Genomic DNA, 72089 nt, shown 5'->3' on the forward strand with positions numbered 1-72089 from the left:
ATCCAATTTGAAAGAAACAAAGTTTGGACCCTGGTTGCCAGACCACAAGGCCATCCTATCATTGGCACAAAATGGGTTTTTAGAAATAAAATGAATGATAAAGGGGAGATTGTTAGAAATAAGGCTAGACTGGTGCCTAAGGGATACACTCAAAAAGAGAGAATAGACTTTGATGAGCCTTTTGCACCTGTGGCTAGGTTGGAATCCATAAGAATGTTTTTAGCATTTGCATGTTTCAAGAATTTTAAATTATTTCAAATGGATGTTAAGAGTGCTTTCTTAAATGGATTCATAGATCAAGAAGTCTATGTTGACCAACCTCCTGGTTTTAAAAATGAATCTTATCCAGATCACGTATTTAAACTCTCAAAAGCTTTATATGGATTAAAGCAAACTCCTAGAGCATGGTATGAACGTCTGAGTGGATTTTTGATTGAAAATGGTTTTAAAAGAGGTATTGTAGACACTACACTTTTTACAAAACAAAACTCACGAGATCTTTTGATTGTGCAAATATATGTGGATGATATCATATTTGGTGCTACTAATGAAAAATTGTGCAAGGACTTTTCCATCATCATGCAAAAAGAATTTGAAATGAGCATGATGGGAGAACTGAACTTCTTCCTTGGACTCCAAGTGATTCAAACCCAAGATGGAACATTTATAAATCAAACAAAATACACCAAGGAGTTGCTGAAAAGATTCAGAATGGAGGATTCAATGCCTGTTGGAACACCTATGTGCACATCTACCAAACTTGACAAAGATGAAGAAGGTACAAAAGTTGAGGAAAAGAAGTACAGAGGTATGATTGGGAGTTTACTTTATTTAACTGCTAGTAGGCCTGACATCATATTTGCTGTGTGCTTATGTGCTCGATTTCAATCCTGTCCAAAGGAATCACACTTGAATGCGGTAAAAAGAATCTTAAGATATCTTAAAGGAACCTTAAATTTTGGTTTGTGATATCCAAAATGTCATGAACTTCCTTTGTGTGGATTCTCTGATGCTGACTTTGGTGGTTGTAAAATAGATAGAAAAAGTACTACTGGCATATGCAACTTTCTTGGAAATTGCTTGGTCTCTTGGTTTAGTAAAAAACAAAATGCTATCTCATTGTCCACTACTGAAGCTGAATATGTTGCTGCTGGTGCTTGCTGTGCTCAATTGTTATGGATGAAAAACACATTGAATGATTTTGGTTTAATATATGAATGTGTACCCATGTACTGTGACAACACTAGTGCAATCAATCTAACAAAAAATCCCATTCAACACTCTAGGACTAAGCACATTGATATAAAGCATCATTTCATTCGTGATCTTGTCTCCAAGGGGGTAATCCGTGTTGAGTTTGTTTGTTCTAAAGAACAGATAACTGATATCCTCATAAAAGCTCTTCCACTAGATCAATTTGTGTCCTTGAGAACAAAATTGGGCGTGTCAGAAAAGATATTCTAAGTCTTATTTCTAGTCAATCTTTATCGGACGTCCGATAAATTGGAACGGACGTCCGACAGTGTTCTTCGTCCAAATTCAGAAAAAACCCTGGTTCGGACGGTTGTGTCGGACGCTTCACTTCGTTCGGACGTCCGACACTCAAAAAATTGAGTCTTATAAGGCAGTTACCCATTCTTCTCAGCTCATTTTTTTTAAAGTCTCGGACGCAACCTTTCAGTTTCCTCTAATATTTGAAATTCAAATTCCTCTCTCCTTAAACCAGGTTCCGAGAAATTGAACCAACCAACTCAATTACACTTTTATTGTGCATTAACCACTCATAAAAATCACTCCCAACCAACTACCACAGAAATCCCAATTTACATACGAAACCCTAACTTCCCATAACTCCCTCCTTACGGCTTCTCAGTGCACATTAGTTGGCTCTTACTGCACTTTTTCTTTGTACACCACATTCCTTATCCAAAATCATATCCACATTGCATCGTGGTTAGAATCAGAGGAGGATCTACTAGTGCCGGACGATCCTTTAGACTTAGGGATGAAGACATTGAAATTTTGGAACCACCTCCTGTGGCACCCAAAAAGAAGATTGTAACTCGTGGTGGTAAGGTAAAGCAAACTGCCCAAAGAAAACTGGATATTCCAACTGCTGAATCATCTGATGAGCAGTTGGAAGGACAGAGCTCTGAAGAAAACATTGCTGGTGGAAATGAGGAACCAGAACAGGTTGTCCAAGGTGATAAAGCTGTCACAAGGTCCTCTGCTAAAAGAAAGAGGTCTGCAAAGAGGAAGAGCACTCCTCAATCCAAGAAAAACCAGTTTTCTGATCCCTCTGATGATCAGCAGAATGAAGGAAACACCACTGGGAGTCAGAAAACTCCTGAACCCTCTACCAGGAAGTCTCCAACGACAAGAACTGAGGCTCAAAATGTAGAGGCATCTGCCACACAAACCTCAAACAGGAAACGTTCTGGAAAGGATCCTGTGTCTCAGCCAGTAGAAGAACCCACTCCTCTTCCAAAAGTCATTGATGATGAAGCTAGAGACAGATTTGAGTTAGTCTCTCAAAAAGGGTTCATCACCCAAAGACTCATTCTTCCCTATGAATTTCGTAAGCTTGATCTTGAACCTGTTATCAAATTATTTGAATTCCAGAAATGGACTCATATTCTGACCATTCCTAATGTCTTTGACCCTGACATGCTGTACCAATTCTTTGCTAATCTTTGAAAGGGTAAATCACACACTGAACTCATCTCTAGGGTCAATTCTGTAGACATCATGTTAACTCTTGACATTGTGAATTCCATTCTGAAAACCAGTATTGAACCTAGTTTCAAAGGAAAAATTGCAAATTTCTTCTCATATGAGGAATTTCCTTCTACCTACCATCATTTTTACAATGCTAAACTCATGACCTACTTTCAAACCACTTTTAATACTCCTGCTGAGGCAAGACTGGATGATCTTAGTCCTCAGAACCTGATCATCTTCACCATCATTTCAAATCTGTTGGTGCCAACTGATGGCCACAGAACAGATGCAAACAAAATGGAACTCTATCTGTTCTACTGCTTTGTTGAAAAAATTCGCATTGACTTTGGATTTGTAATGTGCAAGTTTTTGCTCAAAATTAGCACTGACAGCAGTAGGAAGCTCTCTTATGGCAGATTTTTGACCCCTATCTTTGCCCATTTTGAAATTCCTTTTTCTGAAAAATCTCCCAAAGACAGTGCTTCATCAGTCTTCTCAAAAGCTTACTTTGAACGAAAGAATTTAAAATTTTTTGAAGGCCATTGGTGCTATAAGGAGACTGTTGCTGAGTCTAGAAGGAAAAATTTTCATGAAACCCCTGTCATTCCTAGGACTCCTTGTCGCGCCCCATTTTTTGATAAATAAATAAATAAGTTTAAAAATGTTTTTTTTGATTCAATTTGTGATTGGAAAATGAATTGTGATTTAAAAGAAAAATGGGTTTAAATGGGGGTTTGAGAATGCGACGATTTGACCCAAAATTATAGTTTAAAAAGGGTTTTTGAAATAAAAATTGGAGTCGCCACTTGGTAATGAGTTAAGGTGTACCAAGTCACCAAAAAATGAATTTTTAAAGAAAAAATAAGAAAAAGTAGTTAGAAACCCCTTTTAAACGACTCCTAGTCCACGTAAACCAAAGAAAAAAGGTTCGGGAGTCACATTTGACAAAGGGGAAGGCAAGGATAAAATCCAAGGCACCCCTTTGACCTAGCCGAGGCTAGTTGCATGATTTAATCAAAGATTTTCTTGTTTTAACCAAAGGATTTATTACATTTGGATGCACTACATGAATGCAAACCCTAGACCTAGGGGTATTGGGGAAATTTCCCTTCAAAGGTTGAGTGGCGCCAATCACATTAATTGTGAAGCCCAATAACGATCCTTTGAAGAAGTCACGAATAATGCGAGTGGGATGCAAATGAATGGAATGCATGTATGCAATGTGAGGACATGAGTTTGAAAAGTAATAAAAAACAATAAATATGTAAATGAAAGTGTGCACGTGAGTGGACAAGATACGGTATATGAAATGATAATATGAAGTGCATGTGTGCAAGTGATGATAAAAGTGTTCGTGTGCAGGTGAAGAAACATAAAGGTGCACGTGTGCAAAATGGGAGGAAAAATGAAAGTGTGATGAGGGTATAAAATGGTAGAGTGGATTTAAAAATGCATGAGCCTAGGGAATTCATGCATATTGGGTACGGGGAGACCTAAATCGTGACTCAATTTGCCCTTTTATAGAGGGAATACAAGCGTGCTAAGGCTTAGAAAAAGCCACACTCGTCTATATCCCATATTTAAGGGGACTCTCAAGCAAATGAACCCTATAACTAGCATGAAATGCAAAAAATCCTAAAATGGAGGGAAAAGGGGTTCGAGGGGCATGCAAAATGATAAAACTAAAAAGAATGCATGACATGTAATGAACATGCAAACATGTACTAACGAGGGGAAATCCCTAAGGGTCTAGCGTTGGACTAACCCATTCTATGAATTCCGACTAGCGTTGGACTAGCGGAAACGTACATTCATCCATCACATTCATTCATGGCTATGGAAAGCGAGTAGACATGCCAAACACTCATAAACGCATAGCACATAACACTTAGCATGCTCGAGTAGATGCAAGAGCCTAATAAAGCAATAAACACATAGGCATGCAAAAACACACAAGGCAAATAAAGCAAAGAAACCCCTAGCTATTACACTTGGGGAGGCCCTACTACAATCTAAAAGGGGAAATAAATAGATAATTAAAATAAATACTTAACTATTACAAATTTGGCATTCAAGTGCCTTTCAAATGACTTGCCAATTAAAAGGCGAAATAAAAGAAAGCAAAATAAGCAATTAAACCAAAATGAAAAGCAAATTAAAGCATGCATATTCACACATAACACGTAGGAGCACGTAGGAGAAATAAACTCAAAGAAATAGAGGTTACCTCCCTTGCAACGGTGCCCTAGTGGAGTGAAATCACTTATTTTACCCTCCAAAATAATAAAAGAGTCAAGGCAACACTTTAGTCAAGAAATAATCACATGAAATGGGGATGAGCATGAAATTGAATCAATCCAAGGCATTTAAAGGAAGGTGAACAGCCCATGTAAAATTTAAAACAAGTAATGACTTGATTGCAAAAACTAAAGAAATTTGAGGGGTCAATTTGATTGGTTTCTTCAATTGTTTGGGCCATAGTGAAACAAAAGGGGACTTGGGAGGTTAAAGTGCAATTTTTCTTGGAAATTTTTCATGCAAGAGCATGCAATCCACGTAGGAAGACAATTTCTGCAGTTGAAACCTTCTACAAACAACATGAATGTGCGCTGCATTTTACTTCCAAACTTGGATTTCATATTCCAAAAGCACCAAATTTGATCAAGACCTTTCAACCAAACATCCAAAACTAATCTAAGCCTCATGACATACAATTTCAAGATTCAAACAACCCAAAATATAGCAGGAAACTGATGCAAAATTCTGAAAAAAAACATTCATGCAAAGACAGTTTAGCAACCTAGAATTCATTTTCAGCAAGCATTTAATCCTAATCCAAATATTTCAGCCCCCCAAACATGCAACTGAACTCTACTTCAAAACATGACTCTACCTCATGGCATACATGCACACGGTATTCCAATCACATGGCAAACAAATCACACATTTCAACAATGCAAAAACTTCAGCCAACCGAAAGTGCAAGCCTGCTGCATTTTCATTTCATTTCACTTGCGGATTTCAGCTCCAAAAGACCATTTTGAGCGGAAAACAAGAAAAAACCTTTTCAATCACAGCTTTACTCTAAACAACACATACATACTTATCACAAGCCAAACATGCCAAAAAAACAGACTTGGAAGAAAGATATCATGCCAATCTGGAACAACATGCAAACATTTAAAAAACAAAGGCTGCTGCAACTTTCTCCTATTCGCGGCTTGTGATTTCAACAAGAAATACCATCCCAACCTTCTAATATAATTGCCAAGAACATCAACTAAATCACCTAGCTTTGTAAACAGAAATTTTAGGACAAAGATATGCAAGTAACCAATGCAGAAATGGAGACGCAGATCATCAACTGTGAACCAGCAAAACAGAAATGGAACCGCACATCAGAACAAAGGGAAGGGGTGAAACCGTAACATGCTATTTTAACAGGAAAATCAACCCAATCCTCTACCATACATTGAACTCAGCGTAAAAGAAAAGAAACAGGTTATACACGTACAGAACTCGAACCAAGTAGACATAATCGCAAGCTCCAGTTGGAGCAACTGAACCAGACATCTTTATCGACTTATCATGGCCTCTAACAAGCTTAGCATCGCCATAAAAAGTGAACAGAGACTCAAAGTTTAGACATTTATCACCATTTTTGGAAGCAAAGGAGACGTTGAAGTCAGCATAAACAATTTTAAAGTGCAGGAGGAGGAAAGCGATGGTTTTTCAAAAGAAAAATCATGCAACTGGGCTATTATTCAGGAATTTGCTGCACTCTCATTGGGCTTTCTCTAGATAATAATGAAAAAATCATGCCGATGCCAACGAAACATGATTCAAGAAAGCAATAGCTACCTTCACTCTGAGTCTGATGAACCGTGAAGATGCTCGCTGAAGTTTGCTCCTTTCCTGCTTTTTGGTTTGACCAGAAAGCTCCAAGCTTTTGCCCAGCCGTGACTCTTCCTTCTGATTTCTGTCCAGCCCTCACTAGCCTAGCTCCTTCGTCTCTCCCAGATTCTCCTCTGCCGTCGTTCTCCCTTCTCTGGTCTCTCTCTTTTTCACTCCTTTCTGATGTAGCCGCCCATCCCTTCTCGGATTTTTTCTTTCTTTAGCCGCTCCCCCGTAACCTCTCTCTCTAGTTCTAGCCGTCAATCCAAAAACTTCCCTCCACTCTTTCTGGTTTTCTTTTTCTGATTTTTTCCCTTTGTTGCCGTCTATCCCTTTTTGTTTTCCTCCAAACTCTCCAGCCGTCGTCTACTTTTTTTTTTGTGTCTTTCTTTTGCTGTTCTCTCCCCCAAAACTCTCCCCTGCGGCTGATGCCTTCTCTTTCCTTTTATATGGGAACCTCCAACCCTAAAACTCCAGTACTTTCTTCCATATTTGCAGCCAAAGGATCTGCCCGAAGCCCTTCTTTTGCAAGCTGCGACAAAACGCAGCTTGCATGCCGCGTTTTTTTTTTTTAAACAACTTAATAAAATAAGATGACTAATTAATAATAAAGAACTAATGAAGAAAAAATTAAATACAATGAGCGGAAATAAGCATAAAAGGATAAAAATGAAATGCTAATTTTCTTTTCTTTTTCTTTTCTCTTTTTTCCCTTTTTTCCTTTTTTTAAGTAATTTAGCAAAAATGATAACAAAATTAAGTAAAAACCAATAATTTAATTAACATCAGATAAAAATAAATAAACTAGAAATAATAAACAGCAAAGTTGCAATTTTTCATTTTTTTTCATTTTTCTTTTATTTTCATTTTTAAATAGTGAAACTAAAATCTAAAACAACTAAAACATATTTTTTGAACGGCTTTTCTTTTTCCTTTGAGAAATTCTATGCTAAAACTTAAAAAATAACAACAATAAACTAAAAACTAAAAAGAAATGAATAAAACTCACACGACCAATAAAACTAAAAAAACAAAAGGTAAATGTAATAGACCACTAAAAGAGCAAAAACGAATAAAACTAACAATAATGGTCTAAAATGCTATACAAATGCAAACAGTCTAAAACGAAAATCATGAAATTAACAAAAATAAATGGATAAGAATTATCACTAAAAACGGAGAATACAAATTATTAAAAATTTGGTGTCTACACTCCTCGTGATCAGTCAGACTTGGTCTCTCCTTTCACCATTCATCCTAGGAAGTCTGCTAGCAGGTCCTTTGTATCCAATTCTGAAGTCATTTCCTTGCTTGAAGACCTTAAACAGCATGTCTTGCTTATTGAAGAAGGTCTCATGATGACCATGACCTCTGACCAAAAATCCTCCTTCATTGAAAAAAGAAACCTTCTTTTCCCTCCAATACCTGAGAGCAATGTAAATAAGCCAAGAACTGAGCCCACAGGACCAACTACTGGTACTGAGACTACACCAGCTTCCAGTTCTCAGCCCAAGGATAAAGGCAAGGCTCCAGCAATTGAGGAATCAGATGAAGATAGTGATGAAGAAACTGAGGAAGAAGAGGATCCTGCACAGTATCGTCTGGCCAGGAGAAGGCCTGGATCATCTAAAATCACCATCTAGGCACCACTAGGTCACTGCACCTTTATCTAGGACTATAGTTCATCTTTTGCATTGCACTTTTGTATTAAGTGCTGAACACCTGGTCTGTACAACTGGATATTTCTTTTTACTGTTTATGAATGTTATAACTAAGTGTTTTGTTATGAATGTTTTGAATGGGTGTTATGATTGGTTATGTGTTTGTGCAATCTGTTGATTGAATGAATGTTTCTGACTGATATCTGCTAAATGAATGATTCCAAACTGTACTATACATTGTAAATGTGTATACTGATATTGTTTCTGATGAGATGCATTGCTGGTACCAAAACTAATACTAAATCTTGTGATGACAAAAAGGGGGAGAATTGGAATTGGATTTGGTTTAACACTGATAGTGTAGAGTAACTAGTTAGGGGAAGTCAGTCTCAGGGGGAGTTGAGTTGGATCAGCACTGATGATGTGGATTGCGTTTCTTCCTGTAGACTACTCATGCACTTCGTTAGGTGGAGATGTTACACTTTTTTGCTCTATCCAATTGTTTTGTCATCATCAAAAAGGGGGAGATTGTTTATCTCAACTCATATCTTTTGATGATTACAAAACAAATGGATGTTTCTAATACCTTTTGTAGAGATCCCTTTCAGAAATGAACCAAACAGGTCTGTGGATTTAAAGCAGTAAAAGAAGATAAAAAAGAATGAAGATTGCTGAGGATGATGTCGGACGCACAAAAGGAGAGTATCGGACGTCCGACATTCTTTGAGTATCTTCGGACGAGTGAAGAACTCAGACTCGGACGTCCGAAGAAGACAAGCCAGGGGTTCTATGATTACTGATCATGATCGAACGCTCAACACCAGTGTATCGGACGTCCGGCAAGTGTTGCTGCTCTTCGGACGCAACACTCTGGACGCATCGGCCGTCCGACGGGATTCAAGAAAACTTCCAGAACTTATTGATCTCGTTCGGACGCATAAAAACTAAACATCGGACGTCCGACAGCACCAACGGCTAGTTGACTCTTCAGTTGCCTTCTACCCATTGACAGCATTAATTGAAGAACTTTCTGGTCACCTATAAAAAGAACAAAGTCAACCACCTCAGAGCAACTTTGCACATCAAGCCTACATCAGATCGTGAGTGTTTCAAGTGTTAGAATACTCAAAAAGGAACATTTGTACTCTTTGCTTGTGCAATCTTTGTGTAGGTTCTCAAGTGTGACACAGCTTCTTCAATAGTGTAGATCAGTGAGGGTTATTCGAGTGTTTGTAAAACTTCCTTGCTTGACCAAGTGTGGTTTGGGGCAAGAAAGAAGTGATCCTTCCCTTATACACAAGATATTGGTTGCAAGTTTGTTCAGTTTGAAGTAACTTGATATATAAGAGTTTTGTTCAAACCTCAGTTGTGTTTGAACCCTGGTTTGGCTCTTTACTTTCATTTACTGCTTTTATACATAAACTGTTCTTCTCTTCATCTTACGAATATCTGTGATCTCTTGTTACCTGGTCCATTGGGTGGTCCTTAAGAAAAGAAAGGTAGATTGTGAAAAAATGTGGCTTATATCTTAGCTGATTTTTGAAAACCTAATTCACCCCCCCTCTTAGGTTGTATTCGATCCTTACAAGTTTACCCTCAAACCTTTAAATACTAAATATAACACCATAAAAGCAAGAATTAAAGATCACATACCTCTTTTACAAGTTGATTAAGTCACCCAAAACAACCACCAACCAAAAGCTTCAAGGCTTGAAGATCACACACTAGAGTTGGATGGATTCCACTCACTAACTCACTCCTTCACTTTTGGTTTTTTTTTCCTAAGATTAAACTAAGAGTAAAAAGCAAGAAAATGGAGTTTCTTCTTCTTCTTTGCTGCTCCAAGATGGCCGGCCAACTTATGAAGGAAATGGAGGAAAAAAAAAGGTTTTAATTCATCAAATTTTTTGGTCAAATAAGTTACATGGTTGGTGTCTTGCCACTTGGCACCATCTTGGCCATTCTCTCACTAATCTTTGCCAAATCATGTTCCTATCCTCCAATTCTTTTTCTTATCTTACTAACACATAGTAAATTAATTCCTGTATACAAAACTTAACCTAATTGGTCGAATTTTATCGAACTTACCGCACTAGTGGGTCCCACATCCGATATACACTCTTAAAATCTTAAAAACTAACTTATACTCGAAAAAAATGATTTCAAAATCATATTTACTCATAAAAATTATTTTCACAATTTTTTGAATAAATAAAATGTGAAAAAGCGTGCAATTAAAAGAAAATAAAACCTAGCAATTAAGAAAATTACGGGTTCTCATACCCTTCGTTGCTGGTCGACTCGACCCAGAAATGGACTCGATCGGGCGATTTGGTGACCCTGGGTGAATATTTGGTATACTCGAGTATTACCACGTTGTCGAGTGGAGTCTGGCCAATGTCCAGAAGGGGGAAGAATGAAATGAATGAACGAGTGACAATGTCAATGGTGGGGTTTTCACTTACAAAATGCATTTTAAAATGATTGGAGAAATAAGGAAATGAAAGGTAAATGAAAGAACGAAAGGCTCCATGTGAGCATTTATCATTTTAATGAATGTGTTATCATTGCTTTATATTGTAAATGTTTCCTGAATTACTTGTTATTACATGATTAATGTCCTTGTTTAAGTTGATTATGTGTCTGGAACTGTTATTCTTGATTTTGATGATCACAAAGCACTTTGAAATGTTTATCTAATTCTCTTCAAATACAAGTGTTTTGCTTTTAAGAGAATCAGGTACAAAGGTGTCAAGAAAAGAAAATCAACCAAAAGAAGAAGTAAAAATAGGGCATTCATGTCGGACGTCCGAAAGAATGAAGAACATCAAGAAGGAAACTCTGTCGGACGCTCGTAAGGAAGCATCGTGCGTCCGGGAGGATCGGACGCACGCTTCGGAAGCACATCGATCGCATCGGACGTCTGAGAAATTCTGCAAAATTTTGATGACTCTCTGACGACGTTCGGACGCAGATGCTGTCGGACGATAATATCCCATCGAACGTCCGAATGACAACTTGGCTGATTTTCGGACGATGGGATCAGACGGTGATTCATCTGTCGGACGTCCGACGGCCCCAACGGCTAGCTGACTCTTCATCTGCCTACTGTCCGTTGGAAGCATTATTGAACCCCATTTTTGGTCTCCTTTAAATACAAACGATTCTGAACCAGTGAGAGACTTTTGCACACTTTGTTTATAAGATCTCAAGAGATATTTTAGTTAGGAAATAGTCTCCCAAGCAAGATTTGTTCTCCAAGTGGTGTGAATTTCTTGTAATCACTTCTCTTGTGTTTGAAATTTTCAATAGTGTAGCTTTGTTAAGGGTTATCTGAGTGATAGTAAAACTTCCTAGTTTGACTAAGTGAGGCTTGGGGCAAGGAGGAAGTGATCCCTCCATTGTACATTGAGTTGATTTTGTTCTTCAAAGAGAAGGTGTTCATTTTTGTGATTGGTCTTCAAGTTTGAGGAAAACTTGATAGACAATCGGTTTGATACTCTATCTTATTCTTTTTGTTTAATAAAATTCTCATTACTTATATACTCTCTTATTTCTGATCAACATTGTTCTTTTCTTTAAATTTACTTGGTTGATCACTACTAGAAAAGAAGGTAAATTTTTATTAAAGAAAAAGTGCATAAATTCAATTAAGATTTTTTAATCAACCTAATTCACCCCCCCTCTTAGGTTGTTTTTGGGCCTTACAATTGGTATCAGAGCTTGGTCTCATAGAGATTAAGCTCAAGCGACTTGAAGTAAAGATGACAACCAATCATGCCATGTTTGTTGAGGGGCAATCTGTCACTAGGCCTCCCATGTTTACTGGTTCCAATTATATTAGTTGGAAAGAAAGAATGATTATCTTTTTGCAATCCATTGATATTGAGCTATGGTTTATTGTGAATGAAGGACCGTATGATGCTAACATTCTTGATGCAGATACAGGTTTGTTTCGGCCAAAAACAAGAGTTGAGTTGAATGCTCAAAATAAAACCAATCTCACATTGAATGCCAAAGCCATGATTATTTTTTATAGTGCCTTAGACTCAAATGAATCCATTAGAGTAAAAGGATGTAAATCTGTCAAAGAAATGTGGGATAAGTTAAGAGAAATTCATGAGGGTAGTGACAACGTGAGAGAACAGAAAAAGTCTATCTTGGTCATAAAGTATGAATCATTTAAAATAGAACCCCTTGAGGATATTGACAAAATGTATTGCAGGTTCAATGACTTGATCAAAGATCTCGAGGTGTTGGGCAAAGAATACACCTTGGGAGAGAAAAACAGGAAAATTCTCAATGCATTGGGCAAAGAATGGGAAAGTAAAGTGACTACAATATAGGAGGCTAAGGATTTGAATTTTGTGCCTATTGAATCTCTCATTAACTCACTAACCTCCTATGAGTTGAAGTTGAAAACTAAAGTGCAGGAGGAAGAGGACGCGAGAGCAAAAAGAAACATAGCTCTAAAGACAGCTCAAGGTGATGATGATCCAGCTCTGTTGGATGATGAAGACTCGGATGGTGATGACAACGATCTTGCTCTCATCACAAAAAGCTTCAAAAAAATCTTGAATAAAAGGAAGTTTAGAAGGGGAGGACCTAGCAATCAATTCCAGAATCAGTCTTCAAACGCAAGGAACAAGGGAAAACAAGAATTCAACAAGAAACAATTGGACAAATGCTACGAGTGTGGACAGCCTGGACACTACGCAAATGAATGCTCTCTGAAGAAAAAGAAAGATGGAAAAGTTGATCGAAATTCAAGGTTCAACAACTTCCAGATTACATGGAATGAATGCAACTCCGAAGGCGAAGTTGAAGAAGAAGAAAAATCAGCTCAAATGGCTTTCATGGCTATTGGAGATAATTAGGTAACTTCCATACACTCTCAATCTGATAGTGATGATGAAGATGATAATGATCTTGAATCCTTTGTTGAAAAATTGCATAATGCCTTGAAGGAATCTTATGATAAAAACAAGCAGTTAAAACAGAAAATTGTTTTTCTCATTCAAGAAAATGCAAGACTTTTTCACCAAAATAAACAACTAAAGATTGAATATGAGTGTCTTGTAAGAGTCGGATGTGATGTTCAAAATGAACTTGATAGAAAGACAAGTGTTTGTGAAAAGTTAAAGGAAAGACATGGTGATTTGAAGAAAAGGATGGACTATTTGGATGAAACCTTAAAAGCTAAAAAACAAGATTATCTCAAAAAGAACATGTCAACCACCTCTCTTATTGCTCATAAAAGAACATTAGCACTCAACAAAAATGCACATAGTTTCACAACATATAAAAGGAGTGGATTGAGATTTATCAAACCATTACATACTAAAGACTCTTCCATTGTGTGTAGTTTTTGTTGTCAAAGAGGGCATTTGAAAGGAGATTGTTATGTGAAAAGAAATTTGAACAAAGGAGGGAAATGCATGTGGGTAGTTAGACACAATGCTAACTATTGAGGACCCAAAAGTTAAAGGGTACCAAACACTCTCTTTTTTCAGGGAAAAGGCTCAAACAAGTCAAAATGGTTCATTGACAGTGGCTGTTCAAGGCATATGACCGGTGAACCTTCGTTGTTCATAAAGCTAAAATCAAAATCAAGTGGAAAGGTAATATTTGGTGATGACGTGAAAGCTAAGACAATTGGAATAGGTGATGTTGGTAAGGATGGTGAAACTTTTGTTCATAATGTGCTCTTAGTTGATAACTTAGGTTATAACTTGTTTAGTGTTAGTCGATTATGTGATAAAGACTTGTATGTGTTGTTCAAAAAATATGAATGCATTGTACTTGACTCTAAATATAATGTTGTGTTCAAAAGTAAGAGGTTTAACGATATTTATATTGTTGTTCTTGATAAACTTGATTCATCTAATTTCAAATGAAGATCTTTGGTTGTGGCATAGGAGATTTTGTCATTTTAACATGGATTTACTAAAGAAAATTTCGAAAAAGGAGTTGGTTAGAGGCTTGCCAAAAATCAGTTTTAAAAAGAACAAAATTTGTGATGCATGTCAATTTGGGAAGCAAACAAAAATTTCTTTTAAACCAAAGAAGTGTGTATCAACTTCTAAACCTTTGGAACTCCTGCATCTTGATTTATTTGGTCCTACTCAAATTACTAGCTTGGGAGGTAAGAGATATTATTTTGTAATTGTTAATGATTATTCTAGATATACTTTGGTGATATTTCTTGCTCATAAAGATGATGCCTTCAAGAATTTTACTTCACTGTTTGCTAAAGTGCAAAATCTACTTGGTTTAAAAATTGTTAAGATTAGAAGTGATAATGGGACGGAATTCAAGTTTTGTGGTTTTCTAGAATTTTGTGATCATAATGGCATAACTCATGAGTTTTCTATTGCAATGACTCCACAGCAAAACGGTGTTATAGAAAGGAAAAATAGGACACTCCAAGAGGCTGCTAGAACTATGTTGAATGAATGTAGTTTGTCAAAATATCTTTGGGCTGAAGCGGTAAACACCGCATGTTATGTGATGAATAGAATCCTCTTGAGACCTATTTTGAATAAAACATCTTATGAACTGATTTTTGATAAGAAACCTACGGTTGGATATTTCAAAATTTTTGGTTGTAAATATTTTATTTTGAATTTAAAGGAACATCTTGATAAGTTTGATAAAAAAATCTGATGAAAGAATATTTTTGGGGTATTGTGAGAACAAAACAGGATATAGAGTCTTTAATTGAAGAACTCTTGTGATAGAAGAAGCTATACACATAACATTTGATAAAACTAATGATGATAATTCCAAAAGTTCGTGTGAGGATGATGATGTAGGTGTTCGTGAAGGAATGGAAAAGCTAACAATTGGAGATGAAAGAAACTCTAAATCAGCAGCAAAGGAAATGGAGGATGAAGCTCATGATGATCAAGAAAAAGAAAATGAAGACAAGAATGATGATTCATTCAAAGACCTTCCCAATGCTTGGAAATTTAGCCAAAATCATCCAAGAGAGCTTATAATTGGTTATCCATCCGAGAAGGTAAAGACTCGTTCCTCATCTAAGAAATTGATAGACAATTTTGCTTTAGTCTCTCTTTTTGAACCCAAAAATATCAATGATGCTTTAAAGGATGAAAACTGGATTTTGGCAATGCAAGAGGAACTTAATCAATTTGAGAGAAATAAGGTTTGGACACTTGTTGATAGACCTCAAAATCAACCTATCATTGGAACGAAGTGGATATTTAGAAATAAATTGGATGATAAAGGTGTAGTTGTAAGAAATAAAGCCAAATTAGTTGCTAAAGGATATGCACAAGAAGAAAGAATTGATTTTGATGAAACATTTGCTCCCGTAGCTAGATTAGAATCGATTAGAATGCTTCTTGCTTTTGCTTGCTTCAAAGGTTTCAAATTGTTTCAAATGGATGTTAAAAGTGTTTTTTTAAATGGTTTTATTGATCAAGAAGTATATGTGGATCAACCCCCCGGTTTTGAAAATACAAAATTTTCAAGTCATGTGTTTAAACTATCAAAAGCATTATATGGTTTAATACAGGCTCCAAGAGCTTGGTATGAAAGATTGAGTGGTTTCTTGATTGAAAATGGTTTCAAAAGAGGTATTGTGGACACCACACTTTTTATTAAGCAAGTGTTGAATGATCTTCTTATTGTGCAAATATATGTAGATGATATTATTTTTTGTGCTACTAATGAATTTCTATGCAAGGATTTTTCCACCATTATGCAAAGTGAATTTGAAATGAGTATGATGGGAGAGTTAAAATTCTTCCTTGGACTTCAAATACATCAAACCCTAGAGGAAATTTTTATAAATCAAGCAAAATACACCATGGAATTGCTGAAAAGGTTTGGCATGGAGGACTCAAAGCAAGTTGGAACTCCAATGTGCACTTCTACAAAACTTGATAAAGATGAAGAATGTAATCATGTGGATGAAAAGCACTATAGAGGTATGATTGGAAGCCTACTCTATTTAATCGCAAGTAGACCCGATATTATGTTTGCTGTTTGCTTGTGTGCTAGATTTCAATCTTGTCCAAAAGAATCACATTTGAACGCAATTAAAAGGATTTTTAGGTATTTGAAAGGTACATTAAACTATGGTCTTTGGTATGCTAGATCTTGTGAATTTGCTTTATTTGGATATTCGGATGCGGATTTTGGTGGTTGTTGTGTGGATAGAAAAAGTACTAGTGGAACTTGTCACTTTCTTGGTAATTGCTTAGTTTCTTGGTTTAGCAAAAAACAAAATGCAATCTCTTTGTCCACAACCGAAGCGGAATTTATTGCCGCTAGTGCATGTTGTGCTCAACTTTTATGGATGAAGTATACCTTGAATGATTTTGGATTGTTATATGATTGCATGCCTATATTCTGTGATAATACCAGTGCTATAAATTTGACCAAAAATCCAATTCAACATTCTAGGACAAAACATATAGACATAAAGCACCACTTTATTCGCGATCTTGTTCAAAAAGGTGAAGTTTGTGTGAATTATGTTTGCTCTAAAGATCAAATTGCTGATATTTTTACAAAAGCTTTGCCATTGGATCAATTCATTCATCTAAGATCAAAATTAGGGATAATCGAAAAATCATCTTAAAAATTTTTTCTGTTCAAAACTTTCGGACGTCCTAAAGCAGATGAACGGACGTCCGATGATGTTCTTCAGCTATTTTTCCAGAAAACATCTGTTCGGACTAAACCGTCGGACGTACGACTACGTTCGGCCGTCCAACAGTGCAACGGTACCCTTTTTAAAGTGACTTCCCTCCTCATTTGCTTCAGAACTCTCCTCTTCTCTTCTTACTTGGACGGAAACCTCTATCCTTCTCACACTCAATTCGTGCTTTTCTGAAGCACTCATTCCAAAATTGACTCAACCAAAAACTTCTCCTGATCATTGCGAGTTCAATTTTCGGATCTTTTCACCAAATCTCATCACATTCCGAAAGATCCCAAATTTCCCAAAACCCTACTTTCTCATAACCGCTTTGCTCAATCATCTTCAAAGCTTCTTTAACCCAAAATTCTTGTGTGAGTCACTCCCATACCACTGTGTGCATCATTCGCATCATACTTCTCACACATTTCACACAATGGTGAATCTAAGAGGAGGAAAAGTCCCTGCTGGACGCAAGCACACACTCAGGGATGAAGATGTGGATTCTCCTAGGGTCATAAGATCATCCAAACGCTTCAAAAGGGGAGCAGCAAAGACTCAAACTTCCCGACCTTCCGCTCAGCCTGAATCAGGACAAGGAACTCCATCTCAACAGCCTTCCCAATCAACCACCGTCTCCCCATTCTTTGATGTTGCTACCAAAGAAAAACATTCCTTGATAACCCAGAAAGGTTTCATTCCTCAACGAACCATAAATCTTTCTGAATTCCGCAAGATTGGTTTAGAGTCAATTCTTAATCTCTTTGAATTCCAGAAATGGTTACATATCATTTCCATGCCTAACGTTTATTACCCTGAAATACTGTATCAATTCTTTGCCAATCTTAGGAAAGACACTAATCACACTGAAATTATGTCTGGGGTAAATGGGGTTGACTTAGTATTTGATCCTGAAACTGTGAATGTCATTTTAAATACTGTTATTGAATCAGGATGCAAAAGTAAAATTGCCAATTTCTTTTCTTATGAAGAGCATCCTACTGCTGATAATCACTTTGATAATGCTAAAATGCTAACCTATTTTCGAAAGAAATTTTCTGCCCTTGCTGATGCAAAACTAAATGACCTTGCCCCTGTGAATTTTATTACTTTCTCAATCATTTCAAATCTGCTCGTGCCTACTGACGGTCATAGAACAGATGCAAATAAAATGGAGATGTATCTATTTTATTGTTTTCGAGAAAAAATTCGCATTGACTTTGGTTTTATCATGTGCAAGTTTTTACTTCGCTATACCACTGATTTTCGTAGAAAACTGTCCTATGGAAAATTCCTTCAAAAGGTTTTTGAATTTTACAAAGTACCTATCCTTGGTGTTTGTCCCAAAGAAACATTTTCCTCTGCCTTCACTAAGGCTTATTTTGAGCCAAAAATCTTGTCTTTAGGGATAATTTGTGGGCGTATAAGGGGGACACTTCTAATGAACCTAGATCTAAGGTTGCACATGATCCACTTCACACTCCATCCTCTGTTGCACTGACCTCTATTCATCCTAGGAAGACTGCCATTAAGGCATCTTCTTCTTCAAATTATGAGGTGGTTGAGCTCCTTCGAGACCTTAAGCAACATGTTCTGCTTCTTGAACATGGTCTCATGCTCACCATGTCATCCCAGCAACAAGCTGACTTCCTAGATAAAAAGATTTTTTCCCTCACCTGTGGTTAAGGAAGTCCCTCCTGGCAAGGAGCCACGCTCCAATGATCCAAGTTCATCAGCCCCTGTTCGCTCTATGAGTCCTGCTCCTATCGACCTCACCTCTACTCCCGTGGCACCACATGATCCTTCAATATCTGATAAAGACAAGAAACCAGTTGGTGAAGTTGCTGAAGATGATGAAGACACTGAGGAGGAGAATCTCTCTGAGTATCAGCTTACTCGAAGGACGCCTGGATCCTCTTAGCTTATCATTTAGGATCACTAGTCCTATTAGGATCATTTGCATTCTGTTTGACTGTTTTTATTTGCTAAATGTTAGATAGTTGCCTTGAACTCTTTTTATCTATTGAATTCTGGTGCTTGGTGTCATTTGGTGTTTTGTAATGTCCAAAACTGGACATATGTTTGTAATGTTTGTGAATGGTTGAATCTTTACATTTTGCTTGGTTGAATGGTTGGATATATGGATGTAATGCTCGTAAGATCATTTTGCTCTGAATGGTTGGATATATGGTCGAATTTTTTTTACTAGTTCTCCAAATGTATATTTATATTTTGAATTTTATGATGACAAAAAGGGGGAGAGATGGTGTAGATATGAATACAGATAATATGGATAATAAGTAGCCAAGTGAGGGGGAGTTTTTAAGTTTTTGTTCTACGATTGACTAAGAAAGGGAGAGCCTATTTGTAATCATCAAAATTTCATTTCAAACCATTGTTTTGTCATCATCAAAAAAGGGGAGAATGTTATTCTTGATTTTGATGATCACAAAGCACTTTGAAATGTTTATCTAATTCTCTTCAAATATAAATGTTTTGCTTTTAAGAGAATCAGGTACAAAGGTGTCAAGGAAAGAAAATCAACCAAAAGAACAAGCAAAAACAGGGCACTCATGTCGGACGTCCTAAAGGAAGCTGTCGGACGTCCGAAAGAATGAAGAACATCAAGAAGGAAACTCTGTCGGACGCTCTTAAGGAAGCATCGGACGTCCGGGAGGATCGGACGCACGCTTTGAACGCACATCGATCACATCGGACGTCCGAGAAATTCTGCAAAGTTTTGATGACTCTCTGACGACGTTCGGACGCAGATGCTGTCGGACGATAATATCCTATCGGACGTTCGAACGACAACTTGGCTGATTTTCGGAAGATGGGATCGGACGGTGATTCATCTGTCGGACGTCCGACGGCCCCAACAGCTAGCTGACTCTTCATCTGCCTACTATCCGTTGGAAGCATTATTGAACCCCATTTTTTGTCCCCTTTAAATACAAACGATTCTGAACCAGTGAGAGACTTTTGCACACTTTGTTTACAAGATCTCAAGAGATATTTTAGTTAGGAAATAGTCTCCCAAACAAGATTTGTTCTCCAAGTGGTGTGAATTTCTTGTAAGCACTTCTCTTGTGTTTGAAATTTTCAATAGTGTAGCTTTGTTGAGGATTATTTGAGTGATAGTAAAACTTCCTAGCTTGACTAAGTGAGGCTTGGGGCAAGGAGGAAGTGACCCCTCCATTGTACATTGAGTTGATTTTGTTCTTCAAAGAGAAGGTGCTCATCTTTGTGATTGGTCTTCAAGTTTGAGGAAAGTTTGGTAGACAATCGGTTTGATACTCTATCTTATTCTTTTTGTTTAATAAAATTCTCATTACTTATATACTCTCTTATTTCTGATCAACATTGTTCTTTTCTTTAAATTTACTTGGTTGATCACTACTAGAAAAGAAGGTAAATTTTTATTAAAGAAAAAGTGCATAAATTCAATTAAGATTTTTTAATCAACCTAATTCACCCCCCCTCTTAGGTTGTTTTTGGGCCTTACAATTGGTATCAGAGCTTGGTCTCATAGAGATTAAGCTCAAGCGACTTGAAGTAAAGATGACAACCAATCATGCCATGTTTGTTGAGGGGCAATCTGTCACTAGGCCTCCCATGTTTACTGGTTCCAATTATATTAGTTGGAAAGAAAGAATGATTATCTTTTTGCAATCCATTGATATTGAGCTATGGTTTATTGTGAATGAAGGACCGTATGATGCTAACATTCTTGATGCAGATACAGGTTTGTTTCGGCCAAAAACAAGAGTTGAGTTGAATGCTCAAAATAAAACCAATCTCACATTGAATGCCAAAGCCATGATTATTTTTTATAGTGCCTTAGACTCAAATGAATCCATTAGAGTAAAAGGATGTAAATCTGTCAAAGAAATGTGGGATAAGTTAAGAGAAATTCATGAGGGTAGTGACAACGTGAGAGAACAGAAAAAGTCTATCTTGGTCATAAAGTATGAATCATTTAAAATAGAACCCCTTGAGGATATTGACAAAATGTATTGCAGGTTCAATGACTTGATCAAAGATCTCGAGGTGTTGGGCAAAGAATACACCTTGGGAGAGAAAAACAGGAAAATTCTCAATGCATTGGGCAAAGAATGGGAAAGTAAAGTGACTACAATATAGGAGGCTAAGGATTTGAATTTTGTGCCTATTGAATCTCTCATTAACTCACTAACCTCCTATGAGTTGAAGTTGAAAACTAAAGTGCAGGAGGAAGAGGACGCGAGAGCAAAAAGAAACATAGCTCTAAAGACAGCTCAAGGTGATGATGATCCAGCTCTGTTGGATGATGAAGACTCGGATGGTGATGACAACGATCTTGCTCTCATCACAAAAAGCTTCAAAAAAATCTTGAATAAAAGGAAGTTTAGAAGGGGAGGACCTAGCAATCAATTCCAGAATCAGTCTTCAAACGCAAGGAACAAGGGAAAACAAGAATTCAACAAGAAACAATTGGACAAATGCTACGAGTGTGGACAGCCTGGACACTACGCAAATGAATGCTCTCTGAAGAAAAAGAAAGATGGAAAAGCTGATCGAAATTCAAGGTTCAACAACTTCCAGATTACATGGAATGAATGCAACTCCGAAGGCGAAGTTGAAGAAGAAGAAAAATCAGCTCAAATGGCTTTCATGGCTATTGGAGATAATTAGGTAACTTCCATACACTCTCAATCTGATAGTGATGATGAAGATGATAATGATCTTGAATCCTTTGTTGAAAAATTGCATAATGCCTTGAAGGAATCTTATGATAAAAACAAGCAGTTAAAACAGAAAATTGTTTTTCTCATTCAAGAAAATGCAAGACTTTTTCACCAAAATAAACAACTAAAGATTGAATATGAGTGTCTTGTAAGAGTCGGATGTGATGTTCAAAATGAACTTGATAGAAAGACAAGTGTTTGTGAAAAGTTAAAGGAAAGACATGGTGATTTGAAGAAAAGGATGGACTATTTGGATGAAACCTTAAAAGCTAAAAAACAAGATTATCTCAAAAAGAACATGTCAACCACCTCTCTTATTGCTCATAAAAGAACATTAGCACTCAACAAAAATGCACATAGTTTCACAACATATAAAAGGAGTGGATTGAGATTTATCAAACCATTACATACTAAAGACTCTTCCATTGTGTGTAGTTTTTGTTGTCAAAGAGGGCATTTGAAAGGAGATTGTTATGTGAAAAGAAATTTGAACAAAGGAGGGAAATGCATGTGGGTAGTTAGACACAATGCTAACTATTGAGGACCCAAAAGTTAAAGGGTACCAAACACTCTCTTTTTTCAGGGAAAAGGCTCAAACAAGTCAAAATGGTTCATTGACAGTGGCTGTTCAAGGCATATGACCGGTGAACCTTCGTTGTTCATAAAGCTAAAATCAAAATCAAGTGGAAAGGTAATATTTGGTGATGACGTGAAAGCTAAGACAATTGGAATAGGTGATGTTGGTAAGGATGGTGAAACTTTTGTTCATAATGTGCTCTTAGTTGATAACTTAGGTTATAACTTGTTTAGTGTTAGTCGATTATGTGATAAAGACTTGTATGTGTTGTTCAAAAAATATGAATGCATTGTACTTGACTCTAAATATAATGTTGTGTTCAAAAGTAAGAGGTTTAACGATATTTATATTGTTGTTCTTGATAAACTTGATTCATCTAATTTCAAATGAAGATCTTTGGTTGTGGCATAGGAGATTTTGTCATTTTAACATGGATTTACTAAAGAAAATTTCGAAAAAGGAGTTGGTTAGAGGCTTGCCAAAAATCAGTTTTAAAAAGAACAAAATTTGTGATGCATGTCAATTTGGGAAGCAAACAAAAATTTCTTTTAAACCAAAGAAGTGTGTATCAACTTCTAAACCTTTGGAACTCCTGCATCTTGATTTATTTGGTCCTACTCAAATTACTAGCTTGGGAGGTAAGAGATATTATTTTGTAATTGTTAATGATTATTCTAGATATACTTTGGTGATATTTCTTGCTCATAAAGATGATGCCTTCAAGAATTTTACTTCACTGTTTGCTAAAGTGCAAAATCTACTTGGTTTAAAAATTGTTAAGATTAGAAGTGATAATGGGACGGAATTCAAGTTTTGTGGTTTTCTAGAATTTTGTGATCATAATGGCATAACTCATGAGTTTTCTATTGCAATGACTCCACAGCAAAACGGTGTTATAGAAAGGAAAAATAGGACACTCCAAGAGGCTGCTAGAACTATGTTGAATGAATGTAGTTTGTCAAAATATCTTTGGGCTGAAGCGGTAAACACCGCATGTTATGTGATGAATAGAATCCTCTTGAGACCTATTTTGAATAAAACATCTTATGAACTGATTTTTGATAAGAAACCTACGGTTGGATATTTCAAAATTTTTGGTTGTAAATATTTTATTTTGAATTTAAAGGAACATCTTGATAAGTTTGATAAAAAAATCTGATGAAAGAATATTTTTGGGGTATTGTGAGAACAAAACAGGATATAGAGTCTTTAATTGAAGAACTCTTGTGATAGAAGAAGCTATACACATAACATTTGATAAAACTAATGATGATAATTCCAAAAGTTCGTGTGAGGATGATGATGTAGGTGTTCGTGAAGGAATGGAAAAGCTAACAATTGGAGATGAAAGAAACTCTAAATCAGCAGCAAAGGAAATGGAGGATGAAGCTCATGATGATCAAGAAAAAGAAAATGAAGACAAGAATGATGATTCATTCAAAGACCTTCCCAATGCTTGGAAATTTAGCCAAAATCATCCAAGAGAGCTTATAATTGGTTATCCATCCGAGAAGGTAAAGACTCGTTCCTCATCTAAGAAATTGATAGACAATTTTGCTTTAGTCTCTCTTTTTGAACCCAAAAATATCAATGATGCTTTAAAGGATGAAAACTGGATTTTGGCAATGCAAGAGGAACTTAATCAATTTGAGAGAAATAAGGTTTGGACACTTGTTGATAGACCTCAAAATCAACCTATCATTGGAACGAAGTGGATATTTAGAAATAAATTGGATGATAAAGGTGTAGTTGTAAGAAATAAAGCCAAATTAGTTGCTAAAGGATATGCACAAGAAGAAAGAATTGATTTTGATGAAACATTTGCTCCCGTAGCTAGATTAGAATCGATTAGAATGCTTCTTGCTTTTGCTTGCTTCAAAGGTTTCAAATTGTTTCAAATGGATGTTAAAAGTGTTTTTTTAAATGGTTTTATTGATCAAGAAGTATATGTGGATCAACCCCCCGGTTTTGAAAATACAAAATTTTCAAGTCATGTGTTTAAACTATCAAAAGCATTATATGGTTTAATACAGGCTCCAAGAGCTTGGTATGAAAGATTGAGTGGTTTCTTGATTGAAAATGGTTTCAAAAGAGGTATTGTGGACACCACACTTTTTATTAAGCAAGTGTTGAATGATCTTCTTATTGTGCAAATATATGTAGATGATATTATTTTTTGTGCTACTAATGAATTTCTATGCAAGGATTTTTCCACCATTATGCAAAGTGAATTTGAAATGAGTATGATGGGAGAGTTAAAATTCTTCCTTGGACTTCAAATACATCAAACCCTAGAGGAAATTTTTATAAATCAAGCAAAATACACCATGGAATTGCTGAAAAGGTTTGGCATGGAGGACTCAAAGCAAGTTGGAACTCCAATGTGCACTTCTACAAAACTTGATAAAGATGAAGAATGTAATCATGTGGATGAAAAGCACTATAGAGGTATGATTGGAAGCCTACTCTATTTAATCGCAAGTAGACCCGATATTATGTTTGCTGTTTGCTTGTGTGCTAGATTTCAATCTTGTCCAAAAGAATCACATTTGAACGCAATTAAAAGGATTTTTAGGTATTTGAAAGGTACATTAAACTATGGTCTTTGGTATGCTAGATCTTGTGAATTTGCTTTATTTGGATATTCGGATGCGGATTTTGGTGGTTGTTGTGTGGATAGAAAAAGTACTAGTGGAACTTGTCACTTTCTTGGTAATTGCTTAGTTTCTTGGTTTAGCAAAAAACAAAATGCAATCTCTTTGTCCACAACCGAAGCGGAATTTATTGCCGCTAGTGCATGTTGTGCTCAACTTTTATGGATGAAGTATACCTTGAATGATTTTGGATTGTTATATGATTGCATGCCTATATTCTGTGATAATACCAGTGCTATAAATTTGACCAAAAATCCAATTCAACATTCTAGGACAAAACATATAGACATAAAGCACCACTTTATTCGCGATCTTGTTCAAAAAGGTGAAGTTTGTGTGAATTATGTTTGCTCTAAAGATCAAATTGCTGATATTTTTACAAAAGCTTTGCCATTGGATCAATTCATTCATCTAAGATCAAAATTAGGGATAATCGAAAAATCATCTTAAAAATTTTTTCTGTTCAAAACTTTCGGACGTCCTAAAGCAGATGAACGGACGTCCGATGATGTTCTTCAGCTATTTTTCCAGAAAACATCTGTTCGGACTAAACCGTCGGACGTACGACTACGTTCGGCCGTCCAACAGTGCAACGGTACCCTTTTTAAAGTGACTTCCCTCCTCATTTGCTTCAGAACTCTCCTCTTCTCTTCTTACTTGGACGGAAACCTCTATCCTTCTCACACTCAATTCGTGCTTTTCTGAAGCACTCATTCCAAAATTGACTCAACCAAAAACTTCTCCTGATCATTGCGAGTTCAATTTTCGGATCTTTTCACCAAATCTCATCACATTCCGAAAGATCCCAAATTTCCCAAAACCCTACTTTCTCATAACCGCTTTGCTCAATCATCTTCAAAGCTTCTTTAACCCAAAATTCTTGTGTGAGTCACTCCCATACCACTGTGTGCATCATTCGCATCATACTTCTCACACATTTCACACAATGGTGAATCTAAGAGGAGGAAAAGTCCCTGCTGGACGCAAGCACACACTCAGGGATGAAGATGTGGATTCTCCTAGGGTCATAAGATCATCCAAACGCTTCAAAAGGGGAGCAGCAAAGACTCAAACTTCCCGACCTTCCGCTCAGCCTGAATCAGGACAAGGAACTCCATCTCAACAGCCTTCCCAATCAACCACCGTCTCCCCATTCTTTGATGTTGCTACCAAAGAAAAACATTCCTTGATAACCCAGAAAGGTTTCATTCCTCAACGAACCATAAATCTTTCTGAATTCCGCAAGATTGGTTTAGAGTCAATTCTTAATCTCTTTGAATTCCAGAAATGGTTACATATCATTTCCATGCCTAACGTTTATTACCCTGAAATACTGTATCAATTCTTTGCCAATCTTAGGAAAGACACTAATCACACTGAAATTATGTCTGGGGTAAATGGGGTTGACTTAGTATTTGATCCTGAAACTGTGAATGTCATTTTAAATACTGTTATTGAATCAGGATGCAAAAGTAAAATTGCCAATTTCTTTTCTTATGAAGAGCATCCTACTGCTGATAATCACTTTGATAATGCTAAAATGCTAACCTATTTTCGAAAGAAATTTTCTGCCCTTGCTGATGCAAAACTAAATGACCTTGCCCCTGTGAATTTTATTACTTTCTCAATCATTTCAAATCTGCTCGTGCCTACTGACGGTCATAGAACAGATGCAAATAAAATGGAGATGTATCTATTTTATTGTTTTCGAGAAAAAATTCGCATTGACTTTGGTTTTATCATGTGCAAGTTTTTACTTCGCTATACCACTGATTTTCGTAGAAAACTGTCCTATGGAAAATTCCTTCAAAAGGTTTTTGAATTTTACAAAGTACCTATCCTTGGTGTTTGTCCCAAAGAAACATTTTCCTCTGCCTTCACTAAGGCTTATTTTGAGCCAAAAATCTTGTCTTTAGGGATAATTTGTGGGCGTATAAGGGGGACACTTCTAATGAACCTAGATCTAAGGTTGCACATGATCCACTTCACACTCCATCCTCTGTTGCACTGACCTCTATTCATCCTAGGAAGACTGCCATTAAGGCATCTTCTTCTTCAAATTATGAGGTGGTTGAGCTCCTTCGAGACCTTAAGCAACATGTTCTGCTTCTTGAACATGGTCTCATGCTCACCATGTCATCCCAGCAACAAGCTGACTTCCTAGATAAAAAGATTTTTTCCCTCACCTGTGGTTAAGGAAGTCCCTCCTGGCAAGGAGCCACGCTCCAATGATCCAAGTTCATCAGCCCCTGTTCGCTCTATGAGTCCTGCTCCTATCGACCTCACCTCTACTCCCGTGGCACCACATGATCCTTCAATATCTGATAAAGACAAGAAACCAGTTGGTGAAGTTGCTGAAGATGATGAAGACACTGAGGAGGAGAATCTCTCTGAGTATCAGCTTACTCGAAGGACGCCTGGATCCTCTTAGCTTATCATTTAGGATCACTAGTCCTATTAGGATCATTTGCATTCTGTTTGACTGTTTTTATTTGCTAAATGTTAGATAGTTGCCTTGAACTCTTTTTATCTATTGAATTCTGGTGCTTGGTGTCATTTGGTGTTTTGTAATGTCCAAAACTGGACATATGTTTGTAATGTTTGTGAATGGTTGAATCTTTACATTTTGCTTGGTTGAATGGTTGGATATATGGATGTAATGCTCGTAAGATCATTTTGCTCTGAATGGTTGGATATATGGTCGAATTTTTTTTACTAGTTCTCCAAATGTATATTTATATTTTGAATTTTATGATGACAAAAAGGGGGAGAGATGGTGTAGATATGAATACAGATAATATGGATAATAAGTAGCCAAGTGAGGGGGAGTTTTTAAGTTTTTGTTCTACGATTGACTAAGAAAGGGAGAGCCTATTTGTAATCATCAAAATTTCATTTCAAACCATTGTTTTGTCATCATCAAAAAAGGGGAGAATGTTATTCTTGATTTTGATGATCACAAAGCACTTTGAAATGTTTATCTAATTCTCTTCAAATATAAATGTTTTGCTTTTAAGAGAATCAGGTACAAAGGTGTCAAGGAAAGAAAATCAACCAAAAGAACAAGCAAAAACAGGGCACTCATGTCGGACGTCCTAAAGGAAGCTGTCGGACGTCCGAAAGAATGAAGAACATCAAGAAGGAAACTCTGTCGGACGCTCTTAAGGAAGCATCGGACGTCCGGGAGGATCGGACGCACGCTTTGAACGCACATCGATCACATCGGACGTCCGAGAAATTCTGCAAAGTTTTGATGACTCTCTGACGACGTTCGGACGCAGATGCTGTCGGACGATAATATCCTATCGGACGTTCGAACGACAACTTGGCTGATTTTCGGAAGATGGGATCGGACGGTGATTCATCTGTCGGACGTCCGACGGCCCCAACAGCTAGCTGACTCTTCATCTGCCTACTATCCGTTGGAAGCATTATTGAACCCCATTTTTTGTCCCCTTTAAATACAAACGATTCTGAACCAGTGAGAGACTTTTGCACACTTTGTTTACAAGATCTCAAGAGATATTTTAGTTAGGAAATAGTCTCCCAAACAAGATTTGTTCTCCAAGTGGTGTGAATTTCTTGTAAGCACTTCTCTTGTGTTTGAAATTTTCAATAGTGTAGCTTTGTTGAGGATTATTTGAGTGATAGTAAAACTTCCTAGCTTGACTAAGTGAGGCTTGGGGCAAGGAGGAAGTGACCCCTCCATTGTACATTGAGTTGATTTTGTTCTTCAAAGAGAAGGTGCTCATCTTTGTGATTGGTCTTCAAGTTTGAGGAAAGTTTGGTAGACAATCGGTTTGATACTCTATCTTATTCTTTTTGTTTAATAAAATTCTCATTACTTATATACTCTCTTATTTCTGATCAACATTGTTCTTTTCTTTAAATTTACTTGGTTGATCACTACTAGAAAAGAAGGTAAATTTTTATTAAAGAAAAAGTGCATAAATTCAATTAAGATTTTTTAATCAACCTAATTCACCCCCCCTCTTAGGTTGTTTTTGGGCCTTACAATTGGTATCAGAGCTTGGTCTCATAGAGATTAAGCTCAAGCGACTTGAAGTAAAGATGACAACCAATCATGCCATGTTTGTTGAGGGGCAATCTGTCACTAGGCCTCCCATGTTTACTGGTTCCAATTATATTAGTTGGAAAGAAAGAATGATTATCTTTTTGCAATCCATTGATATTGAGCTATGGTTTATTGTGAATGAAGGACCGTATGATGCTAACATTCTTGATGCAGATACAGGTTTGTTTCGGCCAAAAACAAGAGTTGAGTTGAATGCTCAAAATAAAACCAATCTCACATTGAATGCCAAAGCCATGATTATTTTTTATAGTGCCTTAGACTCAAATGAATCCATTAGAGTAAAAGGATGTAAATCTGTCAAAGAAATGTGGGATAAGTTAAGAGAAATTCATGAGGGTAGTGACAACGTGAGAGAACAGAAAAAGTCTATCTTGGTCATAAAGTATGAATCATTTAAAATAGAACCCCTTGAGGATATTGACAAAATGTATTGCAGGTTCAATGACTTGATCAAAGATCTCGAGGTGTTGGGCAAAGAATACACCTTGGGAGAGAAAAACAGGAAAATTCTCAATGCATTGGGCAAAGAATGGGAAAGTAAAGTGACTACAATATAGGAGGCTAAGGATTTGAATTTTGTGCCTATTGAATCTCTCATTAACTCACTAACCTCCTATGAGTTGAAGTTGAAAACTAAAGTGCAGGAGGAAGAGGACGCGAGAGCAAAAAGAAACATAGCTCTAAAGACAGCTCAAGGTGATGATGATCCAGCTCTGTTGGATGATGAAGACTCGGATGGTGATGACAACGATCTTGCTCTCATCACAAAAAGCTTCAAAAAAATCTTGAATAAAAGGAAGTTTAGAAGGGGAGGACCTAGCAATCAATTCCAGAATCAGTCTTCAAACGCAAGGAACAAGGGAAAACAAGAATTCAACAAGAAACAATTGGACAAATGCTACGAGTGTGGACAGCCTGGACACTACGCAAATGAATGCTCTCTGAAGAAAAAGAAAGATGGAAAAGCTGATCGAAATTCAAGGTTCAACAACTTCCAGATTACATGGAATGAATGCAACTCCGAAGGCGAAGTTGAAGAAGAAGAAAAATCAGCTCAAATGGCTTTCATGGCTATTGGAGATAATTAGGTAACTTCCATACACTCTCAATCTGATAGTGATGATGAAGATGATAATGATCTTGAATCCTTTGTTGAAAAATTGCATAATGCCTTGAAGGAATCTTATGATAAAAACAAGCAGTTAAAACAGAAAATTGTTTTTCTCATTCAAGAAAATGCAAGACTTTTTCACCAAAATAAACAACTAAAGATTGAATATGAGTGTCTTGTAAGAGTCGGATGTGATGTTCAAAATGAACTTGATAGAAAGACAAGTGTTTGTGAAAAGTTAAAGGAAAGACATGGTGATTTGAAGAAAAGGATGGACTATTTGGATGAAACCTTAAAAGCTAAAAAACAAGATTATCTCAAAAAGAACATGTCAACCACCTCTCTTATTGCTCATAAAAGAACATTAGCACTCAACAAAAATGCACATAGTTTCACAACATATAAAAGGAGTGGATTGAGATTTATCAAACCATTACATACTAAAGACTCTTCCATTGTGTGTAGTTTTTGTTGTCAAAGAGGGCATTTGAAAGGAGATTGTTATGTGAAAAGAAATTTGAACAAAGGAGGGAAATGCATGTGGGTAGTTAGACACAATGCTAACTATTGAGGACCCAAAAGTTAAAGGGTACCAAACACTCTCTTTTTTCAGGGAAAAGGCTCAAACAAGTCAAAATGGTTCATTGACAGTGGCTGTTCAAGGCATATGACCGGTGAACCTTCGTTGTTCATAAAGCTAAAATCAAAATCAAGTGGAAAGGTAATATTTGGTGATGACGTGAAAGCTAAGACAATTGGAATAGGTGATGTTGGTAAGGATGGTGAAACTTTTGTTCATAATGTGCTCTTAGTTGATAACTTAGGTTATAACTTGTTTAGTGTTAGTCGATTATGTGATAAAGACTTGTATGTGTTGTTCAAAAAATATGAATGCATTGTACTTGACTCTAAATATAATGTTGTGTTCAAAAGTAAGAGGTTTAACGATATTTATATTGTTGTTCTTGATAAACTTGATTCATCTAATTTCAAATGAAGATCTTTGGTTGTGGCATAGGAGATTTTGTCATTTTAACATGGATTTACTAAAGAAAATTTCGAAAAAGGAGTTGGTTAGAGGCTTGCCAAAAATCAGTTTTAAAAAGAACAAAATTTGTGATGCATGTCAATTTGGGAAGCAAACAAAAATTTCTTTTAAACCAAAGAAGTGTGTATCAACTTCTAAACCTTTGGAACTCCTGCATCTTGATTTATTTGGTCCTACTCAAATTACTAGCTTGGGAGGTAAGAGATATTATTTTGTAATTGTTAATGATTATTCTAGATATACTTTGGTGATATTTCTTGCTCATAAAGATGATGCCTTCAAGAATTTTACTTCACTGTTTGCTAAAGTGCAAAATCTACTTGGTTTAAAAATTGTTAAGATTAGAAGTGATAATGGGACGGAATTCAAGTTTTGTGGTTTTCTAGAATTTTGTGATCATAATGGCATAACTCATGAGTTTTCTATTGCAATGACTCCACAGCAAAACGGTGTTATAGAAAGGAAAAATAGGACACTCCAAGAGGCTGCTAGAACTATGTTGAATGAATGTAGTTTGTCAAAATATCTTTGGGCTGAAGCGGTAAACACCGCATGTTATGTGATGAATAGAATCCTCTTGAGACCTATTTTGAATAAAACATCTTATGAACTGATTTTTGATAAGAAACCTACGGTTGGATATTTCAAAATTTTTGGTTGTAAATATTTTATTTTGAATTTAAAGGAACATCTTGATAAGTTTGATAAAAAAATCTGATGAAAGAATATTTTTGGGGTATTGTGAGAACAAAACAGGATATAGAGTCTTTAATTGAAGAACTCTTGTGATAGAAGAAGCTATACACATAACATTTGATAAAACTAATGATGATAATTCCAAAAGTTCGTGTGAGGATGATGATGTAGGTGTTCGTGAAGGAATGGAAAAGCTAACAATTGGAGATGAAAGAAACTCTAAATCAGCAGCAAAGGAAATGGAGGATGAAGCTCATGATGATCAAGAAAAAGAAAATGAAGACAAGAATGATGATTCATTCAAAGACCTTCCCAATGCTTGGAAATTTAGCCAAAATCATCCAAGAGAGCTTATAATTGGTTATCCATCCGAGAAGGTAAAGACTCGTTCCTCATCTAAGAAATTGATAGACAATTTTGCTTTAGTCTCTCTTTTTGAACCCAAAAATATCAATGATGCTTTAAAGGATGAAAACTGGATTTTGGCAATGCAAGAGGAACTTAATCAATTTGAGAGAAATAAGGTTTGGACACTTGTTGATAGACCTCAAAATCAACCTATCATTGGAACGAAGTGGATATTTAGAAATAAATTGGATGATAAAGGTGTAGTTGTAAGAAATAAAGCCAAATTAGTTGCTAAAGGATATGCACAAGAAGAAAGAATTGATTTTGATGAAACATTTGCTCCCGTAGCTAGATTAGAATCGATTAGAATGCTTCTTGCTTTTGCTTGCTTCAAAGGTTTCAAATTGTTTCAAATGGATGTTAAAAGTGTTTTTTTAAATGGTTTTATTGATCAAGAAGTATATGTGGATCAACCCCCCGGTTTTGAAAATACAAAATTTTCAAGTCATGTGTTTAAACTATCAAAAGCATTATATGGTTTAATACAGGCTCCAAGAGCTTGGTATGAAAGATTGAGTGGTTTCTTGATTGAAAATGGTTTCAAAAGAGGTATTGTGGACACCACACTTTTTATTAAGCAAGTGTTGAATGATCTTCTTATTGTGCAAATATATGTAGATGATATTATTTTTTGTGCTACTAATGAATTTCTATGCAAGGATTTTTCCACCATTATGCAAAGTGAATTTGAAATGAGTATGATGGGAGAGTTAAAATTCTTCCTTGGACTTCAAATACATCAAACCCTAGAGGAAATTTTTATAAATCAAGCAAAATACACCATGGAATTGCTGAAAAGGTTTGGCATGGAGGACTCAAAGCAAGTTGGAACTCCAATGTGCACTTCTACAAAACTTGATAAAGATGAAGAATGTAATCATGTGGATGAAAAGCACTATAGAGGTATGATTGGAAGCCTACTCTATTTAATCGCAAGTAGACCCGATATTATGTTTGCTGTTTGCTTGTGTGCTAGATTTCAATCTTGTCCAAAAGAATCACATTTGAACGCAATTAAAAGGATTTTTAGGTATTTGAAAGGTACATTAAACTATGGTCTTTGGTATGCTAGATCTTGTGAATTTGCTTTATTTGGATATTCGGATGCGGATTTTGGTGGTTGTTGTGTGGATAGAAAAAGTACTAGTGGAACTTGTCACTTTCTTGGTAATTGCTTAGTTTCTTGGTTTAGCAAAAAACAAAATGCAATCTCTTTGTCCACAACCGAAGCGGAATTTATTGCCGCTAGTGCATGTTGTGCTCAACTTTTATGGATGAAGTATACCTTGAATGATTTTGGATTGTTATATGATTGCATGCCTATATTCTGTGATAATACCAGTGCTATAAATTTGACCAAAAATCCAATTCAACATTCTAGGACAAAACATATAGACATAAAGCACCACTTTATTCGCGATCTTGTTCAAAAAGGTGAAGTTTGTGTGAATTATGTTTGCTCTAAAGATCAAATTGCTGATATTTTTACAAAAGCTTTGCCATTGGATCAATTCATTCATCTAAGATCAAAATTAGGGATAATCGAAAAATCATCTTAAAAATTTTTTCTGTTCAAAACTTTCGGACGTCCTAAAGCAGATGAACGGACGTCCGATGATGTTCTTCAGCTATTTTTCCAGAAAACATCTGTTCGGACTAAACCGTCGGACGTACGACTACGTTCGGCCGTCCAACAGTGCAACGGTACCCTTTTTAAAGTGACTTCCCTCCTCATTTGCTTCAGAACTCTCCTCTTCTCTTCTTACTTGGACGGAAACCTCTATCCTTCTCACACTCAATTCGTGCTTTTCTGAAGCACTCATTCCAAAATTGACTCAACCAAAAACTTCTCCTGATCATTGCGAGTTCAATTTTCGGATCTTTTCACCAAATCTCATCACATTCCGAAAGATCCCAAATTTCCCAAAACCCTACTTTCTCATAACCGCTTTGCTCAATCATCTTCAAAGCTTCTTTAACCCAAAATTCTTGTGTGAGTCACTCCCATACCACTGTGTGCATCATTCGCATCATACTTCTCACACATTTCACACAATGGTGAATCTAAGAGGAGGAAAAGTCCCTGCTGGACGCAAGCACACACTCAGGGATGAAGATGTGGATTCTCCTAGGGTCATAAGATCATCCAAACGCTTCAAAAGGGGAGCAGCAAAGACTCAAACTTCCCGACCTTCCGCTCAGCCTGAATCAGGACAAGGAACTCCATCTCAACAGCCTTCCCAATCAACCACCGTCTCCCCATTCTTTGATGTTGCTACCAAAGAAAAACATTCCTTGATAACCCAGAAAGGTTTCATTCCTCAACGAACCATAAATCTTTCTGAATTCCGCAAGATTGGTTTAGAGTCAATTCTTAATCTCTTTGAATTCCAGAAATGGTTACATATCATTTCCATGCCTAACGTTTATTACCCTGAAATACTGTATCAATTCTTTGCCAATCTTAGGAAAGACACTAATCACACTGAAATTATGTCTGGGGTAAATGGGGTTGACTTAGTATTTGATCCTGAAACTGTGAATGTCATTTTAAATACTGTTATTGAATCAGGATGCAAAAGTAAAATTGCCAATTTCTTTTCTTATGAAGAGCATCCTACTGCTGATAATCACTTTGATAATGCTAAAATGCTAACCTATTTTCGAAAGAAATTTTCTGCCCTTGCTGATGCAAAACTAAATGACCTTGCCCCTGTGAATTTTATTACTTTCTCAATCATTTCAAATCTGCTCGTGCCTACTGACGGTCATAGAACAGATGCAAATAAAATGGAGATGTATCTATTTTATTGTTTTCGAGAAAAAATTCGCATTGACTTTGGTTTTATCATGTGCAAGTTTTTACTTCGCTATACCACTGATTTTCGTAGAAAACTGTCCTATGGAAAATTCCTTCAAAAGGTTTTTGAATTTTACAAAGTACCTATCCTTGGTGTTTGTCCCAAAGAAACATTTTCCTCTGCCTTCACTAAGGCTTATTTTGAGCCAAAAATCTTGTCTTTAGGGATAATTTGTGGGCGTATAAGGGGGACACTTCTAATGAACCTAGATCTAAGGTTGCACATGATCCACTTCACACTCCATCCTCTGTTGCACTGACCTCTATTCATCCTAGGAAGACTGCCATTAAGGCATCTTCTTCTTCAAATTATGAGGTGGTTGAGCTCCTTCGAGACCTTAAGCAACATGTTCTGCTTCTTGAACATGGTCTCATGCTCACCATGTCATCCCAGCAACAAGCTGACTTCCTAGATAAAAAGATTTTTTCCCTCACCTGTGGTTAAGGAAGTCCCTCCTGGCAAGGAGCCACGCTCCAATGATCCAAGTTCATCAGCCCCTGTTCGCTCTATGAGTCCTGCTCCTATCGACCTCACCTCTACTCCCGTGGCACCACATGATCCTTCAATATCTGATAAAGACAAGAAACCAGTTGGTGAAGTTGCTGAAGATGATGAAGACACTGAGGAGGAGAATCTCTCTGAGTATCAGCTTACTCGAAGGACGCCTGGATCCTCTTAGCTTATCATTTAGGATCACTAGTCCTATTAGGATCATTTGCATTCTGTTTGACTGTTTTTATTTGCTAAATGTTAGATAGTTGCCTTGAACTCTTTTTATCTATTGAATTCTGGTGCTTGGTGTCATTTGGTGTTTTGTAATGTCCAAAACTGGACATATGTTTGTAATGTTTGTGAATGGTTGAATCTTTACATTTTGCTTGGTTGAATGGTTGGATATATGGATGTAATGCTCGTAAGATCATTTTGCTCTGAATGGTTGGATATATGGTCGAATTTTTTTTACTAGTTCTCCAAATGTATATTTATATTTTGAATTTTATGATGACAAAAAGGGGGAGAGATGGTGTAGATATGAATACAGATAATATGGATAATAAGTAGCCAAGTGAGGGGGAGTTTTTAAGTTTTTGTTCTACGATTGACTAAGAAAGGGAGAGCCTATTTGTAATCATCAAAATTTCATTTCAAACCATTGTTTTGTCATCATCAAAAAAGGGGAGAATGTTATTCTTGATTTTGATGATCACAAAGCACTTTGAAATGTTTATCTAATTCTCTTCAAATATAAATGTTTTGCTTTTAAGAGAATCAGGTACAAAGGTGTCAAGGAAAGAAAATCAACCAAAAGAACAAGCAAAAACAGGGCACTCATGTCGGACGTCCTAAAGGAAGCTGTCGGACGTCCGAAAGAATGAAGAACATCAAGAAGGAAACTCTGTCGGACGCTCTTAAGGAAGCATCGGACGTCCGGGAGGATCGGACGCACGCTTTGAACGCACATCGATCACATCGGACGTCCGAGAAATTCTGCAAAGTTTTGATGACTCTCTGACGACGTTCGGACGCAGATGCTGTCGGACGATAATATCCTATCGGACGTTCGAACGACAACTTGGCTGATTTTCGGAAGATGGGATCGGACGGTGATTCATCTGTCGGACGTCCGACGGCCCCAACAGCTAGCTGACTCTTCATCTGCCTACTATCCGTTGGAAGCATTATTGAACCCCATTTTTTGTCCCCTTTAAATACAAACGATTCTGAACCAGTGAGAGACTTTTGCACACTTTGTTTACAAGATCTCAAGAGATATTTTAGTTAGGAAATAGTCTCCCAAACAAGATTTGTTCTCCAAGTGGTGTGAATTTCTTGTAAGCACTTCTCTTGTGTTTGAAATTTTCAATAGTGTAGCTTTGTTGAGGATTATTTGAGTGATAGTAAAACTTCCTAGCTTGACTAAGTGAGGCTTGGGGCAAGGAGGAAGTGACCCCTCCATTGTACATTGAGTTGATTTTGTTCTTCAAAGAGAAGGTGCTCATCTTTGTGATTGGTCTTCAAGTTTGAGGAAAGTTTGGTAGACAATCGGTTTGATACTCTATCTTATTCTTTTTGTTTAATAAAATTCTCATTACTTATATACTCTCTTATTTCTGATCAACATTGTTCTTTTCTTTAAATTTACTTGGTTGATCACTACTAGAAAAGAAGGTAAATTTTTATTAAAGAAAAAGTGCATAAATTCAATTAAGATTTTTTAATCAACCTAATTCACCCCCCCTCTTAGGTTGTTTTTGGGCCTTACAATTGGTATCAGAGCTTGGTCTCATAGAGATTAAGCTCAAGCGACTTGAAGTAAAGATGACAACCAATCATGCCATGTTTGTTGAGGGGCAATCTGTCACTAGGCCTCCCATGTTTACTGGTTCCAATTATATTAGTTGGAAAGAAAGAATGATTATCTTTTTGCAATCCATTGATATTGAGCTATGGTTTATTGTGAATGAAGGACCGTATGATGCTAACATTCTTGATGCAGATACAGGTTTGTTTCGGCCAAAAACAAGAGTTGAGTTGAATGCTCAAAATAAAACCAATCTCACATTGAATGCCAAAGCCATGATTATTTTTTATAGTGCCTTAGACTCAAATGAATCCATTAGAGTAAAAGGATGTAAATCTGTCAAAGAAATGTGGGATAAGTTAAGAGAAATTCATGAGGGTAGTGACAACGTGAGAGAACAGAAAAAGTCTATCTTGGTCATAAAGTATGAATCATTTAAAATAGAACCCCTTGAGGATATTGACAAAATGTATTGCAGGTTCAATGACTTGATCAAAGATCTCGAGGTGTTGGGCAAAGAATACACCTTGGGAGAGAAAAACAGGAAAATTCTCAATGCATTGGGCAAAGAATGGGAAAGTAAAGTGACTACAATATAGGAGGCTAAGGATTTGAATTTTGTGCCTATTGAATCTCTCATTAACTCACTAACCTCCTATGAGTTGAAGTTGAAAACTAAAGTGCAGGAGGAAGAGGACGCGAGAGCAAAAAGAAACATAGCTCTAAAGACAGCTCAAGGTGATGATGATCCAGCTCTGTTGGATGATGAAGACTCGGATGGTGATGACAACGATCTTGCTCTCATCACAAAAAGCTTCAAAAAAATCTTGAATAAAAGGAAGTTTAGAAGGGGAGGACCTAGCAATCAATTCCAGAATCAGTCTTCAAACGCAAGGAACAAGGGAAAACAAGAATTCAACAAGAAACAATTGGACAAATGCTACGAGTGTGGACAGCCTGGACACTACGCAAATGAATGCTCTCTGAAGAAAAAGAAAGATGGAAAAGCTGATCGAAATTCAAGGTTCAACAACTTCCAGATTACATGGAATGAATGCAACTCCGAAGGCGAAGTTGAAGAAGAAGAAAAATCAGCTCAAATGGCTTTCATGGCTATTGGAGATAATTAGGTAACTTCCATACACTCTCAATCTGATAGTGATGATGAAGATGATAATGATCTTGAATCCTTTGTTGAAAAATTGCATAATGCCTTGAAGGAATCTTATGATAAAAACAAGCAGTTAAAACAGAAAATTGTTTTTCTCATTCAAGAAAATGCAAGACTTTTTCACCAAAATAAACAACTAAAGATTGAATATGAGTGTCTTGTAAGAGTCGGATGTGATGTTCAAAATGAACTTGATAGAAAGACAAGTGTTTGTGAAAAGTTAAAGGAAAGACATGGTGATTTGAAGAAAAGGATGGACTATTTGGATGAAACCTTAAAAGCTAAAAAACAAGATTATCTCAAAAAGAACATGTCAACCACCTCTCTTATTGCTCATAAAAGAACATTAGCACTCAACAAAAATGCACATAGTTTCACAACATATAAAAGGAGTGGATTGAGATTTATCAAACCATTACATACTAAAGACTCTTCCATTGTGTGTAGTTTTTGTTGTCAAAGAGGGCATTTGAAAGGAGATTGTTATGTGAAAAGAAATTTGAACAAAGGAGGGAAATGCATGTGGGTAGTTAGACACAATGCTAACTATTGAGGACCCAAAAGTTAAAGGGTACCAAACACTCTCTTTTTTCAGGGAAAAGGCTCAAACAAGTCAAAATGGTTCATTGACAGTGGCTGTTCAAGGCATATGACCGGTGAACCTTCGTTGTTCATAAAGCTAAAATCAAAATCAAGTGGAAAGGTAATATTTGGTGATGACGTGAAAGCTAAGACAATTGGAATAGGTGATGTTGGTAAGGATGGTGAAACTTTTGTTCATAATGTGCTCTTAGTTGATAACTTAGGTTATAACTTGTTTAGTGTTAGTCGATTATGTGATAAAGACTTGTATGTGTTGTTCAAAAAATATGAATGCATTGTACTTGACTCTAAATATAATGTTGTGTTCAAAAGTAAGAGGTTTAACGATATTTATATTGTTGTTCTTGATAAACTTGATTCATCTAATTTCAAATGAAGATCTTTGGTTGTGGCATAGGAGATTTTGTCATTTTAACATGGATTTACTAAAGAAAATTTCGAAAAAGGAGTTGGTTAGAGGCTTGCCAAAAATCAGTTTTAAAAAGAACAAAATTTGTGATGCATGTCAATTTGGGAAGCAAACAAAAATTTCTTTTAAACCAAAGAAGTGTGTATCAACTTCTAAACCTTTGGAACTCCTGCATCTTGATTTATTTGGTCCTACTCAAATTACTAGCTTGGGAGGTAAGAGATATTATTTTGTAATTGTTAATGATTATTCTAGATATACTTTGGTGATATTTCTTGCTCATAAAGATGATGCCTTCAAGAATTTTACTTCACTGTTTGCTAAAGTGCAAAATCTACTTGGTTTAAAAATTGTTAAGATTAGAAGTGATAATGGGACGGAATTCAAGTTTTGTGGTTTTCTAGAATTTTGTGATCATAATGGCATAACTCATGAGTTTTCTATTGCAATGACTCCACAGCAAAACGGTGTTATAGAAAGGAAAAATAGGACACTCCAAGAGGCTGCTAGAACTATGTTGAATGAATGTAGTTTGTCAAAATATCTTTGGGCTGAAGCGGTAAACACCGCATGTTATGTGATGAATAGAATCCTCTTGAGACCTATTTTGAATAAAACATCTTATGAACTGATTTTTGATAAGAAACCTACGGTTGGATATTTCAAAATTTTTGGTTGTAAATATTTTATTTTGAATTTAAAGGAACATCTTGATAAGTTTGATAAAAAAATCTGATGAAAGAATATTTTTGGGGTATTGTGAGAACAAAACAGGATATAGAGTCTTTAATTGAAGAACTCTTGTGATAGAAGAAGCTATACACATAACATTTGATAAAACTAATGATGATAATTCCAAAAGTTCGTGTGAGGATGATGATGTAGGTGTTCGTGAAGGAATGGAAAAGCTAACAATTGGAGATGAAAGAAACTCTAAATCAGCAGCAAAGGAAATGGAGGATGAAGCTCATGATGATCAAGAAAAAGAAAATGAAGACAAGAATGATGATTCATTCAAAGACCTTCCCAATGCTTGGAAATTTAGCCAAAATCATCCAAGAGAGCTTATAATTGGTTATCCATCCGAGAAGGTAAAGACTCGTTCCTCATCTAAGAAATTGATAGACAATTTTGCTTTAGTCTCTCTTTTTGAACCCAAAAATATCAATGATGCTTTAAAGGATGAAAACTGGATTTTGGCAATGCAAGAGGAACTTAATCAATTTGAGAGAAATAAGGTTTGGACACTTGTTGATAGACCTCAAAATCAACCTATCATTGGAACGAAGTGGATATTTAGAAATAAATTGGATGATAAAGGTGTAGTTGTAAGAAATAAAGCCAAATTAGTTGCTAAAGGATATGCACAAGAAGAAAGAATTGATTTTGATGAAACATTTGCTCCCGTAGCTAGATTAGAATCGATTAGAATGCTTCTTGCTTTTGCTTGCTTCAAAGGTTTCAAATTGTTTCAAATGGATGTTAAAAGTGTTTTTTTAAATGGTTTTATTGATCAAGAAGTATATGTGGATCAACCCCCCGGTTTTGAAAATACAAAATTTTCAAGTCATGTGTTTAAACTATCAAAAGCATTATATGGTTTAATACAGGCTCCAAGAGCTTGGTATGAAAGATTGAGTGGTTTCTTGATTGAAAATGGTTTCAAAAGAGGTATTGTGGACACCACACTTTTTATTAAGCAAGTGTTGAATGATCTTCTTATTGTGCAAATATATGTAGATGATATTATTTTTTGTGCTACTAATGAATTTCTATGCAAGGATTTTTCCACCATTATGCAAAGTGAATTTGAAATGAGTATGATGGGAGAGTTAAAATTCTTCCTTGGACTTCAAATACATCAAACCCTAGAGGAAATTTTTATAAATCAAGCAAAATACACCATGGAATTGCTGAAAAGGTTTGGCATGGAGGACTCAAAGCAAGTTGGAACTCCAATGTGCACTTCTACAAAACTTGATAAAGATGAAGAATGTAATCATGTGGATGAAAAGCACTATAGAGGTATGATTGGAAGCCTACTCTATTTAATCGCAAGTAGACCCGATATTATGTTTGCTGTTTGCTTGTGTGCTAGATTTCAATCTTGTCCAAAAGAATCACATTTGAACGCAATTAAAAGGATTTTTAGGTATTTGAAAGGTACATTAAACTATGGTCTTTGGTATGCTAGATCTTGTGAATTTGCTTTATTTGGATATTCGGATGCGGATTTTGGTGGTTGTTGTGTGGATAGAAAAAGTACTAGTGGAACTTGTCACTTTCTTGGTAATTGCTTAGTTTCTTGGTTTAGCAAAAAACAAAATGCAATCTCTTTGTCCACAACCGAAGCGGAATTTATTGCCGCTAGTGCATGTTGTGCTCAACTTTTATGGATGAAGTATACCTTGAATGATTTTGGATTGTTATATGATTGCATGCCTATATTCTGTGATAATACCAGTGCTATAAATTTGACCAAAAATCCAATTCAACATTCTAGGACAAAACATATAGACATAAAGCACCACTTTATTCGCGATCTTGTTCAAAAAGGTGAAGTTTGTGTGAATTATGTTTGCTCTAAAGATCAAATTGCTGATATTTTTACAAAAGCTTTGCCATTGGATCAATTCATTCATCTAAGATCAAAATTAGGGATAATCGAAAAATCATCTTAAAAATTTTTTCTGTTCAAAACTTTCGGACGTCCTAAAGCAGATGAACGGACGTCCGATGATGTTCTTCAGCTATTTTTCCAGAAAACATCTGTTCGGACTAAACCGTCGGACGTACGACTACGTTCGGCCGTCCAACAGTGCAACGGTACCCTTTTTAAAGTGACTTCCCTCCTCATTTGCTTCAGAACTCTCCTCTTCTCTTCTTACTTGGACGGAAACCTCTATCCTTCTCACACTCAATTCGTGCTTTTCTGAAGCACTCATTCCAAAATTGACTCAACCAAAAACTTCTCCTGATCATTGCGAGTTCAATTTTCGGATCTTTTCACCAAATCTCATCACATTCCGAAAGATCCCAAATTTCCCAAAACCCTACTTTCTCATAACCGCTTTGCTCAATCATCTTCAAAGCTTCTTTAACCCAAAATTCTTGTGTGAGTCACTCCCATACCACTGTGTGCATCATTCGCATCATACTTCTCACACATTTCACACAATGGTGAATCTAAGAGGAGGAAAAGTCCCTGCTGGACGCAAGCACACACTCAGGGATGAAGATGTGGATTCTCCTAGGGTCATAAGATCATCCAAACGCTTCAAAAGGGGAGCAGCAAAGACTCAAACTTCCCGACCTTCCGCTCAGCCTGAATCAGGACAAGGAACTCCATCTCAACAGCCTTCCCAATCAACCACCGTCTCCCCATTCTTTGATGTTGCTACCAAAGAAAAACATTCCTTGATAACCCAGAAAGGTTTCATTCCTCAACGAACCATAAATCTTTCTGAATTCCGCAAGATTGGTTTAGAGTCAATTCTTAATCTCTTTGAATTCCAGAAATGGTTACATATCATTTCCATGCCTAACGTTTATTACCCTGAAATACTGTATCAATTCTTTGCCAATCTTAGGAAAGACACTAATCACACTGAAATTATGTCTGGGGTAAATGGGGTTGACTTAGTATTTGATCCTGAAACTGTGAATGTCATTTTAAATACTGTTATTGAATCAGGATGCAAAAGTAAAATTGCCAATTTCTTTTCTTATGAAGAGCATCCTACTGCTGATAATCACTTTGATAATGCTAAAATGCTAACCTATTTTCGAAAGAAATTTTCTGCCCTTGCTGATGCAAAACTAAATGACCTTGCCCCTGTGAATTTTATTACTTTCTCAATCATTTCAAATCTGCTCGTGCCTACTGACGGTCATAGAACAGATGCAAATAAAATGGAGATGTATCTATTTTATTGTTTTCGAGAAAAAATTCGCATTGACTTTGGTTTTATCATGTGCAAGTTTTTACTTCGCTATACCACTGATTTTCGTAGAAAACTGTCCTATGGAAAATTCCTTCAAAAGGTTTTTGAATTTTACAAAGTACCTATCCTTGGTGTTTGTCCCAAAGAAACATTTTCCTCTGCCTTCACTAAGGCTTATTTTGAGCCAAAAATCTTGTCTTTAGGGATAATTTGTGGGCGTATAAGGGGGACACTTCTAATGAACCTAGATCTAAGGTTGCACATGATCCACTTCACACTCCATCCTCTGTTGCACTGACCTCTATTCATCCTAGGAAGACTGCCATTAAGGCATCTTCTTCTTCAAATTATGAGGTGGTTGAGCTCCTTCGAGACCTTAAGCAACATGTTCTGCTTCTTGAACATGGTCTCATGCTCACCATGTCATCCCAGCAACAAGCTGACTTCCTAGATAAAAAGATTTTTTCCCTCACCTGTGGTTAAGGAAGTCCCTCCTGGCAAGGAGCCACGCTCCAATGATCCAAGTTCATCAGCCCCTGTTCGCTCTATGAGTCCTGCTCCTATCGACCTCACCTCTACTCCCGTGGCACCACATGATCCTTCAATATCTGATAAAGACAAGAAACCAGTTGGTGAAGTTGCTGAAGATGATGAAGACACTGAGGAGGAGAATCTCTCTGAGTATCAGCTTACTCGAAGGACGCCTGGATCCTCTTAGCTTATCATTTAGGATCACTAGTCCTATTAGGATCATTTGCATTCTGTTTGACTGTTTTTATTTGCTAAATGTTAGATAGTTGCCTTGAACTCTTTTTATCTATTGAATTCTGGTGCTTGGTGTCATTTGGTGTTTTGTAATGTCCAAAACTGGACATATGTTTGTAATGTTTGTGAATGGTTGAATCTTTACATTTTGCTTGGTTGAATGGTTGGATATATGGATGTAATGCTCGTAAGATCATTTTGCTCTGAATGGTTGGATATATGGTCGAATTTTTTTTACTAGTTCTCCAAATGTATATTTATATTTTGAATTTTATGATGACAAAAAGGGGGAGAGATGGTGTAGATATGAATACAGATAATATGGATAATAAGTAGCCAAGTGAGGGGGAGTTTTTAAGTTTTTGTTCTACGATTGACTAAGAAAGGGAGAGCCTATTTGTAATCATCAAAATTTCATTTCAAACCATTGTTTTGTCATCATCAAAAAAGGGGAGAATGTTATTCTTGATTTTGATGATCACAAAGCACTTTGAAATGTTTATCTAATTCTCTTCAAATATAAATGTTTTGCTTTTAAGAGAATCAGGTACAAAGGTGTCAAGGAAAGAAAATCAACCAAAAGAACAAGCAAAAACAGGGCACTCATGTCGGACGTCCTAAAGGAAGCTGTCGGACGTCCGAAAGAATGAAGAACATCAAGAAGGAAACTCTGTCGGACGCTCTTAAGGAAGCATCGGACGTCCGGGAGGATCGGACGCACGCTTTGAACGCACATCGATCACATCGGACGTCCGAGAAATTCTGCAAAGTTTTGATGACTCTCTGACGACGTTCGGACGCAGATGCTGTCGGACGATAATATCCTATCGGACGTTCGAACGACAACTTGGCTGATTTTCGGAAGATGGGATCGGACGGTGATTCATCTGTCGGACGTCCGACGGCCCCAACAGCTAGCTGACTCTTCATCTGCCTACTATCCGTTGGAAGCATTATTGAACCCCATTTTTTGTCCCCTTTAAATACAAACGATTCTGAACCAGTGAGAGACTTTTGCACACTTTGTTTACAAGATCTCAAGAGATATTTTAGTTAGGAAATAGTCTCCCAAACAAGATTTGTTCTCCAAGTGGTGTGAATTTCTTGTAAGCACTTCTCTTGTGTTTGAAATTTTCAATAGTGTAGCTTTGTTGAGGATTATTTGAGTGATAGTAAAACTTCCTAGCTTGACTAAGTGAGGCTTCGGGCAAGGAGGAAGTGACCCCTCCATTGTACATTGAGTTGATTTTGTTCTTCAAAGAGAAGGTGCTCATCTTTGTGATTGGTCTTCAAGTTTGAGGAAAGTTTGGTAGACAATCGGTTTGATACTCTATCTTATTCTTTTTGTTTAATAAAATTCTCATTACTTATATACTCTCTTATTTCTGATCAACATTGTTCTTTTCTTTAAATTTACTTGGTTGATCACTACTAGAAAAGAAGGTAAATTTTTATTAAAGAAAAAGTGCATAAATTCAATTAAGATTTTTTAATCAACCTAATTCACCCCCCCTCTTAGGTTGTTTTTGGGCCTTACAATTGGTATCAGAGCTTGGTCTCATAGAGATTAAGCTCAAGCGACTTGAAGTAAAGATGACAACCAATCATGCCATGTTTGTTGAGGGGCAATCTGTCACTAGGCCTCCCATGTTTACTGGTTCCAATTATATTAGTTGGAAAGAAAGAATGATTATCTTTTTGCAATCCATTGATATTGAGCTATGGTTTATTGTGAATGAAGGACCGTATGATGCTAACATTCTTGATGCAGATACAGGTTTGTTTCGGCCAAAAACAAGAGTTGAGTTGAATGCTCAAAATAAAACCAATCTCACATTGAATGCCAAAGCCATGATTATTTTTTATAGTGCCTTAGACTCAAATGAATCCATTAGAGTAAAAGGATGTAAATCTGTCAAAGAAATGTGGGATAAGTTAAGAGAAATTCATGAGGGTAGTGACAACGTGAGAGAACAGAAAAAGTCTATCTTGGTCATAAAGTATGAATCATTTAAAATAGAACCCCTTGAGGATATTGACAAAATGTATTGCAGGTTCAATGACTTGATCAAAGATCTCGAGGTGTTGGGCAAAGAATACACCTTGGGAGAGAAAAACAGGAAAATTCTCAATGCATTGGGCAAAGAATGGGAAAGTAAAGTGACTACAATATAGGAGGCTAAGGATTTGAATTTTGTGCCTATTGAATCTCTCATTAACTCACTAACCTCCTATGAGTTGAAGTTGAAAACTAAAGTGCAGGAGGAAGAGGACGCGAGAGCAAAAAGAAACATAGCTCTAAAGACAGCTCAAGGTGATGATGATCCAGCTCTGTTGGATGATGAAGACTCGGATGGTGATGACAACGATCTTGCTCTCATCACAAAAAGCTTCAAAAAAATCTTGAATAAAAGGAAGTTTAGAAGGGGAGGACCTAGCAATCAATTCCAGAATCAGTCTTCAAACGCAAGGAACAAGGGAAAACAAGAATTCAACAAGAAACAATTGGACAAATGCTACGAGTGTGGACAGCCTGGACACTACGCAAATGAATGCTCTCTGAAGAAAAAGAAAGATGGAAAAGCTGATCAAAATTCAAGGTTCAACAACTTCCAGATTACATGGAATGAATGCAACTCCGAAGGCGAAGTTGAAGAAGAAGAAAAATCAGCTCAAATGGCTTTCATGGCTATTGGAGATAATTAGGTAACTTCCATACACTCTCAATCTGATAGTGATGATGAAGATGATAATGATCTTGAATCCTTTGTTGAAAAATTGCATAATGCCTTGAAGGAATCTTATGATAAAAACAAGCAGTTAAAACAGAAAATTGTTTTTCTCATTCAAGAAAATGCAAGACTTTTTCACCAAAATAAACAACTAAAGATTGAATATGAGTGTCTTGTAAGAGTCGGATGTGATGTTCAAAATGAACTTGATAGAAAGACAAGTGTTTGTGAAAAGTTAAAGGAAAGACATGGTGATTTGAAGAAAAGGATGGACTATTTGGATGAAACCTTAAAAGCTAAAAAACAAGATTATCTCAAAAAGAACATGTCAACCACCTCTCTTATTGCTCATAAAAGAACATTAGCACTCAACAAAAATGCACATAGTTTCACAACATATAAAAGGAGTGGATTGAGATTTATCAAACCATTACATACTAAAGACTCTTCCATTGTGTGTAGTTTTTGTTGTCAAAGAGGGCATTTGAAAGGAGATTGTTATGTGAAAAGAAATTTGAACAAAGGAGGGAAATGCATGTGGGTAGTTAGACACAATGCTAACTATTGAGAACCCAAAAGTTAAAGGGTACCAAACACTCTCTTTTTTCAGGGAAAAGGCTCAAACAAGTCAAAATGGTTCATTGACAGTGGCTGTTCAAGGCATATGACCGGTGAACCTTCGTTGTTCATAAAGCTAAAATCAAAATCAAGTGGAAAGGTAATATTTGGTGATGACGTGAAAGCTAAGACAATTGGAATAGGTGATGTTGGTAAGGATGGTGAAACTTTTGTTCATAATGTGCTCTTAGTTGATAACTTAGGTTATAACTTGTTTAGTGTTAGTCGATTATGTGATAAAGACTTGTATGTGTTGTTCAAAAAATATGAATGCATTGTACTTGACTCTAAATATAATGTTGTGTTCAAAAGTAAGAGGTTTAACGATATTTATATTGTTGTTCTTGATAAACTTGATTCATCTAATTTCAAATGAAGATCTTTGGTTGTGGCATAGGAGATTTTGTCATTTTAACATGGATTTACTAAAGAAAATTTCGAAAAAGGAGTTGGTTAGAGGCTTGCCAAAAATCAGTTTTAAAAAGAACAAAATTTGTGATGCATGTCAATTTGGGAAGCAAACAAAAATTTCTTTTAAACCAAAGAAGTGTGTATCAACTTCTAAACCTTTGGAACTCCTGCATCTTGATTTATTTGGTCCTACTCAAATTACTAGCTTGGGAGGTAAGAGATATTATTTTGTAATTGTTAATGATTATTCTAGATATACTTTGGTGATATTTCTTGCTCATAAAGATGATGCCTTCAAGAATTTTACTTCACTGTTTGCTAAAGTGCAAAATCTACTTGGTTTAAAAATTGTTAAGATTAGAAGTGATAATGGGACGGAATTCAAGTTTTGTGGTTTTCTAGAATTTTGTGATCATAATGGCATAACTCATGAGTTTTCTATTGCAATGACTCCACAGCAAAACGGTGTTATAGAAAGGAAAAATAGGACACTCCAAGAGGCTGCTAGAACTATGTTGAATGAATGTAGTTTGTCAAAATATCTTTGGGCTGAAGCGGTAAACACCGCATGTTATGTGATGAATAGAATCCTCTTGAGACCTATTTTGAATAAAACATCTTATGAACTGATTTTTGATAAGAAACCTACGGTTGGATATTTCAAAATTTTTGGTTGTAAATATTTTATTTTGAATTTAAAGGAACATCTTGATAAGTTTGATAAAAAAATCTGATGAAAGAATATTTTTGGGGTATTGTGAGAACAAAACAGGATATAGAGTCTTTAATTGAAGAACTCTTGTGATAGAAGAAGCTATACACATAACATTTGATAAAACTAATGATGATAATTCCAAAAGTTCGTGTGAGGATGATGATGTAGGTGTTCGTGAAGGAATGGAAAAGCTAACAATTGGAGATGAAAGAAACTCTAAATCAGCAGCAAAGGAAATGGAGGATGAAGCTCATGATGATCAAGAAAAAGAAAATGAAGACAAGAATGATGATTCATTCAAAGACCTTCCCAATGCTTGGAAATTTAGCCAAAATCATCCAAGAGAGCTTATAATTGGTTATCCATCCGAGAAGGTAAAGACTCGTTCCTCATCTAAGAAATTGATAGACAATTTTGCTTTAGTCTCTCTTTTTGAACCCAAAAATATCAATGATGCTTTAAAGGATGAAAACTGGATTTTGGCAATGCAAGAGGAACTTAATCAATTTGAGAGAAATAAGGTTTGGACACTTGTTGATAGACCTCAAAATCAACCTATCATTGGAACGAAGTGGATATTTAGAAATAAATTGGATGATAAAGGTGTAGTTGTAAGAAATAAAGCCAAATTAGTTGCTAAAGGATATGCACAAGAAGAAAGAATTGATTTTGATGAAACATTTGCTCCCGTAGCTAGATTAGAATCGATTAGAATGCTTCTTGCTTTTGCTTGCTTCAAAGGTTTCAAATTGTTTCAAATGGATGTTAAAAGTGTTTTTTTAAATGGTTTTATTGATCAAGAAGTATATGTGGATCAACCCCCCGGTTTTGAAAATACAAAATTTTCAAGTCATGTGTTTAAACTATCAAAAGCATTATATGGTTTAATACAGGCTCCAAGAGCTTGGTATGAAAGATTGAGTGGTTTCTTGATTGAAAATGGTTTCAAAAGAGGTATTGTGGACACCACACTTTTTATTAAGCAAGTGTTGAATGATCTTCTTATTGTGCAAATATATGTAGATGATATTATTTTTTGTGCTACTAATGAATTTCTATGCAAGGATTTTTCCACCATTATGCAAAGTGAATTTGAAATGAGTATGATGGGAGAGTTAAAATTCTTCCTTGGACTTCAAATACATCAAACCCTAGAGGAAATTTTTATAAATCAAGCAAAATACACCATGGAATTGCTGAAAAGGTTTGGCATGGAGGACTCAAAGCAAGTTGGAACTCCAATGTGCACTTCTACAAAACTTGATAAAGATGAAGAATGTAATCATGTGGATGAAAAGCACTATAGAGGTATGATTGGAAGCCTACTCTATTTAATCGCAAGTAGACCCGATATTATGTTTGCTGTTTGCTTGTGTGCTAGATTTCAATCTTGTCCAAAAGAATCACATTTGAACGCAATTAAAAGGATTTTTAGGTATTTGAAAGGTACATTAAACTATGGTCTTTGGTATGCTAGATCTTGTGAATTTGCTTTATTTGGATATTCGGATGCGGATTTTGGTGGTTGTTGTGTGGATAGAAAAAGTACTAGTGGAACTTGTCACTTTCTTGGTAATTGCTTAGTTTCTTGGTTTAGCAAAAAACAAAATGCAATCTCTTTGTCCACAACCGAAGCGGAATTTATTGCCGCTAGTGCATGTTGTGCTCAACTTTTATGGATGAAGTATACCTTGAATGATTTTGGATTGTTATATGATTGCATGCCTATATTCTGTGATAATACCAGTGCTATAAATTTGACCAAAAATCCAATTCAACATTCTAGGACAAAACATATAGACATAAAGCACCACTTTATTCGCGATCTTGTTCAAAAAGGTGAAGTTTGTGTGAATTATGTTTGCTCTAAAGATCAAATTGCTGATATTTTTACAAAAGCTTTGCCATTGGATCAATTCATTCATCTAAGATCAAAATTAGGGATAATCGAAAAATCATCTTAAAAATTTTTTCTGTTCAAAACTTTCGGACGTCCTAAAGCAGATGAACGGACGTCCGATGATGTTCTTCAGCTATTTTTCCAGAAAACATCTGTTCGGACTAAACCGTCGGACGTACGACTACGTTCGGCCGTCCAACAGTGCAACGGTACCCTTTTTAAAGTGACTTCCCTCCTCATTTGCTTCAGAACTCTCCTCTTCTCTTCTTACTTGGACGGAAACCTCTATCCTTCTCACACTCAATTCGTGCTTTTCTGAAGCACTCATTCCAAAATTGACTCAACCAAAAACTTCTCCTGATCATTGCGAGTTCAATTTTCGGATCTTTTCACCAAATCTCATCACATTCCGAAAGATCCCAAATTTCCCAAAACCCTACTTTCTCATAACCGCTTTGCTCAATCATCTTCAAAGCTTCTTTAACCCAAAATTCTTGTGTGAGTCACTCCCATACCACTGTGTGCATCATTCGCATCATACTTCTCACACATTTCACACAATGGTGAATCTAAGAGGAGGAAAAGTCCCTGCTGGACGCAAGCACACACTCAGGGATGAAGATGTGGATTCTCCTAGGGTCATAAGATCATCCAAACGCTTCAAAAGGGGAGCAGCAAAGACTCAAACTTCCCGACCTTCCGCTCAGCCTGAATCAGGACAAGGAACTCCATCTCAACAGCCTTCCCAATCAACCACCGTCTCCCCATTCTTTGATGTTGCTACCAAAGAAAAACATTCCTTGATAACCCAGAAAGGTTTCATTCCTCAACGAACCATAAATCTTTCTGAATTCCGCAAGATTGGTTTAGAGTCAATTCTTAATCTCTTTGAATTCCAGAAATGGTTACATATCATTTCCATGCCTAACGTTTATTACCCTGAAATACTGTATCAATTCTTTGCCAATCTTAGGAAAGACACTAATCACACTGAAATTATGTCTGGGGTAAATGGGGTTGACTTAGTATTTGATCCTGAAACTGTGAATGTCATTTTAAATACTGTTATTGAATCAGGATGCAAAAGTAAAATTGCCAATTTCTTTTCTTATGAAGAGCATCCTACTGCTGATAATCACTTTGATAATGCTAAAATGCTAACCTATTTTCGAAAGAAATTTTCTGCCCTTGCTGATGCAAAACTAAATGACCTTGCCCCTGTGAATTTTATTACTTTCTCAATCATTTCAAATCTGCTCGTGCCTACTGACGGTCATAGAACAGATGCAAATAAAATGGAGATGTATCTATTTTATTGTTTTCGAGAAAAAATTCGCATTGACTTTGGTTTTATCATGTGCAAGTTTTTACTTCGCTATACCACTGATTTTCGTAGAAAACTGTCCTATGGAAAATTCCTTCAAAAGGTTTTTGAATTTTACAAAGTACCTATCCTTGGTGTTTGTCCCAAAGAAACATTTTCCTCTGCCTTCACTAAGGCTTATTTTGAGCCAAAAATCTTGTCTTTAGGGATAATTTGTGGGCGTATAAGGGGGACACTTCTAATGAACCTAGATCTAAGGTTGCACATGATCCACTTCACACTCCATCCTCTGTTGCACTGACCTCTATTCATCCTAGGAAGACTGCCATTAAGGCATCTTCTTCTTCAAATTATGAGGTGGTTGAGCTCCTTCGAGACCTTAAGCAACATGTTCTGCTTCTTGAACATGGTCTCATGCTCACCATGTCATCCCAGCAACAAGCTGACTTCCTAGATAAAAAGATTTTTTCCCTCACCTGTGGTTAAGGAAGTCCCTCCTGGCAAGGAGCCACGCTCCAATGATCCAAGTTCATCAGCCCCTGTTCGCTCTATGAGTCCTGCTCCTATCGACCTCACCTCTACTCCCGTGGCACCACATGATCCTTCAATATCTGATAAAGACAAGAAACCAGTTGGTGAAGTTGCTGAAGATGATGAAGACACTGAGGAGGAGAATCTCTCTGAGTATCAGCTTACTCGAAGGACGCCTGGATCCTCTTAGCTTATCATTTAGGATCACTAGTCCTATTAGGATCATTTGCATTCTGTTTGACTGTTTTTATTTGCTAAATGTTAGATAGTTGCCTTGAACTCTTTTTATCTATTGAATTCTGGTGCTTGGTGTCATTTGGTGTTTTGTAATGTCCAAAACTGGACATATGTTTGTAATGTTTGTGAATGGTTGAATCTTTACATTTTGCTTGGTTGAATGGTTGGATATATGGATGTAATGCTCGTAAGATCATTTTGCTCTGAATGGTTGGATATATGGTCGAATTTTTTTTACTAGTTCTCCAAATGTATATTTATATTTTGAATTTTATGATGACAAAAAGGGGGAGAGATGGTGTAGATATGAATACAGATAATATGGATAATAAGTAGCCAAGTGAGGGGGAGTTTTTAAGTTTTTGTTCTACGATTGACTAAGAAAGGGAGAGCCTATTTGTAATCATCAAAATTTCATTTCAAACCATTGTTTTGTCATCATCAAAAAAGGGGAGAATGTTATTCTTGATTTTGATGATCACAAATCACTTTGAAATGTTTATCTAATTCTCTTCAAATATAAATGTTTTGCTTTTAAGAGAATCAGGTACAAAGGTGTCAAGGAAAGAAAATCAACCAAAAGAAGAAGCAAAAACAGGGCACTCATGTCGGACGTCCTAAAGGAAGCTGTCGGACGTCCGAAAGAATGAAGAACATCAAGAAGGAAACTCTGTCGGACGCTCTTAAGGAAGCATCGGACGTCCGGGAGGATCGGACGCACGCTTTGAACGCACATCGATCACATCGGACGTCCGAGAAATTCTGCAAAGTTTTGATCACTCTCTGACGACGTTCGGACGCAGATGCTGTCGGACGATAATATCCTATCGGACGTTCGAACGACAACTTGGCTGATTTTCGGAAGATGGGATCGGACGGTGATTCATCTGTCGGACGTCCGACGGCCCCAACAGCTAGCTGACTCTTCATCTGCCTACTATCCGTTGGAAGCATTATTGAACCCCATTTTTTGTCCCCTTTAAATACAAACGATTCTGAACCAGTGAGAGACTTTTGCACACTTTGTTTACAAGATCTCAAGAGATATTTTAGTTAGGAAATAGTCTCCCAAACAAGATTTGTTCTCCAAGTGGTGTGAATTTCTTGTAAGCACTTCTCTTGTGTTTGAAATTTTCAATAGTGTAGCTTTGTTGAGGATTATCTGAGTGATAGTAAAACTTCCTAGCTTGACTAAGTGAGGCTTGGGGCAAGGAGGAAGTGACCCCTCCATTGTACATTGAGTTGATTTTGTTCTTCAAAGAGAAGGTGCTCATCTTTGTGATTGGTCTTCAAGTTTGAGGAAAGTTTGGTAGACAATCGGTTTGATACTCTATCTTATTCTTTTTGTTTAATAAAATTCTCATTACTTATATACTCTCTTATTTCTGATCAACATTGTTCTTTTCTTTAAATTTACTTGATTGATCACTACTAGAAAAGAAGGTAAATTTTTATTAAAAAAAAAGTGCATAAACTCAATTAAGGTTTTTTAATTAACCTAATTCACCCCCCTCTTAGGTTGTCTTTGGGCCTTACAGGAATCTCACTGAGTTTTTAACTCATTCCGTTAGTTTTATTTTCCTTAACAAGGGATGCGAGCAAGGATGAGAGATATGTACAGACTAGCCTAGTCTAGTTCTTTTGAATTTTTGTAATGGTTCTCACCCTAGTGCTTAGCAAGGGTTGGATGTATGAAAAATTGAGAATTTTTGTACATTTGGGTTTGTACTACTTTGGAGATGGAAATGTATATAAGTATATGTTTTAAGTTTGGAATTATTGTTACACTTATTCTTGTGGTCTTATATTTTTTTCATATTTATTTGAGAACTGTAGTGAGTCCTGGCGAGAGTTGGGCAGACGGTCCGCCGAACCCTTTGGTTCGCCTTAGGGGGAGGTGAGGCTGTCATAATCTCTTAGATTAAATATGGTACAAGAATCACCTTAGTCTAATACTTGTAGCTCAATATAACCACGATGTGTTAAAGCTGTGAAAACTTGCTTTCTTTTGTTCTTGATTGCATATCATCTTTGCACTTCATGTCTTCTTTAAACTTACTTCAAATCATTAATAATCATCTAATTATCTTCTCAATTTACTCCAATTGATGATTGAATCATTAAACCTACAAAACATGAAGTTTTCACCATAAAAATCCATATAAATGCAATTTTTATACTTTAAACCACAAAATGTATATTTTCACTAAAATCCTAATTAATTAGCTAAAAATATGACTAAAACACACCAAAACTAACTAATCAAACACACTTAAAAGTACATAAAATATATACTTATCACATGCCAGTTTTCCTTGAAAAATTCAATTTATGGGACTGAAATGGTTGAACCGCATGGCTGTTAACCTGTCCATCGAAATGCTTTTAGGTTCTTGTTGAAACAAAAGTTTATTGGAAGGTTTTGCTGAATTTTGGAAGTTCTGACCTCATTCCAATATACAAATGAGTATATGTCAGATTTGGTTGATAATTTGATAGATTGAATGAAAATCTTGGAAGATATATGGCTGGAATTTCAGTTTTGAGAATCATATGACTGGTGTGTTTCCTTAGGCTTAGCTTCCATCTTGTGAACTGAAGTTTCTATGAATATTGGTTAAAATTACCCTATGGTGCTCAATTTTGCTTTATATATTATGCTTACTTTGATTTGACAAGAAATGTCCAGTTTCGGAAAAGAAACTTGAGGCTAGTTGAGCTTACAAGCCTGTTTTGAATAAGTTTAGGATAGTTTGGGAGTTTGAGTTGTTATTCTAGAAATTTTAGGAGATTTTAATCAAAACTTCAAACTAAGAATAGCCTATAAGTATAATGGTAAAATGTAGGTTGGACTTTAGGAGGTTTGAACCAAGGAAATAGTGAACTTTGGACCAAAAATGTGGAACATGAACAATCCTAATTTAGTACTTCGATTCTAGCTTTTAACTTTAAATTTCTAAGGTAAAAACCAACCAAAACTGATCAAACTCCTCTAATTTACATTATAAAAGTCTTATCTATAAAACTCATCCAAAAATCTAGGGTAAAATCAAAGAAATTCATAAGATCCCTAAACTACCAAATCCTAGAAAACTTACTTTACACCTCGATTCTAAATGATCTCAAAACCTAAATCCCAACTTTTATTACCATATAATCACCTTAAACATCTTGAATTACACACACATATACTTTAGTCAAAATAATCATGTGAGCCTTAACTTCATCATTTGAGGAATTAATAAGTCTATAAATATCTTAGGAGCCGAGGGAGTTTCGGCGGAGGATCCAAGTACCAAGGTGTGAACTCAGAATATTTTAAGTGAGTGTTTCTGCGTTTGTGTATTTAAATTGCTTGTGTGGTTATATGATAATGCCGGTGCTCTATCATAATGAGTTAACTGTTCCTTGCTTTTTAAGTCAGGAGTGTACTTTATCACACTTGACTTAACTTAAGTTTGAAAGTTGATAATTGACTAAGTGTAATTGTAAGTGTGCACGGTTATAAACCGTGTGTGTACTTTACCACACCGGCTGAACTGGGCCTTAAAATTCTCTGTTCAATGGACTATTCAAACCAGTAAAGGGGTTGGTCGGATAGGATGGTAGCTTTGGGTAAGTGTATTGGTATACTCAAGTACTACCATGAAGTAGCAGAATACTGATATAGCCATCTAAGTGAGGGAAATGTTTACTATTTGGAGGTAATAAGAGGAGGTACGGTGGAGTGTGTAGCATATTGAAGTGGCTCTAATACGAGCATTGTATCCTTTTAACAGTGATTACTCAGTGAAGTGTTTTCTTATTTGTTTAATTTTACTACTTGTTTAAGTGTTAAATTGATTGTTGCTTGTGTAGAACCTCGTTAGGTTTCGCTTGACCCATTACAGTAGTCTTGACCAACTCCTTTACCACCTCCACCACCTCCCTCTAAGTCTAAGTGGCAAGAGATTTTAATCACTATATGTTGTATGGAGACAAGGGTAATGGGGAGGATCAACCAAAATGAGCACCATATGACAGAGTAGTTGGAGAGGCATGATCGATGTCTTCGTGATTTGGAGGATCATTTCCAAATTCACAGTTCATCTACACCAACTCCAACTTAAATTCTTGGCGAGGGGCACACGACAACCATGCCTGAACCAAGAGGTGAAGATGATCCAGGAGATCCTGAAGAAGCACCTGTGAAAAGCGGACATGAAGAACCTTCGGGATTTGGCTGCCCTAAAATCTAGTTTGTTTTGTTTTTTAAGTGTTTTTCTTTTGTTTAATTTCGAACTTTCTTGTGTCATTTATCTTTTGTTTACCTCACGCCCCTTCTACAATGTATCTTCCCCTGCAGTTTAAGTAGATTTTAGGATGCTCGTGACGATAATTTGGATCTCTACATCATTTTAGGGGAGTACTAGTTTCTTTTCCATTCCTTCACATTGAGGACAATTCAAATATTAAGTGTGGGGGAGGGGTGTAGCTTATATTTGCTTGTTTTGTGGTTGCTAGTGCATGTTATGTGACGACTCCACCTCCCCCTAGGGCGTACCTCAGGGTTTGGCGGACCGTCTGTCCAGCTCTCGCTAGGACTCACTTACTCACTTCAAATAAAACAGTTTACAACCTCAAGAGTAAATGAAATAATATTTCCCAAGTATAACAAAAGATTTGAGTTTTAAATACATTCAATCCTAATCGAGCACTAGTAGGTGTACAATTACCAAAAATTCAAAAACTAGCTAGTCTATACCAACCTCACGCCCTCGCTCGTACCCCCTGTAAGGAAAACAAATTTAACGGCATAAAGTGAGCTAAACCTCAGTGAAGTTCCAAATAGCAAGTTATCCATTATTTAAAAGTGCAAGTATCAAAGTAGTAAAGTAACGAGCATAACAAGTCAAGAATTGGACCCAAGTAGCAAGTTGGCCATATGTAAAACTTGAACTCTTAAAATGACTGAGTGTAAAAGTTTTTAAAAAGAAATAATAACACGACAAGTAATAATCATTTCAAAGTATAAGAATACGGATGGCTCTCAAGAGCCAAATTCCCGTTGCTTTACCAGAGCTTGATCAATTAGTAGTTAACACTCCGTCAACTTTCAAGTAAAGTAACTAGCCCAATAGAGCACCACTTAACTACTGTCTCCATCCACCATTCAAACTCCCTACCAGGCTCAAAATCCTCAATAAACACGGGTGATAATACTCGAGCATACCAATTAGTCAAGGAGATAACACTCCACTCGAAAAAACAAAAGACCCAGGGTTCGTTACCCAATCGACCAAGCCCTTGTCGGCTCGACTCGAGTAACTAGCCACAAGGTTTCTGGAATTCCAGAGAGTGCGCGTATCATACACAAGTGTCTCAAGTCAATTGCAACAAATAAACAAGTATGTATCACATTAGGGCAAGTGCGATAAAGTACACCCTTACTCGACCAAACCAATCAAATATCAAGTATTTAAATCAAGTATCAAATTCAATCATGTATTTGGAAGCACTCACTAAAGACTTGGTGCTTGTCAAAATCATGCTCAGGTACAACTCTTTGGTTGGAGTCCAAATCTACGATAAAATATCATTTACTAGTTTAAAATCCGCTAGGGTTCAAAACATAGGAGTTTTGCTTCAAGAAAATCAAGTAAATGAAGCTTGTTTAAGTAGTAGTCATATGGCTTATCAAACTTGAGAAAATGCATGCTCGCTCTTTTAGTTTTGATAAAAAAGTGATTCATATTTTTGAAGTCGCACTTGGTATAAATGATCGAGAAAATCGTATTTTCAAGGGCATGAGTTCCGGCAAAATTTCAACTTATATACCTCTACTAAAGAAAACTCGAATACTTTAGATTATCCAAGTTCAATTCGACCTCAAATCCTCGCGCAAGTTGTGAGTACATATGCCTAACCCTCGAATGACAATTTGGACAGCGTGCCCTTTGTATTTAGCTATTTTTCAGCTACTTAGGGCTTCATTTCTTTCCTCAACTCAGCCCAAATTCAACATATAAGCAAGCTTAACAAAATAGCTCTTCAACTAGGCATAATATCATCCAAAGACAAGTCAATTCTAGCAATGAAACCATCAAAATCAAAGCTGGAAACCAGTTTTAAAGAAGAAATTATAAATGGCAGATTTGTCATCCTTTGATGTTTTGGTCATAACTGCAGCTAGGTATATCGAATCGAGGTAAATTTTATGGTGTTTCGAAGCTAAGACATAGACTTACATTTATTATGAAGACCTCCAAAGCCAAATCATGCATTTTCATGGTAAAAAATTGAAATATCAGAGAAAACAGAAAGTTGTCGGTTAAACAGGATATTTGAGCAGTCAGGGGTATTTTAGTCATTTCACAAGATACAGTGCTCCGATTGAGCTGCAATTTTCTGGGTAGAAATTTAAATCAAATCCCTACAACTTTCATGTTTTGAGAAAGAACTGATTTGGCCTTTATCATGGACGAATATGCAGTTCAACTTGATTCCAAAAACAGGGGCAGAACCTATCAAATGCTGGAAATTCAACTTTTAATTCTACAAAGTCACAATCAAGCCCATAATCACTTCACAAGTTCCATTTCCTAGCTTAATAACACCATTTGATAGTTAAACAACATAATCATGGCTGGAAAATATAAAACTCTTGCTGAAATTTTCTCTACACAACCCAAAACTAGAAAATCATCTATCATATGCCAAGATTAAAAGCTTTTATAGCATATTTAGTAAGATTAAGAAAGAGAGAGGGAGTGGATCATCTTATACCTTCCAATACTTGTTGCTAAGTGAAGAACCAAGCTATTTCTTCCAAAACTTTCACCACACCAAGCTTCCTAAGCACCAAAGTGAAGGTTTAATCGGTTTAGTTTTTTTATTTCAGCTCAAACAAGCAAGATCAAGGTGGAAATGGAAGGTTTCTCCTATCTTGTTTTTCTCTCCAAGAAATTCGGTCAACATGAAGGAAAATGTAGAAAAATGAGCCAAAAGGAAAGATAAGAAGAAAGGAAAATGTCTTAGTCAAACTTCCATGGATTTCCAACACTTGTCACTTTAAGATCTTTTTTTTGTTTTTGTTTCTTTTCTTCCTTTTCTTTAGTCAATAATGGTGGCTGACTTAAGGGTTAATTTAGGGAGGATTAGGTGAAATAAAAGTAAGGAGATTAGGGTAAGAAAGTAGTGGTCAAATGGTGTATTCAATCGGTAGCAAACGATGCACGTTGGTTCAAGCTTATTTTCCTTAACTCTCTTGTACTTGTGTTTTAACTTATGATTCACTAACTTATTATTAACACTTCTAATCACACATTTTCTCTTACCTAATACTCACTCTTATCCACCAAATTTAGTACACATATCTCACCAAGTGATCACACGGCCAAAATGCACAAAACCCTAATTTATGCTAACTATAAAAGTAAAAGTAAACTCTCGATTCTAGTATATATTACACCTATTGAGAGAGTAAAATTAGTAGAAAAAGAAATTTATCAATTAACTTGTTCAAGATAAGAGGAAATTATAAGGAAAATATAGGTGAATTTTCAAGTCGTCACATGTTAGTACTTATCTTTTGTTGAGAAATGTTGGAAATGATTGTGAAAATGTGGATTATGCTGAATTCTTTTTGAAATGTGTTTTGCTGGTAGGGAGTTTTATCCATTTATAGAGGAAACTCTTCCAAAAGTTTTTCAAAATCTTTTCCAAAATTGCACTATGGCCCAAGTAGTTGTTATAGATTATTAAATTCCCCTAATTGTTGACCAAATGTAAATCTACTTTAGAAGAATTCATTTCTCCCATGATTTATAATTAGTATTATGTGATTATGATTAATGCATTTTAGAAAGTATATTTAATAAAGTGGGAACAATTATGCTTTTATTTCTATCTTTAATGAGATCTCTCCCTTTACTTTAATTTACAAATAGGCGATTGACATTGTCTGTTGGTAATATTTTTCCATTTTCATGCTAAAAGAGGGGTGGAATGAGAAAAAAAAGGAAAAAAAAGAAAAAGAAGAAACAATAATAAATTCACACTGTCGACTTAAGTACTGAGTAATCGGGAATTTTCATCTAAAAATGTTGATTTTTGTGTAAAAAGGTATTTGGATTGGAAAGGTGTGGAGAACTTGACATGCAAGTGCTGAGTAATCGGGGGTTTCATCTAAAAGTGCCGATCCTCGCGTGAAAAGGCATTTGCAACATTTCAAGTATTGGTAATTAGTTTGAATGTGAGCTTCCCTCATTAGAAAAATTTTGAGAAGAAAACAAATGGAAAAGGAAAATGTTACCTCGTGACGGTGTGAGTCGGTTATTTGTGGAGCCAAATAAGCGAGAGAGATTGATTTGAATATGGTTAAATTTACGTATAATTGTTTACTCTTTATTAAGTATGATGAGTATTAAGTGTATTGTGAGGAATTGTATAATGATTAAAGGACGAGTTGAGATGATTGAATTTGATAAAGTATATGTTCTATTTGGCACTTGAATTATTGTTTGAGTGGTTTGTTGTACTGCCTGAGAACAAGCAATGATTCAAGTGTGGGGGAGTTGATAAGTGAATATTTCACATTGATTTTAACTGATAAAATGCAAGATTTTGTTGTTTTTTAGGGGTTCATAGCCGTGTTTAAACCCTTTTAGTGCAAAAATTTCTTCAAAGTGTTACTTGTGATCTAAATGTGCAAAATGAGTGGATTAATGCATAAACATGTGGTATTTTGTAAGTTATTGGTGCATGAAACACTCTCTCTAGTTGAAAAAGATGCAATACACTTCATGGAGGATAACGTATAAGTGAAACAAGAAGAGGAAGTTGCGCGAAAAAAGAAGAGAATTGAAATTGGAAACAGGGGAAAGATATCCAACCTCGAATCCGTTTTCAAAAGCTACACATCCGAGCCCTTGTCTGAGAATCTGGAGAAGTTGATTCGAGAGCAAGGGATCCGAGCTCGGATCCAAGTAGAATAGGCCTTGCATCGTCTTGCAAAATAAATGGAGGAAAATGGGAAAACTCAGATCCGAGCTGGGATCTGTGTGAAGCCCTCTGATCCAAGGCTTAGATCTTTCTCTTTCCTCTGCAATTTGCAAAACAACTTGTGTACATTTCATACTTACTTTTTGGCTCTTGTTTAACAACAAATTCTGGCTGGAAGCTGGCAAAGTATCTTGTACACTTGAAGAAGGAATATTGGAGTTCCAATGAAGGGCATTTTTGGAACAAGAAGTAAAGAAACAAGTAGAAAACACATTATTGAAGAGAGAGAAAGAAGGATGAGAAGATAGGGAGGACAAGATATAAAACTCTCTCTTTATTTTCTCTCTAGCTTAACTTAGTGGTAGTTTGACAGGGGCCGAACCTGTGCAATAATAATAATAATAAAACCTAACTACCACCAAAAGTAGTCAATAATCAATTCTAGGTACTGGAGCAGGGACTCTAGATGTGCAATGGGTTACTTGATTCACCATGTTCCCGAAGAGTTTGCTTAATCCGATATACCAGAATTAATTATCTGGCTAAATTCACTAACTTGTAGACAGTGGCAAGCAGAGTCGTCTCCTCAGGGACTGGGGAGAAATTTGTTTCCTTTCAAGTCAAGATAAATGGAGGGTTTTAAGGTTAAATGCTAATGAACTAAATAAATCAACTGTGAAAAATAATAAATTGACAGAAATAAATGGGAAAACTCTAGCCAAGGATACACTTCAGAAATGGTTCATGCAATTGATCATCGATTCACAAATAATTTTAACATTTATTAATAAATTGGTTATAGTTGTCATACACGCGATAAACAACCAGCCTTTCCTTACTTATTCGATAGTCAATGTATAACCGTTAACTATTTTTCTAACCCAGAAACAATTCTAGGTACGACCATAAGATTTAATTTCTGGATTGCATTAAGATTTAGAAAGGCCCAATCCTAACTAACAAACACGTTACGAGGGTTTGTTTATATTAGATCATAGGTTTTTCTGACATAAACCCAATTATGCCAGTTGCTACCGGGACAGAGATAATTGAACAATTACGGATTTAACTACCCCCAATTAGCAAATAGCCAATGTGAATAATTAAATATTGCTCATCTATTCAATCATACACAATAGCTATAACAACAATTAAAAGCAGAAAACATACGAATACCAATAAATGGAGGAAGCAGTTAAAATAATTTAGATCTCACAGTAATTGTTGAACCAAATCTTCAGTTGTCCATTTGACTAGAAAAAGGAGATTTAGCTACGCATCCTAGAAGAAATTTCACCAGACTCCATGGAATCTGGTTGCAAATTGGTTTATCTCTAAAACTAATGAAAACAAGCCGAATTAGCTCAAACAAGTGACGGCTCCCTTTTTGCTTCCCTTGCGGCCGAAACTAATCAAATCTTCTCACGAGATTGTTGCTGGCCAAACTCTTGATTATGCGGGAATCCAACTTTTCCTTATTCTTTTTGTTCCTAATGGAAGTCTACTACCAAATAAAACTAGTCTCCTAAATAGAAAAATAAACCACAAAAGAAAGTATTTCAGGTTTCCTAATTCAACCATAAGACTAATAATTAGAATTCAAGTCTTCCAAATCTTCCTCTAAAGCTGCCTAGAGTTTGAGTCGAACGTGGAAATCGGTCCCGAACGTGTCACCATCAAATTAATTGGAAGATTGCCCCTTTTTGTCACGTTTTGCTCTTTTTTCTACAATTTAGCACCATTAACCAAATATAAGTAGAATCCATCAATTAACGCAATATTTGGCTAAAATCAAGGGAAGAATAATTATAAATTCAGCAACAAATTATAACCTATCATATTTTTAGTTTAGTTTTCATTTCTATTGAAGAACTTGAAGAACTCTTGATGTATTACAGGATTTTTTATGGAAATGAAGATGATGGAGCTTGAAGATCATGTTTTTTCATTTGAAAGAGCATTTCTTCCTCTTTACCTTCTTTATTTGTCTCATTAATGCTTTGTTACATTATAGATATGAGTCTTATTGTTAAATCTACCATATCTAGCTAATTCTTCTTGTTCTAGGGATAGATGAAGCTATTTGTGCCTTGACTATGGTTGAATAAAGTTGATTATTGCTAGATCTTGTACTTGTTAGCTTATTTGTTCATGCTTTAACACTTGGGAATGCTTGTGATAAGAGTATATTTTATGTGTTTTCAGTATGTTTTATAGGCTAGTTTTGGTGTGTTTTATTTAGTTTTAGAGCTAATTAACTAAGATTTTAGTGAAAATATACATTTTGTGGTTTAAGTAATAAAAATTACATTTTTATGGATTTTAATAGTGAAAACTTCATGTTTTTGTAGGTTTAATGATTCAATCATCAAATGGCGTGAATTGAGAAGAGAATTGGATGATTATTGATTATTTGAAGTGGTTTAAAGAAGAAATGAAGTGCAAAACATTCAAAGGAAGAAATGCAAGTGAATACAGTTTTGACATATTATAGTATTTCGGCTATATTTTGAATTAAAGCATCATATTTGTGTCGACCTCACTTCTCCCAAGGGCGAACTCGAGGGTATTAGCGGGTCGCCTGCCTAGCTCGCGCCAGAACTCAAAATTTAAAGCAATAAAAGCTAAATAAACCAAAAGGATACTATATACAATATATACAATCCCAAAAGAGTTTTAATTACATCCTCCAAAAGTAGCTATCCAAACCACTATATTACATTATAATAACAACCAGCAGAAAGTGGACCCTAAGGAGGGTCCTTATACAAACCATCAAAACAAAAATAAACATCTTAAACGTCTAACTAAGACAAGCACCACGAACTATACTAGTGAAGGTGCCAAAGTATATCCCTGCGTCGGCCCTGCTAAGGAAAACAAAAGAAAAGGAGTAAGTTAGAAGCTTAGTAAGTAAGCAGAGGTAAACACGTAAATTTTCACATAAAAATAAACAATTATGTTACAAAATGTCAAATTAACAGATATAAGTAACAACACAAGTAAGGATACAGGTTGGCTCCAAAGCCAAGTCATTCGCCAGGTGTGACCTCCTGTCAACACTCCGTCGACCACATATAAGGGTCTGTAGAACTCCACTTCTACTCCCACCTAACACCTTATCACCCTCACTAGCCAGTCACCTCACAAACTTGCTCGAGCGAATGAAATCACAAACTTGAGCTTGAGTCACAAGCTCGGGTCACAAACTTGGTTCACAATTGGAACCTACGAATATGGTGACCTCAAGACTAGGTTGGACTAGTTTCGACCAAGCCCCGGCAGGCTCGAATAGTCCGTTTAGGTCTTGAGATCGGGCCCACAACTTCATCGTATTTCACAAATTCACGAAAGTCACCCCGAGCTCCAAGCTCAAGGGGTTCAGCACCAAGAGAGTTCATGTATACACATCTCATGAAGAAACATAGGTACAAACTAGGGTTTAGGTCGAGTGTGATAAAGTACACTCTCGCCTAAGTCCCCCTTTTATTCACATCAAAACACATAAGCAGTTTATACACATAAACGGCCTGAATACTTACCCCAAAAGTACGTATAGCAAAAATGCAAGGATCACGTCACGTGTACAGCTAGTAGGCTCCACCGGCACCGTCTAACCTGTCACCGTCTGAAATAGAAGATTGCATCACAATATATCACAAATGGCTACTAACATCCATACCTCAAGTAAAACGGCAAAATCGGCACATGCAAGTGCGGAAATAGCACACGGACATGGAAACGGAAACTGCCAGATTTGCCATCCCAAACCGTTTTGATCAAACGTTAGGCTAGAAATGTCGGATCAAGGTGGGTGAGACACCGTTTTGAAGCTACGAGGAAGGGCTACAACATTTATTTAGACATCTCAACCCAGATCTGAATGAAAACAGGTCGAAATCATGGAAAACAGTACCAGAAGTTTGCCTTTTAGGATGACAGACAGGGTATGTTTCCTGGACCATAACTCCCAGCTCACAAATCCAAATCAAGAAATTCCAAAGGTGCTATAAATCTCATTCATAAGGCTATAACGTTCATGTTTGGACCAAAAGCTGAATCAATACAGAGCATGGGGGAAAAGGGGTTCAAACGTCCCTGTCAGAACTGTCCAAATTCAAAAGCAGTTCTGACAACCGATCTTGTTTTGGTCATAACTGGAGCTACGGAACTCAAATTTGGATGCACTTTATATCGTTTCGAAGCTAAGACCAAGATCTACATTTCTTATGAAAGGATTAACACCCAGTTCGCACGTTATCAAGACGGACAAAACATGGTCAGAGGCAAAACCCAGAAACGTAGCAAAATCCTGGGTTTAGAACAGAAGGGAAGGTTTTGGCCATAACTCAGGATCTACTGATCGGATTGGGCTGAAAATTTTCAGGCACAACAAGGACTTAATGGGCTACAACGTTCATGTTTTCGGTAAACCCTGAATCCATACATAACCTCAAGAAAAATGGAGCCAAAGTTCAGATGTTGAACTGCCCTGGTTACCCGTTTTGCCGGTTTCAAATGTCGCAAACGCATGGCTCATTTTCATGGTTCTCATGCAAGTTTTCTAACTACTTTCATACCAAATAAACACACATATACTAACTTCTAAATGACCTACAAATGGTCCGAAGTTTTCCCTCTAAGCCACTACAAAATTGCCAAAACTAACCATGATCCTTAAACTAACTTTATTTGCATTACCAAACTTAATCTAACAACTTACTAACCAATCCCTAACTAACTAAACATTAGCCAAACTGAACTAACTTAAGGAAACCTAGGGTTCCATAATCCAAATCAGTTTTTACCATCCACTCACCAAACAAATAAAACAAATTATCAAACACAACCATTACAATCTTCATAACTTGTTTAGCATGAAACCCTAATTAGGGCTCCTATGGCCGAATCATCAAGGCCCAAATTTAACCAAATTACTCCATAAAAACAAGTGATAAACACAAGTGAAACCATAATCAATGACAACTAACAACTATTATCATCATTTCCCCCATTTCAAGTATCATCAACCACCTTTAACTTTGTATAGAAGCTTTCTTACCTCAAGATGAAGGTTGTATGATGGCTAAGAAACTCAAGCTAGCTCCAAGATGGACTCTTTATGCCTCAAGATGAGAATCTATGGAAGAAATTTGGTTGAACTTAGCAAAATTCCCCTTGGTTTCTTCTTCTCCCTCTCATGGCTCCAACTCTCTCTCTCTTCCTCTTGTTTGTTTGTTTTGTTCTGTCATCCAATGACTTAGTTGTGTTTCCTATGACTTTATATGTGGTGCAAACCCACTTAGGAGAGATATTTATTAGCCAACCAATCACACAAAAGGACTTTATTTGCTTCTTAGCCCTTGTACTTCAATTTAACTTTTGTTCCACTCTTGCCCTTAAACCTTTACTTTTCTATCAATTTACTCCATAAGTTGTAAACTTAATCTAATCCAAACATGTAATTACACTTAATTGCTTCACTAATCACTTTCCTATCTTAATCACCTATACTTAAACATACTTTATCTCACATAAAAGCAATTAAACAACAATATTTTTGTCATAGGCAAAATTAGGGTTTTAAACCCAACTTAGAATTCTAACAAATCATAACACTAGAAACTTTTCTTCTAGTTTAGGGTTTTCTTAACTTCTAAACTCACTTAACCTATCTAAAATGGATCAAATCCTATACTTACCTGCACTAAAACACACACTAGCATAATTAACTTTAATCACTACTCGAACTTATGATTAATACAAAAACTAGGGTTTCAATCCTAACCCTAACTTAGGGTTTTCGAATTAGTCCCAAAACCTAATGTTACCGCACAAACAATGAATATAACCTAATATCAAACTTAAGAACTGACCGGGGTCTCACAGCCTTCCCCACTTAGAATAATTTCGTCCTCGAAATTGATGCCTTTGTTCGTGAACCATAATTGCAGGGTTTACAAAAGTACGTGTCGTCAGGGTCTATGTAACACTTGCGGCGCACCGATAAGAAAGGGCGTACCTTTGATGCCCGCCGAAGGGTCTAACACCTCTTGTTGACCCATTTCATATACTCTAGCTGGTCCTTTGGGTCGATTTTCCCCTGTATTTGACGGCTTAGCTGTGGTCCCTTCAGTCGGCGGTTTAAGTCTCTCTTTTTGCATCTTAGGACATTGGGCAATCAGATACTCAGTACTACCACATTTACAGCATTTTCGGATCGAACTGTTCTTCCAACAGTTTTCGTCGGTGTGATTTGCCCCGCAGAAACCACAGGTTGGCCTAGTTCCTGCAGTCAATATTCCATGCTGAACACCCCTCTGGGGCCTTTGCCCTACTCGACCTCTCCCAAAATTACCTTGGTCTAGGGTTCCTGCAGGTCGGGGACCATCTGTTCCTCGACCCCTCTTAGAAGGTGGCTCACTTTGCGAACTCTGTCCGGTCATCAAATTACTCGAGTCGGGTTGTCTCCTCTTCCGATCATGAAAGGCTTTTACCTGTCCCCTAACTGTCTCAATCCGCTGTGCTTTTCCTAGTGCCTGACTAAACGTGTCCAACTGAGCAGCTGCTAGTGCCTCCTGGATCTCCACATTCAAGCCTTGGATAAAGCGGTGAATTCGCAATTTTGCTCCGTTAGAACCAGTTCTGGAGCGAAGCGAGAAAGTTTTGTAAATTGAGTTTCATACTCCGCCACACTGGATGCCCCTTGGCGCAGGCGGATAAAGTCATCCTCACGTCTCTCTTGTACAATGGGAGGTAAATATTTTTCATTAAATTCTCGCGTGAAATTAACCCATGTCCAGGGGGTCTGTTCCCGCTCCCACTTGGCCCTAATCACATTCCACCAGGTTCGAGCGGCCCCTTCAAACTGAAAAACAGTAAAAAATATCTGCCGCTCCTCTGAATACCTAAGCGCTGCAAATATATCTAGCATACGGTCTATCTAATCCTCTGCTAGGTCAGGATTAGGTCCACCTATAAACTTGGGAGGTGCAAATTTTTGGAACTGTTCTAAAGCACGGTCCTCTCTTTCGTGATTGCCTGGATTATTTCCAGGGTTTCCTGTAGTATTCCCATGGCCCTGACCCTGTTGGTCAACCATACGTTCTAACAGATCAGCCATTCGCTGGATGGCTGTAGCTACTTGATCTGGCTCATATTCGTGTTCCCTTTCAGGGTTTCATCCTCGCCCTTTTCCTCTACCTCGAGTACCGGAGGCCATTTAGGTGCAAAAGTCTATAAATCCAAACATAACGTGTGCTTAGTATTCAAACTAAAAACTAAATAAAACACAAAACAAATGCACGAAAGGCATGCAAAGGATAAGTGCAAAAGATAATACTCAAATATACATATTTATTTACAAAACCACACCAAAAGCTATACAATTTAGCCGACATCCAGTCGGTACAAAACCCCTTTAAATACATGAGCATTCGAGCTCCAAAAATCTAGTTAGCCAGCAGCTAACCAAAGAACCAGTTATACTGGTTAGAACAAAACATGTCAGATGAGCAAAAGAGAATCCAAATAACGGCCCTACGCGCCTCCCCTAGGAACCTAGGGTATCTACCTCGCCTATCTACTCTGAGCCAGTAGCTCGTGGTGGTGCCACCGTGGCCATATCTAGTAGGACCTCGCAGTCCAACGTAATACTCCGGGCCCTCTCCCTAAGCTGCCTATTCAAAGCGAAGAGGTGCTGGTGTGTGTCTCGGAGGTCTCACTCCAAGTCTCTAATGCGCAACGCCTGCCCGTGGCCAAACTCTCTAGCCTCCTCTAGCTGTGCCCTCAAAGTGTCGACCGTCCTGCCTAGGTGATGACGATCGTCATCCACCGCTAAGACGACCTCGTCGGGATAGCCATAAGTATACCAACACCCACAGGGTCGGCGCAACACCTGACCAAAGGGGGAATACAAAATGTAGGGCTCCCCAAGCCTCCTCCGATACCGGATCACCCGCTTACGCAACACCCGGTTCTCCGGACCCTTCGCACTCGGAGGTCTCGGTCCCGGTCCCACGCCTCTAGGTCCAACACCACTAGAACTGCCCGGATCCATTCCTGCAAACATTAATTCGTTAGTTAACCGGCATTTTAGCTTAAAATATATCATTCACCTTAAAAGAATCAAATAAGCCTAGTGCCTATCACGTATGTCCCACTTGCCCAAATCCTCTAACCTAGGCACTCTGATAACACCTGTGACGACCCCACTTCTCCCAAGGGCGAACCTGAGGGTATCAGCGGGTCGCCTTGTGAGGATCCAAAACTTTTCACATTTTCTCAACATTATTTTATTTTAATTTTTGACTATATTTTATACTTTCCTTGAAAATATTAAATTTTGCTATGCATTTTTACAAGTAAGTACAATTTTAAAATCATCTTCCTAATATGAGTTAGTGCACGTTAATTTGAAGTGTATTATTGACGTGGGACCCACTAGTGCAGTAAATGCGTTATATTTGGCAATTATTATTCTACACTATCCTACTACTAAATCACCCTAGAAAAGTGCCAATGATCATAGGAAATTAGGGTTTTCCTTTCCGATTTCAATTCAAAGTGAAATAGGATTTTTCGTGTATCCATAGTGTAATTATCCGGTATGGAGTAAGGATCAAATTTGGTGCTTAAGAGTGAGTTTTAGATGATATTAAGTGTGTTATTAGAAGTGGTAATAATAAGGTAGTGAATTATAAGTTAAAACCCTAGTATACGCGATTTAAGAAAAATCGGCTTAAACCGACGGGTACCGTTTGTTACCGGGTAAACACACCACTTGACCCATACTTTATTACTTTAATCTTCACATTTTATTTCAGCTAATTAACCCTCAAAATATCTTATACATCAGCCACAATAGTTGACCAAGAAAACAAGAGAGAAAAGAAAAAAAATTGACTTCCAATCTAAGGGTGACATGTGTCCACTTTGACCCAACTTACTTGCTATCATTTTAACCTTCTTTGAAGCTTCAATTGCACTTCATTTCAGCCTCTATTTCTGCCATATGAACCGTGAGAAAGAGAGGGAAAAGCCAAGAGAAAGAAATCATAATCCATCTTGAGTTTGGTCCACTTAAGTGAGAAAACAAGAAATCTAAACCTATTAATCAATAGTTTGAGAGCTTGGGAAGCTTAAGGAACCAAAAATTTCAAGAGGAGGTGAAGTATTACTCTTGCAAGCTTCATTTGTTGAGGTATTTGCTGCCTATACTTGCTATATGGATGATATATGTTGTATCTAAGCTTATATAAGTGGTTGTAGTGATGATTGGAGCAAGAAATGAAGAAAGTTTCATTGAATCCCAAAAAATTCCAGGTTTCTGGAAAATATCCCCTCTTTCTGTCCGGTTTTATTGCATTATGTTAGAGGCCGAATTGCCCTTAGAACAAAACAAGAAAGTTGTATATAATGGTATTTTATAGGTGCCTACAAAATTTCAGCTCAATCGGAGTAACTTAGCCTGTGAAAAGACCAAAATACCCTCGCTATTCTAGGTTACATTCCAGAGTTCCGCGTGGACAGCTTAGTCTATTTGGTTGTGTTTATTCACTATAATCCGTTTGGATTTAGCCATTTACTAAAACATGAAAGTTTTATTACTCTGTCTTATCTTTTTAACACCTACAAAAACACCTTAAACGGACTTTGGTAGCCTGAGATATGACCATTCTAGTGCAGTGCGGTTAATTAGCCATATAGTTGGAAGTTGGCTCTGTAAATTGGGAATTTGACCAGGTTACACTGGAAATTTGACTAAGTGACCTTCATGGAAGTTGTAGAAAATTGTCATAGCTTCGAAATGGTATAAGTTGTACCTCAATCCGACAAGCGTAGCCTCATATGTGTTCTTTCCGGAAAAACCCGTCAAATCTGTCTTTTGTAATTTCATTTCTGCACTTGATATTAGCTTAATTTTTGTTCTTGTATTGTTTTGAGCCTATGGAATGGCTATTGAACTGAAATTGTGTTATGGACAACTTTGGATTGGATTGAGTAAAAGAATGAAGCCATAATGGTTGGAAATTAGGTAAACACAAAGGGCGTGCTGCCCAAATTTTCGCTCGAGGGCTAAGTTTCTATTTGAACTTGTATACTTTTGTTTGGCCAATACCATGACCGGCTTTCCATTTTAAAACATGATACCTCTTTAGTTTAACACTTCAAATGCTACTTACTCCTTCCCAAAATATAGAGGTATGATTTAGGGTTTTCTCGGCCACAAGTGAACCACTTTTAAGTGAGATTTTAAGTGTGAACGTAAGGTAGTATTGTCCTCCTTTTCACATGATTTTATCATGATGTTTCATCTAT

The sequence above is a fragment of the Coffea arabica genome, chromosome 8c, assembly GCF_036785885.1.
Source record: "Coffea arabica cultivar ET-39 chromosome 8c, Coffea Arabica ET-39 HiFi, whole genome shotgun sequence".
Classification (NCBI taxonomy): Eukaryota; Viridiplantae; Streptophyta; class Magnoliopsida; order Gentianales; family Rubiaceae; genus Coffea; species Coffea arabica.